This window comes from Anopheles moucheti, chromosome X (genome assembly GCF_943734755.1).
Source record: "Anopheles moucheti chromosome X, idAnoMoucSN_F20_07, whole genome shotgun sequence".
NCBI classification, from domain to species: Eukaryota; Metazoa; Arthropoda; class Insecta; order Diptera; family Culicidae; genus Anopheles; species Anopheles moucheti.
In genome coordinates, this window is record NC_069142.1 from 2,848,349 (window position 1) to 2,920,437 (window position 72,089).

General features: G+C 46.7%; 5 protein-coding genes across 5 annotated transcripts in view; 2 read left to right on the forward strand and 3 right to left on the reverse strand.

Moving 5' to 3' along the window:
* Nucleotides 1-8,378, reverse strand: part of LOC128307215 (protein-L-isoaspartate(D-aspartate) O-methyltransferase) — a 17,849-nt gene extending 9,471 nt beyond the window's left edge. Inside the window, exon 1 of the mRNA XM_053044971.1 lies at nucleotides 8,254-8,378. The gene's annotated coding sequence lies outside the window, so the exon portion shown is untranslated. The remainder of the gene's footprint in view (nucleotides 1-8,253) is intronic.
* Nucleotides 2,206-7,389, forward strand: LOC128307212 (uncharacterized). Its single transcript, XM_053044959.1, has 4 exons — nucleotides 2,206-2,339; nucleotides 3,244-3,415; nucleotides 5,043-5,490; nucleotides 6,195-7,389. Exons 2-4 carry the CDS (start codon nucleotides 3,412-3,414, stop codon nucleotides 7,387-7,389), a joined length of 1,647 nt encoding a protein of 548 aa, XP_052900919.1. The 5' UTR covers nucleotides 2,206-2,339; nucleotides 3,244-3,411.
* Nucleotides 8,379-36,711: 28,333 nt separating the features above from the next.
* On the reverse strand, nucleotides 36,712-58,788 carry LOC128307302 (teneurin-a). Its single transcript, XM_053045064.1, has 18 exons — nucleotides 58,582-58,788; nucleotides 57,894-58,115; nucleotides 57,052-57,158; nucleotides 55,944-56,951; nucleotides 55,678-55,872; nucleotides 55,404-55,613; nucleotides 55,148-55,333; nucleotides 54,926-55,072; nucleotides 54,513-54,720; nucleotides 50,782-50,808; nucleotides 45,629-45,748; nucleotides 45,459-45,558; nucleotides 45,278-45,345; nucleotides 44,999-45,191; nucleotides 43,533-44,920; nucleotides 43,139-43,461; nucleotides 40,087-42,827; nucleotides 36,712-39,615 (listed from the first exon to the last, which is right to left on the reverse strand). The coding sequence occupies exons 1-18, from the start codon at nucleotides 58,722-58,724 to the stop codon at nucleotides 38,362-38,364; spliced, it is 8,640 nt and encodes a 2,879-aa protein (XP_052901024.1). The 5' UTR covers nucleotides 58,725-58,788; the 3' UTR covers nucleotides 36,712-38,361.
* A 7,519-nt stretch (nucleotides 58,789-66,307) lies between these two features.
* On the reverse strand, nucleotides 66,308-68,925 carry LOC128307391 (peptidyl-prolyl cis-trans isomerase-like). The gene is made up of 2 exons (XM_053045198.1): nucleotides 68,686-68,925; nucleotides 66,308-67,187 (listed from the first exon to the last, which is right to left on the reverse strand). The coding sequence occupies exons 1-2, from the start codon at nucleotides 68,908-68,910 to the stop codon at nucleotides 66,762-66,764; spliced, it is 651 nt and encodes a 216-aa protein (XP_052901158.1). The 5' UTR covers nucleotides 68,911-68,925; the 3' UTR covers nucleotides 66,308-66,761.
* A 950-nt stretch (nucleotides 68,926-69,875) lies between these two features.
* The window catches only part of LOC128306504 (cell division cycle and apoptosis regulator protein 1-like), a 7,306-nt gene continuing 5,092 nt past the window's right edge, over nucleotides 69,876-72,089 (forward strand). The window contains exons 1-4 of the mRNA XM_053044035.1: nucleotides 69,876-70,230; nucleotides 70,308-70,975; nucleotides 71,045-71,244; nucleotides 71,404-71,916. Coding sequence (XP_052899995.1) covers nucleotides 70,116-70,230; nucleotides 70,308-70,975; nucleotides 71,045-71,244; nucleotides 71,404-71,916 — 1,496 coding nt within the window. The 5' untranslated portion in view covers nucleotides 69,876-70,115. The remainder of the gene's footprint in view (nucleotides 70,231-70,307; nucleotides 70,976-71,044; nucleotides 71,245-71,403; nucleotides 71,917-72,089) is intronic.

Here is a 72,089-nt window from a genome sequence, read left to right on the forward strand (position 1 = left end):
CTGCAGGGTTAAAAGGGTTTTATTCGCCGCTGGGCCACCCACGAAATGATCGCAAGTGTCTTCATAATGAGCGAAGAGATCGGCCCAGAAAATCTTGGATTTTTTGACGCACGGACAACCGACCTAAAATTGGAGCATCAAACTTCATACGCGAAAATCAAGCAAACGATCGAAATTCACATAAATATGTGCAGGGCCACGAAAGTTGACAAACTTGTCCAATGAACAAATCAACTGGTCAACTGTGAAAACCACTATACCATAGCCGCGCACACAATTGTTTTCAGATTTCCGATACCAGGAGAGCATGGTTTCCCAGAGGTGACATCTGCAGCATGGGACAAATTTGCCCATCACAATTGCTATTGCATGCTATCAAACACGTGAGAACGATCGCTAATAAGTAATTTCAATAAATCGGAAAGCATCCATCATCTCGCTCAAACTTTCCGTCGGTTGGTACGAAATTCCATACAAAACCAGCTGTTTTCCGATTTCCGATACCAGGAAAGCATCCACGGAAGAGGTAGCACCTTGTACAGCAATTTTGGTCGAAAACCGCCGAAAGGTATGCAATGCAGGAAATTGTTGGTAGATAATATTTCAACTTCATGTTGAAAGTCCTCTCCTCAATAAAATTCGAAATCTTCAAGGAACTCTGAATCTTTTATGGCTCGCGTTATGTAACTTGAGTTATCAGCAAGATGCTGATAGGATTTTCCTGTAGGATGTTGATGTGCGAATCAGTAGTCATAGCTCCATGCCTGGCCGATCCACCACTGAACCGAACTTGTTTTGCTTCTGTACGATTTTTCCCACGGCTGCTTTGCTTCTGTTGTATTGTATAGCAGCATTTCGATGAGAATATTCCCTTTTTCGACGTTTCACGATTTGTCTTCCTTCGTCATTTAAAAACATATACGATATTTTTATAGCATCAAAACGATAAGTTATGGACAATTGTGTGTCAATAAGTTATGGACAATTTTTCAGTTTTGTCAAATGCAAAGAATTATTTTTGGTTAGTGTATTTTTTATACTACAACTAGGTATTGGATCTGGTAGAGTACGTTAAGAATAACATATAAACTAAAAATTTGCAGCGATATAGTTTTGTTTCTGACTAAAACAATGTCCAAAACGTGAAAAATCAAGGGGTGCGCACTTAATGTTGACAACCACTGTGTATATGTAAAAAAAAACAAGTTAGAATAACCTCAAGGATCTTTAGTGAAAAAAAACGTAATATTTAAACGATTTTATTTCTGCCAAATACGAAAATTCAACTTCATGTCCATACCAAGTTTGCTATTGCCACTTTAAACTGGGCTACAACTCGTACAAAACGGGTCCTGCGCAGTCTTTGCCTTGGTATACTATTTCGCAACATGCTGATGTACCGACCCCACCAAAGCATTGCTGTCAGGGATGCTGAAGCTCTAGGAGCTCTGCAGCTCGCGACTACTCTAAGCTCATTTGGCCAAACGAATGAAATATTACCTTACAAGTGTAATATTTTTTAAACAAAAAGATCACCAAATATTATCTTCAAAGAGTATAATAACCGCGTCGCTATACACATTAATTCTTACACGTTCGCAATTATAAGGTTTCAATTAATAAGGCTTATCTTTGTTCAGCCTGCAATGGTTGTCTCTACTTTTCATTTAATGTAGAGTTTGCAAAGGCACAAAGACAACATGTCGTTAGTCATGTTGTAACTTACCCCATTCCGTATGCGTCTTCGTTATATTACATTTTTCCTCCAGCTTAACAACCCTCCCCCCGATCACGATATCCTTACCACGCGCTCTCTCTCTTTTTCTCTCTCTCTCTCTCATTCCCTTTCTTTAACTCCTTTTAAACTGTTTTTTTTCCTCCATCAATCTGCAAGATGTTATTAGTTTACCGAGAGCATCATCCATCTGATCGGAGCGAAGTTGGTTCACAGCGCAGGAGAGTTGTGTTACGATATCTTCTCCGCGGCTCTGTGCACTCTCCCGTAGAACATCTGCTCCCGAAGGTGTTGCTTCATCGACGCACTGAAAATTTGGATGCAGTGTGGCGCTTAGGTTTTCGCGAATAAAGACGCTGGCCGACAGGACACGTCGCGTCGGGAAATCCAAAACCTTTACGGGTATCGATTGTTGGAGCGTACAGCGAAAAAAATTCACTCCGTGGTACAAGGGCGGCAGATTAGGGCAAACACTTGGAAACCGAAGTCGTACGGAGCTGCTGCTGGTCAGTGCTGAAAATGTGACAGACGTTCCAGTGGGACACGCAGTGTGAAGCTAATAAAAGAACGAACCAAGCAAAGGGAAAAACAAGCAACGGAAACAGTAAGCTTCAACAATAATTTTCACCAAACGGTTTGGTACCGTGCGTGTGACGAGATGAAAAGAAAAAAAAGTCTGAGCAAGTTAGTTCGCAGTTAAAATCAGGTGCTAAGTTCAAACATGGCCGTACAACGTTACATAGAGGAGAAGCATTAAGGGAGTTCAATTTAAAAAGAGCTTTTTGGCACCAGCATACGTAAATGGAAATATATTTATATATATACTAGTCTCGTGAGAATAGTATTTGCACACCACAGCAAAGTGCTGAACAGTTTACCCACCTTCCCATCTTAAAGAAAAGCTCCCTCACGGGGTAGAGTTTTCAAAAATTACCCACATAGTGATTCGCTTTAATGCACGCATGCCTGCACAGTTCATTACCACAGTGCCAGTGGCAGAAATACACTCCCACCAGAGACTGTGACATAATTAAATCTCGTTCATGGGAAGCGTAATTGTTTGTGCATCAGTGTGTGATTTCTAGCCTGCGGGGTGAAATATATATATACATACATACATTTTAAATTCTCAATTAGCTCTCCTGCCTGTTCCAACAAGCTTGTTGTATAAACTTTATACAACGTCCCAATCGCCTACGGGTCAATGGACGAGATTGTCAAACTTCCATCCCGAAGCGTACAGCAGGAAATGATGTTTAAATCAACTCCAAATAGACATCAAGGACACACCTCCCGCTTCAGAGGGAGGTCATCTATAAAATTGAAGCAGGAAAAAAAAACGAAGGTTCCATGTTGACACTCTGATTGACAAGTAAACATGTCGTATGAAGCGTTATATACATTACGTCCCAACAATAGCCTAGTTATTATATCTTGGCAATACCAGTGTTAAGCATATCTGAGGTAACGCAATTTCTTACTATTTCGTTCACTTTTGCCCATGCCAGATCCTTCAAACTCACCGATCAATTACAATCATCGCAATTAGACGAAACAATAAAAGGCACTGTGAGGCACTTTGTCGTCTAGAACTCCACAGTGAACGGGTTGCTAGTACCAGAGTTGGTGTCAAGTAACGCTCTACCCCTTGGACGGCTACTTTCCAGGCTTTAAACATGGGTAAGTAAGGCATTTGATTAGATTCTTGAGCCTCACTAATAGCTGAAACGGTTATACCTAACGGTTGTAAAGAGTCTTACGACGTAAGCGGACATCTTGTGCTCCACTCTATATTTTGCAAAACTGCCCGTACAAGGGTTTTTGCTAATTAACTAAAGTGGTTATGATTTCTCAGTTGTTTCATCCTCCAACCCCTCTCCCCCTTTTTTCCCCTCATCTTTTGTTTATTTCCTCTTACATCTTGTGCGACAAACAAACTTCACGGACGCAGCACAAATGTATGACCGTGAACCCGCAATATTTATCGTCCCCATTTTTATTTCGTCAACAGTCCGCCCCATCTTCGTAACCCGTAATGGTGAATGGAAGGAATGCTCTGCGCCCCAAGAGTTTTCCTTTCCCTTCCACCCGCCCCTCCGAAAAGGATGCTCTGGCGAGCAAACACGCAAAAAGGAAGTGCGAACCCTTGAGCGAATCCAACTGAACACACACACACACATACACACATACACACACAAATACGCACATCTAGGTACATGCATACAGAGACATGTGTATGTGTGGCATGTATCTCACTCCAGCAAGTTCACAAGTTCAGTGTTGCGAAGTGTTGGGTAACTTATGGGAAGGGCCGAAGCAGTTTGAAACGGTAGGAATTTTGTAGCTTCGCACACGTCAGTGCCGGAATGAAGAGAAGCGTTTAGCGGAATCTCTCGCACAGCATACCAAACCTTAGGTACCTTACCACACCGCTCACACTAGACCCCACCCCACCTTGCTCTCACTCACTTTGACGCACGCATTGTACATTAACCGGACCGTTGGAGGCCGAATTTTCAGACACAAACACCACACCAAGTCTCCATTTTGCAACCATTTCGGTACCACCCCATGTCTTGCTAAACGCTAATTAGCACTAGGATACTACTGTACTAAAGTTTTAGAACAATAAAAGAGAAGTAAAAGAACCATCACGGGCAGCTAGTAGCAAGCAGTAGTAGTAGCAGTAGTAGCAACTGCGTCACAGCAAAGTGCTTTTCCATCACCATTTTATAGGTTTATTTTTCGGTTGGTTTTATTTTCTGTGTGTTTGTTATTTTTCCACCACCACACGCTTGCCTGATGCTACAGCACCGGAAGCATCCCAAATCAGTTTACGCCTTCGCGTCTTCGAACTATGTTTTCGTTGTACCACACGTATCGCTTAAAGCAGTGCAGTGCAGAAGCAAAAGAAAGATAACGTAAACAAAACATAACCTTTGGAGGGTTTGTGGTGATTGCGCGTGATTGCTGGCGGGAAGCGAACCAGGCGTAATTGATTTTAGTTTTGTTTATTTTGTCCGCAAATCGTAGCTTTCTTTCCCTTCTATTTAAAAACGATCGATTTTAGAACTAACGACAATCCGCTTGCTATTATTATTAGATACGATTTTCTCTAGCTTAGTACCGTCGACGGTTCAGCGTTACTGCTGATATATGACTGCCAGCAGCACGTTTTGTACTGTGCGTTTTTTTGCTTTCCAACCCCGTAGCTCACCTCATGCGGATGTGTACAGTCTAGCGTCTCGACTACATTTTTTTCGTTCTTCTGCTTTTGCTTAATCTATTATCGCCCACCCCGCCCCAGATTCGTTCTTCCGGCTGAGAAGGTCGTCCCACACGCCGTCGTACAGCCAGGGCGGCCAGGAACCGCTGATCGTCGTCGAGGAGTCGGAAAACAATGAAAAGGAGGAGGAAACAAGCAATCAATCGTCCCAGCGCCAGAGTCTGGACATCGAATCGCCCGAAAATCCGTACTTGCTGTCGCCATGGCGCGAAACGCGCAAACACTCACTACCCACACCACCCTGCACCAGCGGCATCACCGCCAGCCAGGTGCGACGCCTGTCGGAGCGGGGCGGTGAAGGGTCCGGTCCGTCGCCCCGCGAACAGGCCTTCCTTGCCACGTTGTACAGCACGCCCGCACCGCAACCGGGCGGCCGGCGCCATTCGGTCGTCACGATCAGCCGCGTTCCGCCCACGCTATTCGGCCGGAATCGCAGGGAGTCTATTGCTGCGCTACCTGCTGGCCAGCGGTAAGTACACGAAACCGGTCCATAAATACTCCCTGACATTGTAAATCAAGTCAATCGTCAATCGTTAATCAGTCAAGTCAAGTGAACTTCATGTCTTGGACGTACTGTAGTAAACTACCAGGCGCCTCCATTGGGATAAACACAAAAGACTCCAACAAGCAACGAACGTATTAAATATTATAGAGATTTTTTTTTGAGTTTTAAAGACTTTAAAGTTTTAAGAAGACTGTCAGCAACAACTTCAGAAACCTATGCCGGACGGCCCGTTAGGACATTTACGTCAGCATAGGCCATGACGGGTTTAGACGAATCCTACAGTAGGCCAAGGCCCCCAAGCGGTTGTAACGCCTATCAATTAAAGTGATATCATTCAACAAAGATTAAAGTTGTCCGAGAGTTTTACATCAATTTGAGAATTCCGCACAAGTCTGTGGTGTTACACTCTCTATTTACTTTTCCCTGGCGTGAAACCTATCCAACCGATAATAAAGCATTAATTAAGTTTGCATTGGTTAGTACTGGGGATGAGTGATGCCCATTTGCTAACAAAATTATATCCCCCCCTCCTTTCAGTCAACAATTCCCATATACTCAGTGAGGTTTTAGGTTACTTCAACCGCTATTTGCATCTCTCTTTTTTCTTCTCTCTCTCTCTCTCTCTCTCTCTCTCTCTCTCTCTCTCGCCCTCTCTCTTTTGTCTTTAGTTCGAACGCAAGCTCCCGACGCGAAAGCAATATTGGACCGCCGCCATCGACGGACCACAGAGGTAGTATACACAATTTACAGTTAGATATTATGGATGATATAGTACAGGCTAGAAAAGCGCGCATGAAGCTGTGGAACACGAGCAACGAGCGTGTGTGCGAGGTGCAAACGCTCGACGAGGCCGGTACCGGTTCCAGCTCGCCGATGCGCTACACCAACCGGCGCTACTCGGACTTTGTGGGGACCGCGTTGCCCCCGATACAGTCGTTCCGGCGCGCCTCGGAGATGCCGATCTCGCCGTGTGCCCCGCTCCTGCCGGCCAGCTCCACCAACGCAACACCCGCAGCACCGGCCGCCGGCACCGACGCGTCCTTTAAGCCGAAAACGAAGATGGGTATCGTGTGCACCAACACTGATCTCATATCTCTCTTATCGTCTCTAGCCTCGTCAGCGACAGAGATTAATCGATGTGGCGAGAAAGAGCACCCTAGCCCCCTAGCTTCCCACGCGTTTCCGCTGCGGTCCGCCGCCAAAAGTCCGACCGCTGGCACCTCGTCCACGGCTGCCGGCGGTGGTGGTGGTGGTGGCGACCAGCCGAAGAGCAATCTGCAGAAGAATCGCTCGAACAGTTTTGACATTTCGCTCTACCAGAATATCAAGCAGCTGGCCACCGGTGGCGGTACGCTGACGGGTGGTGGCGGTGGTGGTGCTGGCGGTGCAACCGACCAGGAAAAATCCTCCGTCGAGTCCGGTTGGTTCATCAAGCGGCACCAGCCGATGGCACGCCGCAAATCGGCGGCCAAATCGCCGTGCGCCACCGTCACGTTCGCGCGCGAAACGTTCGACAAGCTGCGGGACAAGGAACCGGCCCACAAGGACGAACCGAAGCCCAAGCCGAAGGAGTCCCGGTCGCCGCTGAACAAGCTGAAATGGGACGGCCGGAGCGCTATCGTGGACGCCCGCATGATTGGGCACGCGATCGAAAACTTCATCACCGGCTCGTCGTCGTCCTCGTCGTCGTCCGGCAAAAAGTCGTCCGCGGCCGGGGGCGGCAAGGACGGTGCGGGGGGCCGCACCGGTGCCAAGAAGTCGTCCACCTCCAGCTGGTTCGGCAAGGCGGACGAGGATGAAGATTCGAACGATACGTGCGACTCCTCGCTCTGCTCCACGCTGAAGGATCTGTTTGTAAAGTAAACCCATAACCTCCCGATCCCCGTTCGGGGGGTGGGAGAACGTGGGGGGAGAGAGGGAGATCTTCCTCCCAGCTGTCTAACTTACTACATCTGGATTTACTGACAACATTTATACACCTAGCTGCCGTCGCTACTGCTACTGCACGGAACAACCGGAGACACGGTGTTGCCGTTCCATTTATCCGCGTTCAGTACCAGTTGCGCCGCGTGCCCCCAAAATGCCCACCGAGTAACAATGCAGGAAAAAGGTGTAGTTGTGTGCAGGTGTGACGGTCGTATTTAGCATGGAGTACGTATTGTAAGTGCAGACGACACGTCGACACGCGCGGCCTGCGCGCGTAAACAATTAACATTTACCAATCCCACCAATGTTAGTCTAGCCTTTTTGACATCTACCGATATCGTGACAAGTTTTACTAGGCTAAATGGAAGAATTACTAAACAAGGAAGAAAGAGAAGAGAGAAAGAAGAAAAGCAACATGAAGCATGTTCGTACGTTGTGCATCTTGAGCGCATTTGCCGTTTACGTTTCACGCATTTTTCTACAAATTCTCAACACTTATAGCAATACTTGCATGTTTGTTTTTGCTTTGTGCACCGCGCAGAGGCGAAGGTGTCAAACAAACACAATAGTAAAAACAAATCAACAGTCAACAGGCGTGAAACCGTAAGCCGTACTAAATATTCTAGCGTCGTAATATTTGTGCAATCAATTCCCACCATTGCGTGAACCATGTCACTAGCAGTTTCTCTAGAGCCGACCACCCTTTTGTCCCGAATGTTCGGAATGCCCAACCACACAAACAAAAAACATCCCCATAACTCCTTACATTTTTGCTTCGTTTTGTTTTTGATCGTTACTCACCTGTGCCAAGGCTATGTTTGGTAGTGACGCGCAATACAGCCGTTTATTAGTACATTCGCATATTGAAAAAAACGGGTTACGTGAGACTAAAGCAACATGAAACTGCGATACTGTAACGTTCGATCCACCGGTGTTTAATGAGTACGGATTCCACAGAGAGCAATTTTGCCCACCTCATACCCAAACGGCACGTGAATCTTAGTGTGCGTCACTAGGCGTCAGATGTTTACATCTACAGCGTTTACTTGTAGACTAGATATACTTGTAAGTGTCTAAAAATTGCGTGTATTCAAGAGAAAGTCGCTAGTCGTGTAGAAGGGAGAGAGAGAAAGAGAAAGAGAAAGAAAGATGAAGAAAAGGAGAGTAAGAGAGTCTGGCGTACCTATCTCTACCATTACCTGCAGTCCGTTTATAACGCAGGATTCATTGCGCTGTTCTTCCACTCAACCGTTCTATCCGTACACCTGCAGTTACTATGGGATGTAGTAGTAAAAAAGCCATAAAATCTCTCACCCACCGTTTTACTACACACCGGGAAGCGAATAATGTGTGAACAGGCTAAACAAAACAACAAGCTGAAACAAACATCTTTCCCTTCCCGTTTCGATCGGTTCTCACCTCCTCTGTACGCAAGCGTTAGCACTGCACCGACTAGACTGAAGTGGTAGAGATAGGTGCCCATGACCGTGTGTACCGTGTGTAAAAGAAATATTTAAAACACACGCACAACAAACAGGTTCTTTTTTCCATATACATATATATATATAAATGTGTGTAAAAGAACCCCAATCCTAGAACAAGGCGAGATTAAGCCGAAGATGCGTAAACGCACCGAATTGATGCCCACAATCAGGTGCTGCACATCTGTTATTAGCTGCCTGAGGGGGTAAACGAAGGTGGTGCTAAAGTTAAGCTGCATCTCACTCGCATGCTAAACCACCTTAACTGACACGCGACTCAAATTCGCCGAGGGCATACAATTTGTTCAACAAACCAACAAAAATAAGGAAGAACACATGGTGGCGTTTTCAAAAAAAAAAACTAACTTTAATATACCGTTTTACTTCATTCTTGGATGTGATTAAACGTAAGCAGTACATCTTAACCGACAATCGTGACATAGATAGCAGCAAAAGAGTCCTCCCACCGACACGCGCCGTGTTTCGCTGGCACCAAGTTGTGGTTGTTAAATGAATAGTGTAAACTGATTTGATATCGCCTCTTTGTAAGCTCGTTTCTAGATCGAAGCATACACATATACGGAGTAGAAGGGCAGAGAGAGGAGAGATGGAGGGAGGTAGAGGGGAGCAGGAACACAGATAATCGGTGTATGTGCGGGTTGCAAACACAATCACATTAGTGCACAGTCATATGCGTGTTGATACAAACGATTTGGACAACTTTGTTCTTCAATATTTTTAAAACGCTAACATATCTCAAGTTATTGTAGGTAACATATCGGACAGAACATATAGCGCTGTATGCAAACATACATACTGTTCCCATTGCCCAGCCTCCTTCCGAGAACCTTCCTGCTCCAGAGTTCCTGAGTCGCCAGATGTAGCATCATTTTCAATGTGACGGAATCGAGATTGTGGCAAAATTTAGTTCAAGGTATCGCATAATTAATCCCTTTGAGTCACATTGCACTGAGATGGCGGAAAAAGGCAACTCACTAAGATGAATCAGAGTTAGTGAGTTATAGTAAGGAGTGTAACTCCTTAACTGACTCATTGCGGAGAAGTTGCTCTTCAATGAGCCCGCCGTAAAGAGTTATAACTCGTGAATTGAATATCAATAATGAATAATATGCGAACGAACCTGACTCATCTAAACCAGATTAGATCAGCAGGCTATTAAAGAACAACTAGAATAAAAATAGCAGGAAGGTTAAAAAACTGCCTAAGTTGTTACACTTACGATTCGTGATTTAAATCTCCGTCAACGAGTCTCAGAATCTCTGAAGGTTTATCGCAAATGAGCAATGCCGTACTCTTTGTGAGGATTCGATTGAACGCGATTGGCAGCTTCAAATTGGTGATGAGAAAAGATAAAAAAAGGAGCGGAACGAATCCGTTCACTTCTTAAAAGGAGTGGAACCGCTCCAACAGGTCCGCTCGTTTGTGCCAAGGAACGATTTTCGAACCGTCGTTCCAAGGTGCGATATTTGGAACGGAATCGGAAAGTACCTGAGGAGCGAAAATTTTTGAACCTGATGTCGTTCACTTCAGGCAAGGAGCGGAACCAATCTGCCAGGTTCGTTCCTTATATCCCATCCCTGCTTCAAATGCTATACCAATCCTCAATATCGTTTCACATTGTAACACCGAACTATTCGATGCCATTTGGACTCAGAGCTCTGCCCCAAGCAACGGTTTTATTTACTATTTTCAAAAAAAAATCCTCCTTTCGACAGGGTTCCCATTCCAGTTCCCACCCAAAAAAAAAAAACCTTTGATACACAAACAAACAAACAAACAAACAAAAAACTAAAGTAAACTACCAGAAGCAAACTGGCAAAGCGCCTACTTGAATTTGCAGTTTTGCGTCCAATGAAACCACCGACAAAAGCCCTCGCCTACAGTGAACGCGTTAGTGAATTAGCTGCATGTGTTTTTTAGGGGTGGAAAAAATCATTATTCCCCACACTGCTGTAAGCAGCCAACAACCATACGCAGATAGTAACAATCTGAAACTATTGAAGCAAAGTTTCATCAATCGTGACAATATATAAAACTGAAATGGAAAAGTTATATCAAAACAATACCGTACTGTTCCGCATTTCCGTACACCTAAATCCCAAAACAAAAAAAAAAACAAACAAAAAATGCGCTCATTTATTCGGAACCGCTTGTGAGAAAAGGGGTTTTTTGTACACTGTTTGCAGTAAACGAAATGGGAGTGGATGTAATTAAACCGCATGTGAAAGATGAATTAAATGAATGCGTGGATTAATTAACTGCAAATTAATGCGTAAACAAATCGTGTAACATTTCACTAAATGTTAATAGTATACCTAGTGAGGGAGTGAATTAAATGGGAGAAAAAGATGTAAAAGGAAAAAAAGAACACGGAACAGAACAAAATATTTTTAAGAATTTACTGTTAACATCTTTAAACAAAAAGGGTATATTTTTTTTATTCAAAGGGTTTTCCTAGTACATTAACCAGCGTTTCCTCTCAACGCGTAAACTGATTGTTGTTACATTTAGCGTTAAGATCTATACAATAAACTAGTTGATGAATGTTTACAAAACTTGAAAAAAATGACACATCATTGTACAACAAAGCATATATGCATATATGTATATATATATATAGTTATATGGTCATATATGTATATATATATATATACTGTATACTACTATATATACATACATATATATGTATATATATATATATATACTTAAACTAAGAAAAACGGAAGAGATAAACGAAAAAGGGAGCATAGCCATCATTGAGCAAGTGGTCAAAGGCTATATCTACTGATCGTTGATAACCGACATTTGCAACTCTATGTGATTACGATGTATATCAAAGGAAAAAACAGTAAACAAAAATAAACAAAAACATCACTCATTTATAAAAAAGAAAACCACTGCGCTGCAACATGTAACTACACATTTTTTGAAGCAAACCAACACTAGTCTCACACTGTCACCACACCCACACCCCCACCAACCACACGCAATAATAACATAATTAAACAAACACGGTTTGCAACAGAAGCTATATAAAAAAAGATACTAAAAAAATATTTTGAAAATCAAAAAACAAAAATCTAATGACTAACAAAACGCGAAAGATAAAAATACAAATCAAACAGCAATCAGAAAATAGTTAAAAAAGAAACAACTTTCAGATAAGCATATAATTAAACTCTGGCAATTTGATGAAGCATGGTAAACCCCGATTGCGGCAAGAAGGAAACGTTTATGCAAATGGCAAAGAAGAAGAAAAAGAAGTTGAAGAAGAAGAAGAAGAAGAAGAAGAAGAACAAGAAAAATCGTCACACTCTATCCAACAATAATTTGAACATAGGAAAGTGCATAATATTATATATACATAAATGTGTGTATTTTACCACCGATGATTCGTGTTATGGTTGAATAAAACAATATACTTATTTACCATTATCATATGTTAAACACTAGAACATGCCGTTGTTTTTAATGCCCGGTGGTAGGTGAAAAGCACGAAGCAAGGAAAGTTTTGTTTTCTGTGGTTTAGGACATTATTATTAAATTAAAACACCATTATAATATAACAGATAAAAACGCTCTCATCCGTCCGGTCGGTTGACGCTCTCTGATCTCCATCCTAATATATGCCTTTCTCACATTTTCCAAAGCCTACTGAGAGGCGTTGGTCAGCGCCTCCTGTGATCAAGTTTTTTAATGCCTACTGATGATACCTATTCTATATTACAAACAGTGTAATTATACCACCTATAACTCTTTATTTGTTGCTTCCCATATGCTTGATTGTATCGATGGCCCTCGATGCGATGCTTTCCTCAATTCCCCTCTATGTTCCTTACCGTTCCCTGCGTATCCATTCTCTTTTAATTATTCCCAGACGTTGCACCTCTGTAAGTTGCGCAGATCCTTTTCTTCGCTCTACACGCGTTTAACTCCCCATCTCGTATGTTAAATTTTCACCTCTCGCAGTCCTCGTTCCATCTCAGGTTGTCCTTTTAAATCAATCCCGCTTCCCTTTCCTGATCCTTCTTCTGAAACATTTTTGCAGCCTTTTGGCAGACATAATTAACTGACTTAAATAAAATAAATAAATAAATAAATAATAATTCGATGGAGGCGCACAGTGGTTCTGCTTTTGAGGTATAAAGCCAATTACAGGGTTTCGAATCATATAAGGGAACCACTTGCAATTGATTGAGGGATATTTTCAGTCAATGAATAGAAATCATAAAGGTGAAATGTGCAAACATATCGGTGACTTTTGCTAAAGACGCTCTGGAGAGCAGTCCGTTCAGTTTGTTTAAATTGCGACAGTACGATGGAGGCGCCCAGTGTTTTTGCAATTGAGCAAAGTACATTTTATGAATCTTCAATGAGAAGTCATTGAAATCATGAAACGGCTTTCAAAAGATTGTAAAATTTCAAAAAATAATGAATCCTGAGAGATTTTAGTATGTTCAATGAAGAAAGAATGATGCAACAAGTTTGAAGGAAGAATGTGGCGGATCTTCGAGATAGATTTGATTCTACCCTCTAGATGAACTCCAAGTCATAAAGGGCTGCCGAACGTATCACAATGTGATTCTAGATCATCTAGATCTGATACGTCTCTTAGAGATAGCCTCCGGCAAGCAGGTCTTGATCGCATTAAACCACATTCCAATTCTCATGTTCGGATGTCAATCGAGTGAACGCTTCACACAGCGGCGGATCAAACGGTAGGCGGAGTAGGCGGTCGCCTAGGGCCTCGCCGTGTTGGGGGCCCCAAACAACTTGTGCCGATTGTGCGATTTTTGGAAATTTAGCAGCAGAGTTAATTTATTGCACAAAATCTTATTAAAAAGGCAGAAAATTAATCGAAAATATCCTTCGATTTTATATATCCTTGGTTATATAAAACATTTGTTTCTATTTGACTATAGCATTGAGCATTTGACTATTGTTTCTATATAGCATATCGGCCCGGTTACACGGCTACGCAAGAGAAGTATGCAGTGTACTCAAACTCCTTCTTTTTTATCGGCACGACATCTTCCGCAATATTCGCAAGCTATTGCCATTGCGATACTCGTGGTGTGGTATTGTTTTCTCTCACCGACTGAACCGTGAAAATGTCCAGCCTACGTGTTTCGAAACAGTATTGTGGTGGAGTATTATGTTTAGTATTTCGATTGTCACAATTTCTGCAAGTTTGCAAGCCGGTAATGATGTTATAACCGACACAATCTGCCAGTGTACTACGACATAGCTAGCATTGTCATAGAATATGAATAAAAAACATATTGCAATCATTAGAGCTCTCTTTTCCGTTTGATATTTCATACCTCATGGTTCTTGGAATACCATTTCTGTCTTTCTTGATTATTACTTATTCGAAGCTGGATTGTAGGTTCAGCTTATGTCCACCCATCCCAAACTGTCCAAACACTTCATCATATCCCCGTGTAGAATACTGTTCAAACTACATTGTTATAATCTCGGTAACATTTGCATCGTTGTTAGACTGGAATTGTTCTAAAATTTCCAATTCTAAATCCATACGGTTTAAGATCATCGCCGCGAAATCGTTGATCTAAATTAAAAAAAGAACATGAAAGAATACTTGAAGTAATCAGGTATGCATTGATATAAAAACGATGTGTTCAGTGAAGAACCTATCATAGTAGTCTTGCAGTTTGTTTGAGAAAAATTAGTAAGTGCTTTGTGGTGTTGTATCCCTATAATTTGCTACTGACTATCAAATTGTGCCTGAGGAGCACATAGTGTGTCTCATACTGATGTAAATGTGCAAGTGTAAATGTGACGAAATGATCTCAAGGGTCTTCACAATGACCGAAGAGATCGGCCCAGAAATTCTTGAATTTCTTGACGCACGGACAACCGACCTAAAATTGGAGCATCAATCTTAATACGCGAAAATCAAGCGAACGATCGAAATTCACATTAATATGTGCAGGGCCACGAGAGTTGACAAATTTGTCCAATGACCAAATAAACTGGGCAACTGTGAAAACCACTATAGCGTTGCCGCGCACACAATTGTTTTCAGATTTCCGATAATAGGAGAGCATGTTTTTCCGGAGGTGACATCTGCAGCTTGGGACAACTTTGCCCATCACAATTGCTATTGCATACTATCAAACCCGTGAGAACGATCGCTAATGTAAGGAAGATCAATAAAACGGAAAGCATCCTTCATTTTGCTCAAACTTTCCGTCGGTTGGTACGAAATTCCATTCTAAACCAGCTGTTTTCCTATTTCCGATACCAGGAAAGCATTCACGGCAGAGGTAGCACCTATCACAGCAATTTTGGTCGAAAAACGCCGAAAGGTATGCAATATTTAAACACTAACTTTCCCGTTGGCTGAGTAAAATTATGCAGCAATTTTGCTCAAAAACCGCCGAAAGGTATGCAATGTTTCAACACTAACCTTCCCGTTGGTCGTGAAAAATTTCTTGGAAAACTACCAGTTTTTGAATGTATAATACCAGGAGAGCATCCACCGAAGAGGTAGCACCTGGTAATTTTGCCCGCCTAAAGGTATGCAATGTTTATACACTAACTTTGCAACCAACTTGCATTGCGCCGTAAGGTATGCAATGTTTATACACTAACTTTCCATACAAACCAGCTGTTTTCAGATTTCCGATACCAGGAGAGCATGTTGTTCAAGAGGTAACATCTTCCATCCCCCTCCCCCCCCTTACCCCGCAAGATGGCGGACCAAGATGGCGGACAAGATGGCGGACAAGATGGCGGCCAAGATGGCGGCCAAGATGGCGGCCAAGATGGCGGACAAGATGGCGGACAAGATGGCGGACCAAGATGGCGGACCAAGATGGCGGACAAGATGGCGGACAAGATGGCGGACAAGATGGCGGACAAGATGGCGGACAAGATGGCGGCCAAGATGGCGGACAAGATGGCGGACCAAGATGGCGGACAAGATGGCGGACCAAGATGGCGGACAAGATGGCGGACAAGATGGCGGCCAAGATGGCGGACAAGATGGCGGACCAAGATGGCGGACAAGATGGCGGACAAGATGGCGGACAAGATGGCGGACAAGATGGCGGACAAGATGGCGGACAAGATGGCGGACAAGATGGCGGACAAGATGGCGGACCAAGATGGCGACCAAGATGGCGGACAAGATGGCGGCCAAGATGGCGGCCAAGATGGCGGCCAAGATGGCGGCCAAGATGGCGGACAAGATGGCGGACAAGATGGCGGACCAAGATGGCGGACCAAGATGGCGGACAAGATGGCGGACAAGATGGCGGACAAGATGGCGGCCAAGATGGCGGCCAAGATGGCGGACAAGATGGCGGCGAAGATGGCGGACAAGATGGCGGACAAGATGGCGGACCAAGATGGCGGACAAGATGGCGGCCAAGATGGCGGACCAAGATGGCGGCCAAGATGGCGGCCAAGATGGCGGACAAGATGGCGAACCAAGATGGCGGACAAGATGGCGGACAAGATGGCGGACAAGATGGCGGACAAGATGGCGGACAAGATGGCGGCCAAGATGGCGGGCAAGATGGCGGACCAAGATGGCGGATAAGATGGCGGACAAGATGGCGGACAAGATGGCGGACAAGATGGCGGCCAAGATGGCGGACAAGATGGCGGACAAGATGGCGGACAAGATGGCGGACAAGATGGCGGACAAGATGGCGGACAAGATGGCGGACAAGATGGCGGACCAAGATGGCGGCCAAGATGGCGGACAAGATGGCGGACAAGATGGCGGCCAAGATGGCGGACAAGATGGCGGACAAGATGGCGGCCAAGATGGCGGACAAGATGGCGGACAAGATGGCGGACCAAGATGGCGGACAAGATGGCGGACAAGATGGCGGACAAGATAGCGTTCAAGATGGCGGACAAGATGGCGGACAAGATGGCGGACCAAGATGGCGGACAAGATGGCGGACAAGATGGCGGACAAGATGGCGGACAAGATGGCGGCCAAGATGGCGGACAAGATGGCGGCCAAGATGGCGGACAAGATGGCGGACCAAGATGGCGGACAAGATGGCGGACCAAGATGGCGGACAAGATGGCGGACAAGATGGCGGCCAAGATGGCGGACAAGATGGCGGACCAAGATGGCGGACAAGATGGCGGACAAGATGGCGGACAAGATGGCGGACAAGATGGCGGACAAGATGGCGGACCAAGATGGCGGACAAGATGGTGGACAAGATGGCGGACAAGATGGCGGACAAGATGGCGGACCAAGATGGCGGACAAGATGGCGGACAAGATGGCGGACAAGATGGCGGACAAGATGGCGGACAAGATGGCGGACAAGATGGCGGACAAGATGGCGGTCAAGATGGCGGACCAAGATGGCGGACAAGATGGCGGACAAGATGGCGGACAAGATGGCGGACAAGATGGCGGACAAGATGGCGGACAAGATGGCGGACAAGATGGCAGACCAAGATGGCGGACAAGATGGCGGACAAGATTGCGGACAAGATGGCGGACAAGATGGTGGACAAGATGGCGGACCAAGATGGCGGACAAGATGACGGACAAGATGGCGGCCAAGATGGCGGACAAGATGGCGGACCAAGATGGCGGACAAGATGGCGGACAAGATGGCGGATCAAGATGGCGGCCAAGATGGCGGCCAAGATGGCGGACAAGATGGCGGACAAGATGGCGGATCAAGATGGCGGACAAGATGGCGGACAAGATGGCGGACAAGATGGCGGCCAAGATGGCGGACAAGATGGCGGACAAGATGGCGGTCAAGATGGCGGCCAAGATGGCGGACCAAGATGGCGGATCAAGATGGCGGACAAGATGGCGGACAAGATGGCGGACAAGATGGCGGCCAAGATGGCGGCCAAGATGGCGGACAAAATGGCGGACCAGATGGCGGACAAGATGGCGGACAAGATGGCGGACAAGATGGCGGACAAGATGGCGGCCAAGATGGCGGCCAAGATGGCGGCCAAGATGGCGGGCAAGATGGCGGACCAAGATGGCGGATAAGATGGCGGACAAGATGGCGGACAAGATGGCGGACAAGATGGCGGACAAGATGGCGGACAAGATGGCGGACAAGATGGCGGACAAGATGGCGGCCAAGATGGCGGACCAAGATGGCGGACAAGATGGCGGACCAAGATGGCGGACAAGATGGCGGACAAGATGGCGGACAAGATTGCGGACAAGATGGCGGACAAGATGGTGGACAAGATGGCGGACCAAGATGGCGGACAAGATGGCGGACAAGATGGCGGACCAAGATGGCGGACAAAATGGCGGACAAGATGGCGGACCAAGATGGCGGACAAGATGGCGGACAAGATGGCGGACAAGATGGCGGACAAGATGGCGGACAAGATGGCGGACAAAATGGCGGACATGATGGCGGACAAGATGGCGGACAAGATGGCGGTCAAGATGGCGGCCAAGATGGCGGACAAGATGGCGGACAAGATGGCGGCCAAGATGGCGGCCAAGATGGCGGCCAAGATGGCGGGCAAGATGGCGGACCAAGATGGCGGATAAGATGGCGGACAAGATGGCGGACAAGATGGCGGCCAAGATGGCGGACAAGATGGCGGACAAGATGGCGGACAAGATGGCGGATAAGATGGCGGACCAAGATGGCGGACAAGATGGCGGACAAGATGATGGACAAGATGGCGGACAAGATGGCGGACAAGATGGCGGACAAGATGGCGGACAAGATGGTGGACAAGATGGCGGACAAGATGGCGGACAAGATGGCGGACAAGATGGCGGACAAGATGGCGGACAAGATGGCGGACAAGATGGCGGACAAGATGGCGGACAAGATGGCGGTCAAGATGGCGGCCAAGATGGCGGCCAAGATGGCGGACAAGATGGCGGACAAGATTGCGGACAAGATGGTGGACAAGATGGCGGACCAAGATGGCGGACAAGATGGCGGACAAGATGGCGGACAAGATGGTGGACAAGATGGCGGACCAAGATGGCGGACAAGATGGCGGACAAGATGGCGGGCAAGATGGCGGACCAAGATGGCGGACAAGATGGCGGACAAGATGGCGGCCAAGATGGCGGACAAGATGGCGAACCAAGATGGCGGACAAGATGGCGGACAAGATGGCGGACAAGATGGCGGACAAGATGGCGGACAAGATGGCGGCCAAGATGGCGGACAAGATGGCGGACAAGATGGCGGACAAGATGGCGGACAAGATGGCGGACAAGATGGCGGACCAAGATGGCGGACAAGATGGCGGACAAGATGGCGGACAAGATAGCTTTCAAGATGGCGGACAAGATGGCGGACAAGATGGCGGACCAAGATGGCGGACAAGATGGCGGACAAGATGGCGGACAAGATGGCGGACAAGATGGCGGCCAAGATGGCGGACAAGATGGCGGCCAAGATGGCGGACAAGATGGCGGACAAGATGGCGGACAAGATGGCGGACCAAGATGGCGGCCAAGATGGCGGACAAGATGGCGGACCAAGATGGCGGACAAGATGGCGGACAAGATGGCGGACAAGATGGCGGCCAAGATGGCGGCCAAGATGGCGGACAAGATGGCGGTCAAGATGGCGGACCAAGATGGCGGCCAAGATGGCGGACAAGATGGCGGACAAGATGGCGGCCAAGATGGCGGACAAGATGGCGGACAAGATGGCGGACAAGATGGCGGACAAGATGGCGGACAAGATGGCGGACAAGATGGCGGACCAAGATGGCGGACAAGATGGCGGACAAGATGGCGGACAAGATGGCGGACAAGATGGCGGACAAGATGGCGGACAAGATGGCGGACAAGATGGCGGACCAAGATGGCGGACAAGATGGCGGACAAGATGGCGGACAAGATGGCGGACAAGATGGCGGACAAGATGGCGGCCAAGATGGCGGACAAGATGGCGGACCAAGATGGCGGACAAGATGGCGGACCAAGATGGCGGACAAGATGGCGGACAAGATGGCGGCCAAGATGGCGGACAAGATGGCGGACCAAGATGGCGGACAAGATGGCGGACAAGATGGCGGACAAGATGGCGGACAAGATGGCGGACAAGATGGCGGACAAGATGGCGGACAAGATGGCGGACAAGATGGCGGACAAGATGGCGGCCAAGATGGCGGGCAAGATGGCGGACCAAGATGGCGGATAAGATGGCGGACAAGATGGCGGACAAGATGGCGGACAAGATGGCGGCCAAGATGGCGGACAAGATGGCGGACAAGATGGCGGACAAGATGGCGGACAAGATGGCGGACAAGATGGCGGACAAGATGGCGGACAAGATGGCGGACAAGATGGCGGACCAAATGGCGGACAAGATGGCGGACAAGATGGCGGACCAAGATGGCGGCCAAGATGGCGGACAAGATGGCGGACAAGATGGCGGCCAAGATGGCGGACAAGATGGCGGACAAGATGGCGGACAAGATGGCGGACAAGATGGCGGACAAGATGGCGGACCAAGATGGCGGACAAGATGGCGGACAAGATGGCGGACAAGATAGCGTTCAAGATGGCGGACAAGATGGCGGACAAGATGGCGGACCAAGATGGCGGACAAGATGGCGGACAAGATGGCGGACAAGATGGCGGACAAGATGGCGGCCAAGATGGCGGACAAGATGGCGGCCAAGATGGCGGACAAGATGGCGGACCAAGATGGCGGACAAGATGGCGGACCAAGATGGCGGACAAGATGGCGGACAAGATGGCGGCCAAGATGGCGGACAAGATGGCGGACCAAGATGGCGGACAAGATGGCGGACAAGATGGCGGACAAGATGGCGGACAAGATGGCGGACAAGATGGCGGACCAAGATGGCGGACAAGATGGTGGACAAGATGGCGGACAAGATGGCGGACAAGATGGCGGACCAAGATGGCGGACAAGATGGCGGACAAGATGGCGGACAAGATGGCGGACAAGATGGCGGACAAGATGGCGGACAAGATGGCGGACAAGATGGCGGTCAAGATGGCGGACCAAGATGGCGGACAAGATGGCGGACAAGATGGCGGACAAGATGGCGGACAAGATGGCGGACAAGATGGCGGACAAGATGGCGGACAAGATGGCAGACCAAGATGGCGGACAAGATGGCGGACAAGATTGCGGACAAGATGGCGGACAAGATGGTGGACAAGATGGCGGACCAAGATGGCGGACAAGATGACGGACAAGATGGCGGCCAAGATGGCGGACAAGATGGCGGACCAAGATGGCGGACAAGATGGCGGACAAGATGGCGGATCAAGATGGCGGACAAGATGGCGGCCAAGATGGCGGCCAAGATGGCGGCCAAGATGGCGGACAAGATGGCGGACAAGATGGCGGATCAAGATGGCGGACAAGATGGCGGACAAGATGGCGGACAAGATGGCGGCCAAGATGGCGGACAAGATGGCGGACAAGATGGCGGTCAAGATGGCGGCCAAGATGGCGGACCAAGATGGCGGATCAAGATGGCGGACAAGATGGCGGACAAGATGGCGGACAAGATGGCGGCCAAGATGGCGGCCAAGATGGCGGACAAAATGGCGGACCAGATGGCGGACAAGATGGCGGACAAGATGGCGGACAAGATGGCGGACAAGATGGCGGACAAGATGGCGGCCAAGATGGCGGCCAAGATGGCGGCCAAGATGGCGGGCAAGATGGCGGACCAAGATGGCGGATAAGATGGCGGACAAGATGGCGGACAAGATGGCGGACAAGATGGCGGACAAGATGGCGGACAAGATGGCGGACAAGATGGCGGACAAGATGGCGGCCAAGATGGCGGACCAAGATGGCGGACAAGATGGCGGACCAAGATGGCGGACAAGATGGCGGACAAGGTGGCGGACAAGATTGCGGACAAGATGGCGGACAAGATGGTGGACAAGATGGCGGACCAAGATGGCGGACAAGATGGCGGACAAGATGGCGGACCAAGATGGCGGACAAAATGGCGGACAAGATGGCGGACCAAGATGGCGGACAAGATGGCGGACAAGATGGCGGACAAGATGGCGGACAAGATGGCGGACAAGATGGCGGACAAAATGGCGGACAAGATGGCGGACAAGATGGCGGACAAGATGGCGGTCAAGATGGCGGCCAAGATGGCGGACAAGATGGCGGACAAGATGGCGGACAAGATGGCGGCCAAGATGGCGGCCAAGATGGCGGCCAAGATGGCGGGCAAGATGGCGGACCAAGATGGCGGATAAGATGGCGGACAAGATGGCGGACAAGATGGCGGCCAAGATGGCGGACAAGATGGCGGACAAGATGGCGGACAAGATGGCGGATAAGATGGCGGACCAAGATGGCGGACAAGATGGCGGACAAGATGGTGGACAAGATGGCGGACAAGATGGCGGACAAGATGGCGGACAAGATGGCGGACAAGATGGCGGACAAGATGGTGGACAAGATGGCGGACAAGATGGCGGACAAGATGGCGGACAAGATGGGGGACAAGATGGCGGACAAGATGGCGGACAAGATGGCGGACAAGATGGCGGACAAGATGGCGGTCAAGATGGCGGCCAAGATGGCGGCCAAGATGGCGGACAAGATGGCGGACAAGATTGCGGACAAGATGGTGGACAAGATGGCGGACCAAGATGGCGGACAAGATGGCGGACAAGATGGCGGACAAGATGGTGGACAAGATGGCGGACCAAGATGGCGGACAAGATGGCGGACAAGATGGCGGGCAAGATGGCGGACCAAGATGGCGGACAAGATGGCGGACAAGATGGCGGCCAAGATGGCGGACAAGATGGCGAACCAAGATGGCGGACAAGATGGCGGACAAGATGGCGGACAAGATGGCGGACAAGATGGCGGACAAGATGGTGGACAAGATGGCGGACCAAGATGGCGGACAAGATGGCGGACAAGATGGCGGGCAAGATGGCGGACCAAGATGGCGGACAAGATGGCGGTCAAGATGGCGGACCAAGATGGCGGCCAAGATGGCGGACAAGATGGCGGACAAGATGGCGGCCAAGATGGCGGACAAGATGGCGGACAAGATGGCGGACAAGATGGCGGACAAGATGGCGGACAAGATGGCGGACAAGATGGCGGACAAGATGGCGGACCAAGATGGCGGACAAGATGGCGGACAAGATGGCGGACAAGATGGCGGACAAGATGGCGGACAAGATGGCGGACAAGATGGCGGACAAGATGGCGGACAAGATGGCGGACCAAGATGGCGGACAAGATGGCGGACAAGATGGCGGACAAGATGGCGGACAAGATGGCGGACAAGATGGCGGACAAGATGGCGGCCAAGATGGCGGACAAGATGGCGGACCAAGATGGCGGACAAGATGGCGGACCAAGATGGCGGACAAGATGGCGGACAAGATGGCGGCCAAGATGGCGGACAAGATGGCGGACCAAGATGGCGGACAAGATGGCGGACAAGATGGCGGACAAGATGGCGGACAAGATGGCGGACAAGATGGCGGACAAGATGGCGGACAAGATGGTGGACAAGATGGCGGACAAGATGGCGGACAAGATGGCGGACCAAGATGGCGGACAAGATGGCGGACAAGATGGCGGACAAGATGGCGGACAAGATGGCGGACAAGATGGCGGACAAGATGGCGGACAAGATGGCGGTCAAGATGGCGGACAACATGGCGGACAAGATGGCGGCCAAGATGGCGGACAAGATGGCGGACAAGATGGCGGACAAGATGGCGGACAAGATGGCGGACAAGATGGCGGACAAGATGGTGGACAAGATGGCGGACCAAGATGGCGGACAAGATGGCGGACAAGATGGCGGACAAGATGGCGGACAAGATGGCGGACAAGATGGCGGACCAAGATGACGGACAAGATGACGGACAAGATGGCGGCCAAGATGGCGGACCAAGATGGCGGACAAGATGGCGGACCAAGATGGCGGACAAGATGGCGGACAAGATGGCGGACAAGATGGCGGACAAGATGGCGGCCAAGATGGCGGCCAAGATGGCGGCCAAGATGGCGGACAAGATGGCGGACAAGATGGCGGATAAGATGGCGGACAAGATGGCGGACAAGATGGCGGCCAAGATGGCGGACAAGATGGCGGACAAGATGGCGGACAAGATGGCGGACAAGATGGCGGACAAGATGGTGGACAAGATGGCGGACAAGATGGCGGACAAGATGGCGGACAAGATGGCGGACCAAGATGGCGGACAAGATGGCGGACAAGATGGCGGACAAGATGGCGGACAAGATGGCGGACAAGATGGCGGACAAGATGGCGGTCAAGATGGCGGCCAAGATGGCGGCCAAGATGGCGGACAAGATGGCGGACAAGATGGCGGACAAGATGGTGGACAAGATGGCGGACCAAGATGGCGGACAAGATGGCGGACAAGATGGCGGACAAGATGGTGGACAAGATGGCGGACCAAGATGGCGGACAAGATGGCGGGCAAGATGGCGGCCAAGATGGCGGCCAAGATGGCGGACAAGATGGCGGACAAGATGGCGGACAAGATGGCGGACAAGATGGCGGACAAGATGGCGGACAAGATGGCGGACAAGATGGCGGACAAGATGGCGGACAAGATGGCGGCCAAGATGGCGGACCAAGATGGCGGACAAGATGGCGGACAAGATGGCGGACAAGATTGCGGACAAGATGGCGGACAAGATGGCGGACAAGATGGCGGACCAAGATGGCGGACAAGATGGCGGACAAGATGGTGGCCAAGATGGCGGACCAAGATGGCGGACAAGATGGCGGACCAAGATGGCGGACAAGATGGCGGACAAGATGGCGGACAAGATGGCGGCCAAGATGGCGGCCAAGATGGCGGCCAAGATGGCGGCCAAGATGGCGGACAAGATGGCGGACAAGATAGCGGATCAAGATGGCGGACAAGATGGCGGACAAGATGGCGGCCAAGATGGCGGACAAGATGGCGGACAAGATGGCGGCCAAGATGGCGGCCAAGATGGCGGACCAAGATGGCGGACAAGATGGCGGCCAAGATGGCGGACAAGATGGCGGACAAGATGGCGGACAAGATGGCGGACAAGATGGCGGACCAAGATGGCGGCCAAGATGGCGGCCAAGATGGCGGACAAGATGGCGGACAAGATGGCGGACAAGATGGCGGACAAGATGGCGGTCAAGATGGCGGCCAAGATGGCGGACAAGATGGCGGACAAGATGGCGGACAAGATGGCGGACAAGATGGCGGACCAAGATGGCGGACAAGATGGCGGACAAGATGGCGGACAAGATGGTGGACAAGATGGCGGACCAAGATGGCGGACAAGATGGCGGACAAGATGGCGGGCAAGATGGCGGACCAAGATGGCGGACAAGATGGCGGACAAGATGGCGGACAAGATGGCGGACAAGATGGCGGACAAGATGGCGGACAAGATGGCGGACAAGATGGCGGACAAGATGGCGGACAAGATGGCGGACCAAGATGGCGGCCAAGATGGCGGACAAGATGGCGGACCAAGATGGCGGACAAGATGGCGGACAAGATGGCGGACCAAGATGGCGGACAAGATGGCGGACAAGATGGCGGACAAGATGGCGGACAAGATGGCGGCCAAGATGGCGGACAAGATGGCGGACAAGATGGCGGACAAGATGGCGGACCAAGATGGCGGCCAAGATGGCGGACAAGATGGCGGACAAGATGGCGGACAAGATGGTGGACAAGATGGCGGACCAAGATGGCGGACAAGATGGCGGACAAGATGGCGGACCAAGATGGCGGACAAGATGGCGGACAAGATGGCGGACAAGATGGCGGACAAGATGGCGGACAAGATGGCGGACAAGATGGCGGACAAGATGGCGGACAAGATGGCGGACCAAGATGGCGGCCAAGATGGCGGACAAGATGGCGGACAAGATGGCGGACAAGATGGTGGACAAGATGGCGGACCAAGATGGCGGACAAGATGACGGACAAGATGGCGGCCAAGATGGCGGACCAAGATGGCGGACAAGATGGCGGACCAAGATGGCGGACAAGATGGCGGACAAGATGGCGGACAAGATGACGGACAAGATGGCGGACAAGATGGCGGACAAGATGGCGGACAAGATGGCGGATCAAGATGGCGGACAAGATGGCGGACAAGATGGCGGACAAGATGGCGGCCAAGATGGCGGACAAGATGGCGGACAAGATGGCGGTCAAGATGGCGGCCAAGATGGCGGACCAAGATGGCGGACAAGATGGCGGACAAGATGGCGGACAAGATGGCGGACAAGATGGCGGCCAAGATGGCGGCCAAGATGGCGGACAAGATGGCGGACCAGATGGCGGACAAGATGGCGGACAAGATGGCGGACAAGATGGCGGACAAGATGGCGGACAAGATGGCGGCCAAGATGGCGGCCAAGATGGCGGCCAAGATGGCGGACAAGATGGCGGACAAGATGGCGGACCAAGATGGCGGACAAGATGGTGGACAAGATGGCGGACAAGATGGCGGACAAGATGGCGGACAAGATGGCGGACAAGATGGCGGACAAGATGGCGGACAAGATGGCGGACAAGATGGCGGTCAAGATGGCGGACAAGATGGCGGTCAAGATGGCGGCCAAGATGGCGGACAAGATGGCGGACAAGATGGCGGACAAGATGGCGGACAAGATGGCGGACAAGATGGCGGACAAGATGGCGGACCAAGATGGCGGACAAGATGGCGGCCAAGATGGCGGCCAAGATGGCGGCCAAGATGGCGGGCAAGATGGCGGACCAAGATGGCGGACAAGATGGCGGACAAGATGGCGGACAACATGGCGGACAAGATGGCGGACAAGATGGCGGACAAGATGGCGGACCAAGATGGCGGACAAGATGGTGGACAAGATGGCGGACAAGATGGCGGACAAGATGGCGGACAAGATGGCGGACCAAGATGGCGGACAAGATGGCGGACAAGATGGCGGACAAGATGGCGGACAAGATGGCGGTCAAGATGGCGGCCAAGATGGCGGACAAGATGGCGGACACAAGATGGCGGACAAGATGGCGGATCAAGATGGCGGACAAGATGGCGGCCAAGATGGCGGACAAGATGGCGGACCAAGATGGCGGACAAGATGGCGGACAAGATGGCGGACAAGATGGCGGCCAAGATGGCGGCCAAGATGGCGGCCAAGATGGCGGACAAGATGGCGGACAAGATGGCGGATCAAGATGGCGGACAAGATGGCGGACAAGATGGCGGACAAGATGGCGGACAAGATGGCGGACAAGATGGCGGACAAGATGGCGGCCAAGATGGCGGACAAGATGGCGGACAAGATGGCGGTCAAGATGGCGGCCAAGATGGCGGACCAAGATGGCGGACAAGATGGCGGACAAGATGGCGGACAAGATGGCGGACAAGATGGCGGACAAGATGGCGGCCAAGATGGCGGGCCAAGATGGCGGACAAGATGGCGGACCAGATGGCGGCCAAGATGGCGGACAAGATGGCGGACAAGATGGTGGCCAAGATGGTGGCCAAGATGGCGGACCAAGATGGCGGACAAGATGGCGGACCAAGATGGCGGACAAGATGGCGGACAAGATGGCGGACAAGATGGCGGACAAGATGGCGGCCAAGATGGCGGCCAAGATGGCGGCCAAGATGGCGGACAAGATGGCGGACAAGATGGCGGATCAAGATGGCGGCCAAGATGGCGGACAAGATGGCGAACAAGATGGCGGACAAGATGGCGGACAAGATGGCGGACAAGATGGCGGACAAGATGGCGGACAAGATGGCGGACAAGATGGCGGACAAGATGGTGGACAAGATGGCGGACAAGATGGCGGACAAGATGGCGGACAAGATGGCGGACCAAGATGGCGGACAAGATGGCGGACAAGATGGCGGACAAGATGGCGGACAAGATGGCGGACAAGATGGCGGACAAGATGGCGGTCAAGATGGCGGCCAAGATGGCGGCCAAGATGGCGGACAAGATGGCGGACAAGATGGCGGACAAGATGGTGGACAAGATGGCGGACCAAGATGGCGGACAAGATGGCGGACAAGATGGCGGACAAGATGGCGGACAAGATGGCGGACAAGATGGCGGACAAGATGGCGGACAAGATGGCGGACAAGATGGCGGACCAAGATGGCGGCCAAGATGGCGGACAAGATGGCGGACAAGATGGCGGACAAGATGGTGGACAAGATGGCGGACCAAGATGGCGGACAAGATGACGGACAAGATGGCGGCCAAGATGGCGGACCAAGATGGCGGACAAGATGGCGGACCAAGATGGCGGACAAGATGGCGGACAAGATGGCGGACAAGATGACGGACAAGATGGCGGACAAGATGGCGGACAAGATGGCGGACAAGATGGCGGATCAAGATGGCGGACAAGATGGCGGACAAGATGGCGGACAAGATGGCGGCCAAGATGGCGGACAAGATGGCGGACAAGATGGCGGTCAAGATGGCGGCCAAGATGGCGGACCAAGATGGCGGACAAGATGGCGGACAAGATGGCGGACAAGATGGCGGACAAGATGGCGGCCAAGATGGCGGCCAAGATGGCGGACAAGATGGCGGACCAGATGGCGGACAAGATGGCGGACAAGATGGCGGACAAGATGGCGGACAAGATGGCGGACAAGATGGCGGCCAAGATGGCGGCCAAGATGGCGGCCAAGATGGCGGACAAGATGGCGGACAAGATGGCGGACCAAGATGGCGGACAAGATGGTGGACAAGATGGCGGACAAGATGGCGGACAAGATGGCGGACAAGATGGCGGACAAGATGGCGGACAAGATGGCGGACAAGATGGCGGACAAGATGGCGGTCAAGATGGCGGACAAGATGGCGGTCAAGATGGCGGCCAAGATGGCGGACAAGATGGCGGACAAGATGGCGGACAAGATGGCGGACAAGATGGCGGACAAGATGGCGGACAAGATGGCGGACCAAGATGGCGGACAAGATGGCGGCCAAGATGGCGGCCAAGATGGCGGCCAAGATGGCGGGCAAGATGGCGGACCAAGATGGCGGACAAGATGGCGGACAAGATGGCGGACAACATGGCGGACAAGATGGCGGACAAGATGGCGGACAAGATGGCGGACCAAGATGGCGGACAAGATGGTGGACAAGATGGCGGACAAGATGGCGGACAAGATGGCGGACAAGATGGCGGACCAAGATGGCGGACAAGATGGCGGACAAGATGGCGGACAAGATGGCGGACAAGATGGCGGTCAAGATGGCGGCCAAGATGGCGGACAAGATGGCGGACACAAGATGGCGGACAAGATGGCGGATCAAGATGGCGGACAAGATGGCGGCCAAGATGGCGGACAAGATGGCGGACCAAGATGGCGGACAAGATGGCGGACAAGATGGCGGACAAGATGGCGGCCAAGATGGCGGCCAAGATGGCGGCCAAGATGGCGGACAAGATGGCGGACAAGATGGCGGATCAAGATGGCGGACAAGATGGCGGACAAGATGGCGGACAAGATGGCGGACAAGATGGCGGACAAGATGGCGGACAAGATGGCGGCCAAGATGGCGGACAAGATGGCGGACAAGATGGCGGTCAAGATGGCGGCCAAGATGGCGGACCAAGATGGCGGACAAGATGGCGGACAAGATGGCGGACAAGATGGCGGACAAGATGGCGGACAAGATGGCGGCCAAGATGGCGGGCCAAGATGGCGGACAAGATGGCGGACCAGATGGCGGCCAAGATGGCGGACAAGATGGCGGACAAGATGGTGGCCAAGATGGTGGCCAAGATGGCGGACCAAGATGGCGGACAAGATGGCGGACCAAGATGGCGGACAAGATGGCGGACAAGATGGCGGACAAGATGGCGGACAAGATGGCGGCCAAGATGGCGGCCAAGATGGCGGCCAAGATGGCGGACAAGATGGCGGACAAGATGGCGGATCAAGATGGCGGACAAGATGGCGGACAAGATGGCGAACAAGATGGCGGCCAAGATGGCGGACAAGATGGCGGACCAAGATGGCGGACAAGATGGCGGACAAGATGGCGGACCAAGATGGCGGACAAGATGGCGGACAAGATGGCGGACAAGATGGCGGACAAGATGGCGGCCAAGATGGCGGCCGAGATGGCGGACAAGATGGCGGACAAGATGGCGGACAAGATGGCGGACAAGATGGCGGACAAGATGGCGGACAAGATGGCGGACAAGATGGCGGCCAAGATGGCGGGCAAGATGGCGGACCAAGATGGCGGATAAGATGGCGGACAAGATGGCGGACAAGATGGCGGACAAGATGGCGGCCAAGATGGCGGACAAGATGGCGGACAAGATGGCGGACAAGATGGCGGACAAGATGGCGGACCAAGATGGCGGACAAGATGGCGGACAAGATGGTGGACAAGATGGCGGACAAGATGGCGGACAAGATGGCGGACCAAGATGGCGGACCAAGATGGCGGACAAGATGGCGGACCAAGATGGCGGAACAAGATGGCGGACAAGATGGCGGTCCAGATGGCGGACAAGATGGCGGTCAAGATGGCAGCCAAGATGGCGGCCAAGATGGCGGACAAGATGGTGGACAAGATGGCGGACCAAGATGGCGGACAAGATGGCGGACAAGATGGCGGACAAGATGGCGGACAAGATGGCGGACAAGATGGTGGACAAGATGGCGGACCAAGATGGCGGACAAGATGGCGGACAAGATGGCGGGCAAGATGGCGGACCAAGATGGCGGACAAGATGGCGGACAAGATGGCGGACAAGATGGCGGACAAGATGGCGGACAAGATGGCGGACAAGATGGCGGACAAGATGGCGGACCAAGATGGCGGCCAAGATGGCGGACAAGATGGCGGACCAAGATGGCGGACAAGATGGCGGACAAGATGGCGGACCAAGATGGCGGACAAGATGGCGGACAAGATGGCGGACAAGATGGCGGACAAGATGGCGGACAAGATGGCGGACAAGATGGCGGACAAGATGGCGGCCAAGATGGCGGACAAGATGGCGGACAAGATGGCGGACAAGATGGCGGACAAGATGGCGGACAAGATGGCGGACCAAGATGGCGGACAAGATGGCGGACCAAGATGGCGGACAAGATGGCGGACAAGATGGCGGACAAGATGGCGGACCAAGATGGCGGACAAGATGGCGGACCAAGATGGCGGACAAGATGGCGGACAAGATGGCGGGCAAGATGGCGGACCAAGATGGCGGACAAGATGGCGGACAAGATGGCGGCCAAGATGGCGGACAAGATGGCGGACAAGATGGCGGCCAAGATGGCGGCCAAGATGGCGGACAAGATGGCGGATAAGATGGCGGACACAAGATGGCGGCCAAGATGGCGGCCAAGATGGCGGCCAAGATGGCGGACAAGATGGCGGACAAGATGGCGGACAAGATGGCGGACAAGATGGCGGACAAGATGGCGGACAAGATGGCGGCCAAGATGGCGGCCAAGATGGCGGACAAGATGGCGGACAAGATGGCGGCCAAGATGGTGGACAAGATGGCGAACAAGATGGCGGACAAGATGGCGGACACAAGATGGCGAACCAGGATGGCGGACAAGATGGCGGACAAGATGGCGTTCAAAATGGCGGACAAGATGGCGGACCAAGATGGCGGACAAGATGGCGGACAAGATGGCGGACAAGATGGCGGACAAGATGGCGGCCAAGATGGCGGACCAAGATGGCGGACAAGATGGCGGACAAGATGGCGGACAAGATGGCGGACAAGATGGCGGACAAGATGGCGGACACAAGATGGCGAACCAGGATGGCGGACAAGATGGCGGACAAGATGGCGGACAAGATGGCGGACCAAGATGGCGGACAAGATGGCGGACAAGATGGCGGACAAGATGGCGGACAAGATGGCGGACCAAGATGGCGGACACAAGATGGCGGACAAGATGGCGGACAAGATGGCGGACAAGATGGCGGCCAAGATGGCGGCCAAGATGGCGGACAAGATGGCGGACAAGATGGCGGACAAGATGGCGGACAAGATGGCGGACAAGATGGCGGACAAGATGGCGGACCAAGATGGCGGACCAAGATGGCGGACAAGATGGCGGATAAGATGGCGGACAAGATGGCGGCCAAGATGGCGGACCAAATGGCGGACAAGATGGCGGACAAGATGGCGGACAAGATGGCGGACAAGATGGCGGACAAGATGGCGGACCAAGATGGCGGACAAGATGGCGGCCAAGATGGCGGCCAAGATGGCGGCCAAGATGGCGGCCAAGATGGCGGCCAAGATGGCGGACAAGATGGCGGACAAGATGGCGGACAAGATGGCGGACAAGATGGCGGACCAAGATGGCGGAACAAGATGGCGGACAAGATGGCGGCCAAGATGGCGTCCAAGATGGCGGCCAAGATGGCGGCCAAGATGGTGGACAAGATGGCGGACAAGATGGTGGACAAGATGGCGGACCAAGATGGCGGACAAGATGACGAACAAGATGGCGGACAAGATGGCGGACAAGATGGCGGACCAAGATGGCGGACAAGATGGCGGACAAGATGGCGGACAAGATGGCGGACACAAGATGGCGGACAAGCAGGCGGCCAAGATGGCGGACAAGATGGCGGACAAAATGGCGGACAAGATGGCGGACAAGATGGCGGACGAGATGGCGGACAAGATGGCGGACAAGATGGCGGACCAAGATGGCGGCCAAGATGGCGGACAAGATGGCGGACAAGCAGGCGGCCAAGATGGCGTACAAGATGGCGGACAAGATGGCGGACAAGATGGCGGACGAGATGGCGGACAAGATGGCGGACAAGATTGCGGACAAGATGGCGGACAAGATGGCGGACAAGATGGCGGACAAGATGGCGGCCAAGATGGTGGACAAGATGGCGGACAAGATGGCGGACAAGATGGCGGACAAGATGGCGGACAAGATGGCGGACGAGATGGCGGACGAGATGGCGGACAAGATGGCGGACAAGATGGAGGACAAGATGGCGGACAAGATGGCGGATAAGATGGCGAACCAGGATGGCCCCCAACCACCCCACCCCACTTGCATTGGCGATCTCACGTGTTTGATAGTATGCAATAGCAATAGTGATGGGCAAATTTGTCCCAAGCTGCAGATGTCACCACTTGAAAACATGCTCTCCTGGTATCGGAAATCTGAAAACAATTGTGTGCGCGGCTATGGTATAGTGGTTTTCACAGTTGACCAGCTGATTTGGTCATTGGACAAATTTGTCAGCATTTTGTCAACTCTCGTGGCCCTGCACTTAATGGATCAAAGAATGCTATAAAACATAATCAATTGTTGAAGTAGTTCAGTAAGTAGAAGCTCACCGCAGAAATCAACCGTTAATATTTGTTCATCGCCTAAAACATCGACGTGAGCGAATGATCATTGATGTAGCCGTTCAAATCAAAATCGAATTTCATAACTTAGTAACTCGCTCATTCTGTATTGCAAAATGTATGACAGGTGACTACCCCTCACAATGCATCAGAGAATGAGCGATCTCCCGCCAGGATATGCAATATATACGTGGCATATTTACGTGGAGTAATTTGATTGGATGAATTTTCCTCTGCATTCGGCTCCATCTGGGGATCATTCTCATTGATGACGGCACCACTATCTGTGTTTGTCCCCGTGCTCGATGGTCTCGGCTGTCTTCCTCGGCGACGTATCTTAAACATACCATGAGTCCAACCGGCTTCACACCGTGGAAACAGGATCGGGTACTGTAGTGGACGCATCATCTGGATGGTCTCATACACTGGCCTTAAGGATCCTTTAGCACGATGTTGCAGCACAATCTCCCGTGTATATTCCGTGCTACCGGTGATATCGTCACAAACACACATGACCCATCTCACCTGCAGTCGGTGCGTTGTTTCGGCACTGGTCAATACCTGCTTTACGTGAAAGGAGGTAAAGGCGCAGTTCATCGCGAACAGACATGCGTTCTTACGTATGACTGAACATCCGTGTTAGGAGATTGTGTGTGATAAATACCCGCTGCAGGACAGACAATAGCGATTGAGTTCACCACCAACTACTTGTGCTTGAGTTTTTTGATAAGTTAAGTTAAGATCGAAGAAGTATAACTGAGTGTTGCATGGCGAATATCCCGGAAGCACAGCGAGCGAACCATTTCGATGGAAAAGTGCTCCTTGGATGCTTTAGTTGTAAATTCCACCACGTGCAGCTTCTCGAAGTTGGCGCACGTATGATTGTAGCTCCATTTAGAAGAGTGCCAACAGAGGCCCCAACTTTATTTCCGCCCTGGGCCTCCAAGGGGATTGATCCTCCGCTGGCTTCACACACTGCCGCTGATAAACGTTTGATGACGCAGGTGTCGTTACTTCTTTCAGAACTGTGGTAAGTTGTCACATTCCAGTCTCTCGTCCTGTTTGCATGTTCTTCCCCACAATCAATCGATGCATTGATAGCGATAGGCTTGATTGGGCTCATCTTGAAGAGTTCTGTCACCGGTCTATTTACCATATCGGTGCCACCAGTGGTACACTTTATCATTATCATGACGCAATGAGGCTCTCGGTTGTCTGCGTCTGGTCCGGAAGTTTCTGTATTTGCTTCGATAAAGAGTATTCCTCGTATCATCTCTCGCTCTTCCGTCTGGATGTCCTACCGTAAAAAGTTTTATTTTAAGATACAAAGCTCAAGATACGTACCGAATTTTGTTCAATTATGACTTCTTTTAGTCATATTATCACGTATTCCAATGTAGAAAGCGTTAATGTGTTCTGTGCTATAATTAACGTCAAATAAAAATTATGTCAACGACGAAATAAAAAAACAAACTGTTCAAATAATAACAAAAATACAAAACTCTCACCCACATCATATCCGTTTACGTTCTTCCTTTATTCCTGTTTCCTCGATTTCGTGTCACTAAATTACAGCCTAGTCTTAATTAATTTCAAAAATTTGTCACATTTTCTTTTTATTTACACAGTTGTTTTTAAAATTTACGCCTTATCGTATTCGTCCCCGTTTGCTTTTGCTTGCAGATTTGCACGTGGTAATACACACGCGCGCGCGCACACACACACGACTGCAGACCCACTCGATGCGCGTTACGGGCGGGGGTAAAATATATACCTCATATAGATCTATATATATATGTATTCCCAGTATGTATATATGTATGTATATATACGCCTTTATCTATATATATATATATATGTATATATATATATACCGATACTGGGAAGGAGAGGGGCGGGAGTGTGTGAGCATGCGCTCCGTGTTACATCCGGTTATATCGTTATAGTGAAAGTAATCTCATGGCTATGACAACACTATTTGTTTACAATTTTCCTTCCATAAATAGGGGGAGGCGGGAGGCGTTGTGATAGAAGGGGTAGAAGTTAAAGTTTTCTGCTTTTGTTTTGTTTCTTGTGTTTTAACCAGTGTTCCGCTCAGTGGTGAGCTTGTTTTTTTTTAACTGAGGAAGGAACCATCAGCATCATGTCCGTTTGCTGATTTACGTTCACCAAACACCACACGTTTCCTTGCCCTTGCCGATTCTTATTTCTCCCTAATAGTGCTCATTCTCTGCCTCCCAACGAACAGTTGTTTCTTATTATTTGTTTTTTTTTTGGCATCCATTGATCTTGAATACAACTATGTGTAAGAAATCATGCTGTTATTTTCTTTTTTACTTTGTTTCGGTTTTATACATCATGCTAAACGGGGAAGTGGACGTGAACTGAGGCAAGATTTGTTCGAAACAAAACCAGTCAAGCCGAATCCTTCCTGCGAATTGCAACGCACGCATACAAACGGCATCCGGACATAAACCTGCAATAGTGGGTGGGGGATGAGATGGTGTGTGAGATATATGACAACCTATACATAAAATGGCAAAATCTACACATACACGGTACGGTCACAATTATGTAATTTGTTTTTTTTTTTTGCATGTTTCTTCTACACTGCTTCTACTTCTCTGCATATTTTGCTTTTTACTCTCCCTCTCTCTTTCCCTTCTACTAGCGGCTAACCTTATATCAGACCAATTAGTTCATTTTGCTTTCTCCTCTCTTGTCTCCTCGATCCCGACCTTTAGAGATGTTCGGAGTATTTGTATTATTTTACAGTCATAATAATGATATAACGATTAGTTTGCTTCCAATTTCCTCTCAAATATTCCTATACTGTCTTTAGTTGTTTCAAAAACAAACAAAATGGACACCCACACGTGGAGGAGGAACGGGGAGTTAAGGGCTGAGACGGGCGTTACTAGTGCTGCGAGAGTGTGTAGGAACAAGGGTTTACTGGCTGTTAAATTGTCCTCTTCACGTCATTCATAATATTTGTTTTGGATCCCAATTCACCAATTTATTCATACGGTGTTCGCCTTTGCTTGCGAATACTCGTTGCTAACTTGATTTTATTTGTTTGTTTGTTTTTTTTTTTTTTTGTTAAAGGATGGCTAAGTTTTTGTTTGTTTGTTTCTTCTTCGTGTACGCTCCTAGTTGTAGTTCATCCTACTAGCAAAATAAAAATAATCGGTCCATGTGTGTATGTCGGTGTGTTTTTTTTTCTCCCCTTCTGAAATAAGATTTTATATTCCTCTCCACGTTCATGGCATTCGCTTTGCGGCTTTCATTTGAAATGTCTACTATCTTGTTTTTTTCTTCATTTTTTATTATATATATATCGCGGTTGCTGCTATTCTTGTTTCCCTCCTTCATTACCATTTTCTTCCCTTCTATCCCACAGTTTGTCTGCCAGTCGTGGAATACATTTATTGTATGTGTGTGTGTGTTTTTTTTTGTTTTATTTCCATTCTTCTTTTGTTGGTTTTTTGCAATTTCTACTTTATTTTATATACCCTCCACTACCATTCTCCATTCCTAAAATGTTTGACGACAGTCTTAAAAGCTCGAATCACCATATTTTATATTCGTTTTACATTGTGAATAGGGTATAAACATCCTATTTTCTAATACCTTCTGCTAGTTTTTTTTTGTTTGTTTGTTCTTGCTTGGTTTAAGTTTGCCCATTTTGTGTTTTCTCTCTCTTTCTCTTTCTCTTTCTCTCTCTCTCTCTCAAACTCTGCTAGTTGTATTTTAAATTCTACACATTCTTGTAACGTCCGACTGCGGGGTATGCGCGGGTCAGCTGTGTTGCAGTACTACACCCCATTTACATGTTCAGTTCCAGCATACGTTCGCTTCGCAATCCCCCCTGTGTGCGTACTTGTGTTAACAACGTTTTATTTTCCCTTCCCCTCAAAAACCCCTTGTGTTTCCATAGTTTTACTTGCCGGCTTTGACTCACTTACACTTAAGTCCAGTACACACATATATCTGTTGTTTTCCAACACACATTCATTAGTATTGGCGCACTTCGGGTACGGCATAATGGTTGCACCGTCCTGTATGTTGTGAGTGAGGCAGTCTCCACGAACTTCCGACCGTGTATTTCTAGTGAGTATTTTATTGAATTGGGACTGTTGGCTTTCGGGGATGTTCCGAACGATCGCTTCGGCTAATCGCGTGTTTTCTTCCCCTTTTCTTAATAAAAAAAACCCCTCAACTGACCGGAGGCTTTGAGAAACGCAATTTGCTTGCAGTACCTTAAAAACTAAAGGATAATGAGATTTTCACTGCGAAGAAGTGCTAGACGTTAACAAACTTGTGGACCATTTTTGTTTCTCAAACGCTCTGTTTGATTTTTGATGAAGTGAATCAAAAACCTTAATATAGATACATGCATTCCGCAAACGAGTGAACGCAATAAACCTAGCAGAGTGGAAGAAAACCGAAACACATGAGCAACTAAAACATGTATTTCATTATTTTTCGGGACTTGATGCAAGTCGATAGGGGCGCGGTACGTTTGCTTTTAATCATCGGCACACACAGAAATAAAAAAAAAACGACCAATTATCCTTATAAAAATCATCTTTACGATAAACAAATTACGCAAAAGAATAAATTAAACAAAACCTGTATAGTAATAGTATGGGTTTCGGCAAGCTACGGAGGAAAGCATAACCTAACGTTAATTAAACGTAGAACTCTTGTAACGATAGTAGTTGTTTTGTGCATGTATCGCATGAAAGCGGACCACCTGGCGCAATTAATTTCCATCGTTGGGGAATAGATCGTTTCGGCCTAAAACGTCTAGAGATGCGCACCAAAAGCAGTTGAATGTTTAATGATTGAGAAAAAAAAACCCAGAGAGTTTTGTTTTCTTTTTATACCGGGTTTTACTAACCGTCGTTGCCGGTCAGGTCCGGACCCAAAACTGATAATCGGACGGAGTTCTCCGCGGAGAAAAATTCCTCGAGCCATCTGCTGCTGGTTGCCAAAAACCAAAACAAAACCCTGAACCTTACACATAGCACTGCAACTTGACGGTCAACTAGACCTCACCGTTGCGTGATGTACCGGTGGCGGAAGCGTCCGCCCCGTCCATGATGTCTCTTCGTTTTCGTTTGCGCGATTGGTTAACCTTCTTCTTGGTGAACCGTACATTGAACGGATCCTCGAGTAGTTCCGGATAGCGATCAATATCGTGCACGTACTCGCCCTCGTACAGGTTCGCGTATCCGTTCTTAATGATCTCCTCCATCTCCTGTGCGTTCCATTCATAGCTGGATATGAGACCGGTGCGCAGGAGTTCCTTCTCGCGATGCCACGCCTTCCGGACGGCCTGCAGCTTCGCATGGTGCATCAAACGCTGCCGCTCCTTTGCCGAAGTCGTGCCGTACTTGAGGTTGATGATTGCATTCGTCGTGTGTATCTTCACATCCTGGTGGTGTGCGGACGCTTTGGACACACCGGACAGACCGGAACCGGCACTGCTACCACCACCGTTCGCACCGACACCGGTGGACACGGCATCGTGGAATGTGGTGTTTACCTGACCCTGCAGACGCTTCAGCTGTTGCCGGTCCTCGGCCGCACGCCACGAGTCCTCCTTCACGAAGAAGAAAGCATCCTGCAGCGAGTTGTGCACGACGAACGTGAACGGCAATAGCCTCGTACGATTAAAGACGGATGTGTAGACATCACGGTAGATCGGATTAGCAGCGGGTACGCTCGAAACAATTGCGTAACCACCCTCCGGTTCGTCGACGACGACACGCGACACAATGATGCCGTGACCGAACGGTGGATCCGAACCCGACCCAAGCCGGAACGGTCCGATCGCGAGCGGATCCGACTTGAGGCTGGAACCGAAGAAGCTATCCGGCAGTTGCAGCAGATCCTGGCGCGACCGAATAGAACGCTCCATCAGATGGGCCATAAAGCCGGATCCAATGTTGATGCCACCGGATCCACCGCGTTCCTCGTACTGACGGCGCAGCACGTTCGGTGAGGCGAGCGCATTCTCGAGCCAGCTCCGCTGCTGGTAGAACCGACTCTCGATCGATGCTTGCGGAATCATGTTGTCGATGTCGTAGCCCATCAGCTGCAACCAGTCGAGGTGGTCCCGCGGATGGTCCTGCAGCTGTGGTGGTGGGTTGATTGGGTCATTCCCGTTGTAACGGTAGAGATGAAGTTTGGTAGGTTTTTTGATGCGCTGATCCACGTGTTCCCAATTGGGAGTCATCCACTGACCTATCAGAGGATCGTACACCTTCCCATCCGGCATATGAACCAACGATGTAACCTGTTGTGAGTGATGGAGCACAGCAAAATGTTAATTTACATATAGCAATCAAAACGCATCTACAAGCTATATCAAAAGTTCAACTCCTCAGTTTCATAAACATATACCCATACTCTCCTCTTTAAACTACTTGTTCCAATTAGGATATGTCTTTTATACCAACAACAACCTAATATCACAATTAGGTCTACATCTTATCTTATCTTCACAACTGGAAATACGGGACTGCTCAAGGTGTCCAGTAATCTCGGAACTCACACTACCTGGGTTACAGACCTAATATCTTGGGGGTTCAGAGACCTAATATCTTCAATAAAAATGACATTTAATGAAATTTGTAATCTCCACGACTTCTACGTCCCATTAAAATCACTTTAAAACTACATTAAAATTCAGCAAAAAATAGTCATTGAGAGCATATTCTGAGAAACAGTGATGTCCGTTCAATATCAGTAAATAAATTCATCTCACCTGATCAAGTATACCCCCGCAGAAGTCGATAGGCATGTAGAGATACGGGTTCGAATCGTACACTATATGTCCGTACGGTGAGCGCATTATCTCGCGAATACCTTCGCCGTACTGGTTAAATATCATCACCGGCGTGCCGCACTGATCCGTCGCAATGTAGTACCGGTACCGGTACACCTGTGCGTAGATCAGCGAGCCGCGGTCGTCGTACGTCAAGGACATGAGCTTCCCGTCCCGCGGTGAGTATATGTGGCTGATCTCGCTCCGTCGGCGCTGATTGGTGTAGAAGAATTGCGTCACATTACCAAAGTTATCCTTGCGCGTAATCAACCGGTTCAGATGGTCGTAGAAGTAGCGGATATCGAACCGTCCACGCTTCGTCGCCCGTATCAGCAGTCCCTTCGCGTTGTAGTGGAACCGTTCCTCGCGTGCATTTTGCGCTACTAAACCGCGAGGTTCGTACTTGTACTGTCCCTCGCCAAACTTCACGATACGATCCTGCGCGTTGTACTCCATCGGGATCGGATTGCCACGGTACGTGAGCGACAGCATATTGCCGTTGTCGTCGTACCGGAAGCCCCACGGTTCCTGGGCCTCTACGCCGACCAGCTGCCCGTCGCAGTCCCACGTGAAATTTTTCACATTGGTGTACGTGTTAACGCCCACGTTGCGGGTGTACGTGCGCGTTTGCACGATGCGACCGTGCAGATCGTGCGCAAACTCCATCCGGAACACCTCCATCCGGTGGATGGTGAGTGTAAGCTGCATCAGCAGAAAGCGCCCATTAACGGTACGCATAAACGTGCCAGTACGGTCACTAACGGTCGTCGCGTTCACTTGTCGGTCGCCGCGCGTTACCTCGAACTGGCCGATCGTAGACAACCGACCGGTACGCTCGTCGTAGCCGAACGATTGCTGCGGTAGATTTTGTCCACCGATGCGACCACCGATTGACGACAGCCGGAAATGGTCATCGTACTCGTAGTTAAATTTCACATTCGACAGCCCACTGCGTGCGGAGAAGTCAATGCGTTCCTCCAGCAACAGTTCGCCGATGCAGTCAAAGTCCCACCGGAACTCCAAATCACGCTCGGTGTGAATAATTGCCATCGGTAGCTCGCAGGAGGGTGAGCCGGTCTGGTACAGGAACTCGTCACGTCCATCCCCATGCACTATCTCGGAGATACGATCTTCATCATCGTACCGATACACGATGCGGGCACCATCACCGGGAAACACTGTTTGCAGTAGGACTCCACTGTGCGAGTAGTGTTGCAGATAGGACCTTGAGCTACCGGGTGGGTTGTAAGTAAAGCGCAGGAAGCCGATCGATGGTTGCAGACTGAACGTGTGTTTCGTACCACTCGGGAGCACTATTTCCCGGAGACCTCCGTTCCGATCATACACCAGCTTGTACTTGCGCTGGCTTCCAAGCGATATCATCTCGAGCAGGTTGCCTTCGTTATAGCTGTACGACACGATGCCATCCTGCAAGCTGCTGACCTCCGACAGCCTTCCCTGCCGATCGTAGTTGTACTTGAGCTCCGAGGGACCCCACTGCCATCCTTCAATGCGATTGAACCGATCGTAGGTGATGTTCAGCGGATAGTACGCATCACCCATACCGGGTGAAAACATCGTCGGCAGTCCGGACTGGTCGTACGAAACGACGAGAATCACCTCGTTGTCCCGATCGCGCAGAATTTCCCGTTGCGCGATCGGATCATACTCGATGCGTAACTTTTTCCCATCGTTTACAAATATGTCGCGACACAGCATCTTCTCGCCCTTGACTCCACCGTTCAGTGTGGCCGTACCGCGACCGTGATGCTGCTGTTCCGTGTTTCCACCATTGCATCCGACAGACGACAGTGCGTAGTTTGAGTAAAGATCGTTAGCAGTGCGGTCTCCGACGTGCAGCGATTGGTGTGACCACATCGGTAACATCTCTGCCTCGGTCGGCAGGAATTTCTCCAACCACGGATGCGTCACTACTGCCGATGACTCCAGCCTAATACCGGCCGGCAGCGACATCGAAACGGTCTGATTGATCGAACCGATCCGACCGATCGTTTCCTTGCCACCGCGCGCAATCAACACCGTTTGTATGCCGCCGGTAATGGAATATTCGATCGGTTTCGATGCACCACGCGCTCCGAATGCCGATCGGATGCTGCTCTGCACCGACACTAGCAAATCTTCCTGCTTTGGCTTCGTCGAACGATCATCGAACAGGGTGTGCACGTGCACGATTTCACCGCTCGGTGCAATCACCTTCACGCACCGTCCGAAGTCATCATACTGGTAGATGAAACTTTCTTGCCCTTCCGTGCGACTGATCAGCAGCCCACTGTTCGACTCGTAGTCCAGCAACACCTCCACCTTACGGCCAGCCCCGGAACGGGCGCTCACCTTCGTTAGCAGCCCACTTGGTGAGATCTTCAGCTCGGTCTTGTAGTCCTGCCCGTTTTCAATCGAACTGACAACGTTGCTGTAGTCCCGGAGGAATTGTATCTTGTTGCCGGAACTGTCCGTCACCGTCGACAGCTTGCCAAAGCTGGTGTTTTTCGAGTACAGGAAGGAATAGCGCGACTTGCCGGTGGACAAGTCCCGTGTCGCTATGTGCTGTCCGTACCGATTGAACACGTACAGTTCGTTCAACGGTGTGTACGGTATCTGGAACTCACCATTAGTATCGTGCTGAGGGAGGTAATGCTCAAGTGCGAAAATTCGCAACGAACCTGAGATGAAAAGAACATACAATGACAATTACTATGCAACATAGCGTTGGGTGAGTTTGATTCAAATTCAAGAATTTGAAGGAATGTTTAATTAGTCTAAATATCAAAGCTTAAACTTCATGAAACCTCAAAGTTTCATAAATTATTAAAGAATCGCCAGAGATTCCTCAGAGATTCATCCTCAGAATCATCAGAGATACTCAGAATCCTCAGAGATTTATGCATACTCAGATATTCATATGTATCACTCTTCTCAAAATACTGTTACCAACGAGTTTCAACGTGGAAAGAGAAAAATAGTTTATCTTTACCTTGATCTGCTACATTGATCACACCGTCCTGTGCGACTGCGATCGCCGATATGGACTGGAAGCGAATGTTGGAGGACAAAATTGTTTCACCGGCACCACCACCATTGCCAGACGCGCTGAACGTTGCCGACGCATCCGGATAATCCTTTCGACCGTTCGTCGTATCGTTTGCATGCTGACAGACACAAAACGGACCGGCACCATCCGGTACACCAGTACCACGGTCGACACCTGATGGGCTTTGGCCGATGCTACCGGCTGTTCCGTTTGCCGGTTTACGTCGCGAATAGTTCAACGTTTTACCCTGACAGTCACACTCTTGGCTGTGGAGATGGGGAAAAAGAAAATATGTACACCATACTGCCCTGCTGTTCACTGTTGTGCGGACACTTACCTTCCAGAATCAATTTTGCCTGCAAACTGTTTCATAAACCCGGTGGAAGATTCGATCACCTTGATCGTGTTGATGCGTTTAGAGTTCGTGTCGGCCACGTACAGGTCGCCGTTTGGTCCGAACGCCATTGCCAGCACCGTGCCGAGTGGTTCCTCGACAGGCGTAGTGCGATTCAATCCGGTCATGTGATCTTCGTTACAGTGCAACGGTATGCCAGCGATAACCTTCACCTTCATATCGGACGTCAACTTCAGTACCAGACGATCATCAACGAAATACAACGATCCATCCAGCGGGTTTAGCGCGAGTGCCGTCGGCCACTGTAACTGCACTTGCATGGCCCGTGCGGCTCCTCTACACGGTACCGGACTCCAACGGTTCTGATGCCCATGATGGCCGATCAGCGTGTGGATTGTACCCTTTGGATCTACTGCTCGGATGTTCGTGCCGTCCGCTATATACATCGTGCGATCCGCAGCAATGGCAAGACCTTTCGGGTGCGAAAGCCGTGCTTCGATTGCCGGTCCTCCATCACCACAATTCTGCTCGTCACCTGGTATACACCGCTGTCCACTACCCACGATCACATCGTAGTTGGAGGACGGATCTTCCACGTTCTCGAGCGATACAATCTTGAGGATTTTATGCTTTTCGGAATCGGAAATGTATAGCTGCCCATCGGCCGGTGACACGGATAGATAATATTGATAAGACACGCGCGTTGTGTCCAGTTGCAGGATGGTAAATATGCTACCGTTGGTAGTGATGCGGCGAATTAGGTTAAAATCGCCCACGAATAAGCTACCGTCCGGACCAGACGCGAGAGCAACCGGTGTCAACAGCTGGCCATTCTTCGACAGCCCATTGCAGTGATCACGACACATCAGCGTGCGCTGCTGTCCATCACCCAGCACACCGCGCACGATGCGCGGGAACTCTTTGAGATGTATCGTCGCACCGTCACCCTTCTGCAGGATGCCCTCGTGGAAGTTGTAGTGATGGTGTATGTCCAGACCCCACCCTCCAATATCGGAAATGTCCACATCGAAGCCCTGCAGCTTCACCGTGCGCGTTTCCCACACGATACCCCGACAGGTGGCATGTTCGTACCCGATCGAGATGCGCGCCATCGCTATACCGTACACCTTCTGCTTGAACACGTTGCGCTTGTTCCATGCAAAGATGTGCCGCAGGTTCGGATCAGCCTCGTACGTTTTCACGTGCAGCGAGCCCTCTATCTGGACACCGACGTGCACGTGCGTTAGCGTATCCGGGATGCGATCGTGCGTTAACTGCATCCGTACGATCGATCGATAGCCCGATGCTTGCGATGATTTATAGAGCAGGTGGATCTCAGAACCGGGAATTTTTAGCGATTCTTGTACAACCTGCGGGGAGTTAAGGAAAGGTGTGAAGCAAATACGTCGCAAGAAGTAAACTTACTTCGAAGAAATTCATGAGGATACCTGTGTTTCGGCGAAAATGAAATTTTTACCAGGAACTGAACCAATTCCATTCGGCATCCAAGTACTGGTGAGATGCGGACTCAAAAGCTCGTGATCATGCTCTAGACATATAGCTATCGGTGATGGGTTATCTTCCATGAAACGATAGTGTGAGGTGCTCAGGAAGCTATAGGCCAGATTGGATGGGACAGATCTGTAACCGTATTGGTGTTGGGAATGGGTTCCATTAGTATATTGCCTTTAGAGACCATTCGAATCGAGACAAACTTCTATACGTACATGAAGGTTATATCATCGCGGTCGTCATTATCGTTTATCTGCATCTGGACCGGCGGAAGTACGACAATCTAGAAGAAATACATTTAACACATTACTTCACTTTCTTCAACAAATTTGATCTTACTGCACTATGATCCCTTCAATATACTATCACACCCTATCCTAGTGTGTTCTAGCTTACTTGATTCCAGGGTACAAAAACCGTCCGCGTGAGTGGTCGGAACGGGGATCGCTGGAACTGTAGCGTCACGGCTCCACCTCCGTTAACGAGCACATCGAACCTGTAATGGAGAGATAGGTATGAAGCAATTTGAAACCCTTTAGCTGTGAGCTAATACAGCCAACACTTACCATCCACCCTGTCGCGTGAGTGTAAATCCAAAGCGAGAATCTCGGTCAACCGATACGCGTATGCCAATGATACCGAGACCCTGCGGCGTCACTACCTGTCCGCGCATGACTGACACCCGGCTGAATGATTTTTTTTTTGGTTATAACATTTTTCATTTTTTTTTTGTTTCGTGTATCGTAAAATGATCAGCCAACCAGACGCGTAGAGAGAAGAACGAAGAAGAACGGTCCATCAGTATACGTTGATGTTATATAATGTACACAAACGGATGTAGGAAACAGAAATGAACATCCATTAAAAGGAATGAAGTAAATGAACTTAACCGTACGGAAACAACTAAAAACTAGGTTACGAATGAGTGTAAAACATAACACGTTGAGAGAGATGAACGATATTTGGCTTTGAAACATTTGCAGACTCGCAATAGTTTTCAGAATGATAGAAAGAGAATTAAATAACCGAAACTAAATAACATAACGCAATAGACTCTGCCTTTCGTGAAATTACTCGTAGGAGGTCGATGGATGTTTTTTTCTTCTTTTTTTAATTACAACAAATAATTAAATAATAACACAACTGAGTTCTTCTGTTAAACGCAAGACAAAGTATATGACGCACGCGAGCAGTAAAGGAAACGAGCTGGGAGATGTGTAAACTATTAAATATCGTAAGAGTTTTTGATTAATTTCTAGACTGTAGTAAAGATGGAACATTCTTGAACAGTGATGGCAAGTAAGAAGTAGGATAACAGAAACATAACAGTTTTGCTAAAGTATGTAAATTGAAATACAATAGCCTAAAAATATTAATCAAAAAAGTGTACTGTTAAGAAATATGGTTTATATAGAAATATGTAAGTGTACCTTTCCATTTTTGGCATCAGATAACGGAACCCAAATAAAACAAAACTGAAGAGCATTCTAGCAATTGTACTACAACATTAACAACCCGGAGCAACTTGGTTGGCAGTTCGAAAATTTGCACATTCTAATAAGTATTGCTTTGTAATATTTGCTTACTTGAAACAATAACGGCGCAGTCACAGGTTGAAAATTCAATTTAAACATCAGCTAGATGTTTTTCACGCAAAATTATATTTGTATGGAATTCTATCACTACGAAAGCACTTATCGATGTTTGCAGTAGCCTCCCAAATTACCGATTTTTTGTTTGTATTCAATTTGGATATTTGTTGCAATTATATAGATAAATGGTATTATTATTGTAAATTGACATTATGACGTCTGACCTTTAACAGCTGCATGCGTGAATCCGTTCGAATTTTGAAACATATCTCTTATCGAATCGGGAATGTACGTAACGGTAATCAGCAGAGTTCATTTTGTCTGTTATACGCTGACTGTTCATTTCGCAATGAAGTGACATACGTTGAAGGTTCGCGTTGAACGTTCGCTCGTGCATCTATGGCATTTTAATTAATTTTGCTATTTTATTTTACAAAAGAAAGCACTTGTTGAGGCGTTATAATTTTGGCAAAAAAAGACAAATGAAGTTGAATTATTTTTTATTCCACATGCGTTGTAATGTTGCAGCACAGTTACTAGAACCTCCAAACCCCGGTATGGTGATGACCAAATCATATCTTTATAAACTGCACTGATTCAATAGGATCTTCTAGCAAATTTGATCTACGATGTTTTGAAATGCACATTAAAACTCAGAATTTAGATACTTGAAAAGTAGCTGCGCGCGTGGCGGTTATACGGCATGACGGACCCTTCGAAAGATTGTACATTTAAAGTGTAAAAGCAACGGCACCAACGACCGGCCGTGTGCAAAACTGTTGCCCTGCATTTGCATGAGGCTACCATCGCCTTCGCTCATTTAGTTTTCTTGCTCTGAAACCACGCAAAGATAATCACACATAACACATTGGTGCAAGTAACGTTTGGTATAACAGCGGTGTATTACTGCACAACGATTCATTCAATCGATACTGTCGAACGTGTTAGTAACGTACAAGTCTGTAATAACTCTCTCAATTGTCAGCAATAACCGTATAGTATTTTACAGTGTTCCTTCGTTTCTCGTTCGTTTGCTGAAGAATATGAAATAGTTTTTTTAAACAAGTCTTAAACAAGTCTTAACAAATTATTCTAAGCAAGCTTTCATTAACCGTTCGAAATGGTTGTAACGTACTAATTGGAAACAAATTGTCGTACAAAATTGCTTCAATTCATAAAAAAGCCCAACAAAATGAACAATCTAAAGTTTAAAAATATTAAACTAAAAACCTTGGACAGGCACCAAGGTATTTCCAAGCCTCTAATTGCTACGTAACAATTTGTACCGTTAATTAACTTAAAGACATATTATTTTAACATACAAACAAACAAAAGATGTAAGTTATGAGATTAAGAAAAACTATAATATGTTTTATCAGTAAAATAACGACTTTAACCAAATTTCTTAGATGAAAAAAAAACTAGTGCAATAACATTAAGATTTAGTTACTGTTCAATACTATCAGTTAAACATAACTTATTTTGTTTAATATCCGCGAGCATCTTCAATCCAAGTCTGTTACACATATCACTTTCCAACTTTTACTTTCTAAAAGATAGCAAAAAAAGGAGAATGTCCCAATATTCTCGCGAAAAAAAACCTTTCTCAAAACAATACCTTCCCAGCAGTAGGTAAACGAATCGCCCCCAAAATCTAAATAAATTTGAAACACTTCTAAAAAAACACACACACAATTCCCGTCATGCTGCTGTACACATGGGACAACGCAACATGATTTTGAAATCCAATCATGTGTTTTTCTTACGTTACCTTAATGTTTAATTAGCTCTTTAGTAAGATTGAAAAATGAATTGTTCATAAATCCTAAAAAAAAATAATACTTATTATTGTGAACTGATGTCAAGGCGCAAACCGACTGATGTATAAAATTCGATAAACGTCATTCGCTTGATCCTGTTAACATAAAATCTAAACGGAAGTGCGAAAAGGAAAGCAAAAACAGCAAGCTACTTGTTAGCAACAAACTCAACGAACAGGAGATATAAAATACAGGTTGTTGGCAAATATACGGTGGCGGTTCACATGTTTTAAAGCGAGAAAGCAGTAGAAATTGTAAAATATGTTTGCTATATTTCACATAACGGTAGAGTTTTCTACAAACAATCAAAGGTAACCCCGCGGACCATTTGCTGATCTCTGCTGGAAAACTTTAGACGAACTTCAGCACTCCCCCTTCCCCTTTCATCCCTTTCTCCCTCCCGCCTTCCCTTTCTCCCTTCTTCCCCGCATAAATGTATGCTAATGTTGCTGTTTTGAGTTTTATGCAAAACCGGTACAATCTAGTCACGTTTGTTAGTTTGTCTTACAATATTTTCGAAGGGCCTGTCCAACACACCACCACTAAGCTGTCGCACAAGTTGCCTCTATAGTTCCAGTTTTCTTATGCATTCCACGCTACTTCAGATTGCATTTTGTTAGATGTTTATTATATCTCTGTGAGAAACTTTTCGTCTTAAGCAAAACTTCTTCATTTACTTTTCTTTTCTCTACAGTTACTTCAATTTGATACAGGTGTCACAAAGCGATAGGTTTTAAATGTTCCAAAATTTCGCAGCACATGGAGGGTATATACATAGAAACATATGATAGACGCAGACAATAACTAGGAAAATGGGAGTAGAACAAGGGATGGCGTGGGGTGGGCGAGGGTGGGGAGGGGGAGGGGATTGTTTTGGGGAGTCTTTGTTTTTGTTTTGGGGAGAACATTTAGGGAAGTTTGTTTTTTTTTTCTTTTTGGTGGAAGGATGAGTAGGAAAAGCCTCTAACTAGTTTAACTATTTATGCTGGTTTTAATAAATAGTACTTGTAAAACTAGTTCTTGTTTTCTCTTTTCTCTTTACGGTTTCGATATATTATTTTTTTTTGACACAAATATTCTAACTTATTGGCCTTTGTTCTTCTTTTTTTTTCCTTTCAGTTTCATCTGTTCTTTTTTTTTCTTAAACATAAAAATAGTGCAACCAATACAGAAGTGGGAATTTGTCAATTTTAAGGATCTGAAAACAATGAGCAGTACGAGTAGAAAGAATGAATGATGAAAAATTTATAACAAACAAACAAAAAAGTGGCAAACAAAAGAATAAAACTCATAACGTAACTATAAATTTATCTTTGTTTTAATAGAACAACATAAGCTAACAATGAGAAGAGCTTGCTTATGGGTAAATAGTAGTAGAAAATAAAATGCAAACCCATCATTAAAGTGAAACATTAAACTCAAACACGACGCTTTAAACAGGACGCGCCCATACGTGAAAGGATAATTTTTTTTAAATTAACAAACAAAATTTATAAAGATCAAGTTATTCCCTGTTTAAATATGGTGGTTGAAATATACAATAGCACAATAAATTTTCCCGGCTCGAAAAGAAAGTGTTTGCAAATATCATATCGGTGTACATACGTTAATTACATTTAAATCGTGTTCGTTCTACCATGGCATTCTCATTTCAGAATCATGTCAATCACGTGGACAGTATACGTTTAGCGAAACTAAAGAGAACATTGACTAAAAGGGACAAACACAGAAACAAAAGCCAAATGTTTGATGGACATAAAAACACGGGTAACATGGAGAAAAAACACGTCCTAAGGCAGATGAAAAAACCATAACGATAAGTAACGACCACAAAACGGAAGGATGTGTGTTTGAATGTTTGGGTGTGTTTATGTGTGTATATATATATATACGCATACACATATATTATGATTATATATACGCAAACGAGAGATATCGATGTGAAGCTTAGCTATATATAATTATATATATAGATATATGTACATATAATCTCTTAACATATGTATATAGCGGATAATATTATAGTAAAAAAAGTTAATGAAGGGTATGAAGTTTATTTTGTTTTTTTTTTGTTGTACGAGTGAGTAAAGAAAAAATCAAAACACAAAAAAAGAAACAATAACATGATGGTTCGGTGTTGGGTTGTGGTGGTGGTGGGGGGGAGGTGGGGTATTACAGAAAACAAATTAACATGACAATAAAAGAAAAAAAACTTTCACATTCTGTTCAAAACGATAAAGCATGAAACAAAATAATATGATAACAGCAACAAGACGAACAGCAGCAACTGCAGCTTGCAAGACTTACCACGGTGTGAACGAGTTCCAGAACTCACTTTTAATTAAAAATTAATAACAGTTTTGTGTTTTGTTTTTAGCACGTAAGAACAAACAAATTAACAATTATCGACGTTTTGGTTTTTTTGTTTTGTTTTGTTTTGTTTTTTTTTTGCAATGGTGGATGAAGATGGGGAATAGAAAAGAACGGAGAACGAAGTTTATGGATTAGTTCTTTACGTACTCTGAGCAGTAGAAATGGTAACGTTTCTGTATTTTTTATTTTTTATTTTTTTGAGTGGGGGTGGGGGTTTGTTGGAATAGAAATGGTTAATTTAAAAACAAAGGTAAACAAATACGTTAAGGCTTTTATTTTGGTTCAGCTAGTAACCTCTGGGATGGCAAAGAGTGGCAAAAACTGTCACCGATAGCAATGAATTATTAAATTATTTTATTCAATACTATACAATTCTTTAACATTTCGGTTTATTTTGGGCCACTTTACAGGGCCCGACCAGAAAAAAGACGGGTCGAGAGAAAATCTAAACCAGAGAGCAAGAGGGAGCTTAATTCTTCTATTGCGAATGTAGTTGTTTTTTTTTGTTTGAGGCAAATAAGAGCTGAACGCTATTGGTCTAGAAAAACAAATTTCAACAAAACGCGTCGCACGATTTCTTCTCCGCCAATTTCAAACGTCCCCTCCCCGAAGGGAGCACGTTCATCGGGAAAAATTAAAACGAAAAACGGCAGGCGCAAAGAGTGTATCCAAACAGAATGCAAAACGTAAACAAAACGAATGGGGAAATCTGAGCGGGGGGAAAAAAGGGGGGAGGAAGTGATGAAAATGCTACACCCTGCTGGGGTGTGTGTGTTAGCATGTTTCATTTGAAAAATACAGGACATTCGTACAAGGAACAGAAAGAAAAGCTTCGTCTTGGTTGTTTCAACGGAAATTTCATAATTAGAGTTTGGTTTGTTTGTTTCTTCTCTTTTTTTTGCTGTTGAATCTTTAGCTTTTTTTTTTTAAACGGAATAGATGAAAAAACATACAACTGAAGAATTAAAAATAAAGAAAACATCACAATAATTCGAACAACACAGAACACAATAACATTAGACAGATACAACTCGTTCATTCATCCAACATTCACACATTGTCAACTCTGTTCAACCATACAGCTGTGCACAATTTTGTATGTTGTAGTCCTTGTTTTTTGTTGTTGTTGTTGTTGTTTGCGTTGCTTGAGCTTCCTTTTATAGCGGGTGGCGATTTGGTCAAGAAGTGAAGCATCTTGAAGAGCAGTGTTTTCCTCTTCGCACCAGCAATAGGCTACCTTTTATCACACACGATGGGGGTTACCGATCTATCATTCCTAGATTGTTCCTTTTGTTTGTACAATTATATGGGTAGTTTGATTTTTTTCGTTTGCGCGTACAAACATTCTTTATAAAACCCAAATCTTTTCATTTGCCTTAGTACACGAAAAAAAAACACCACTTCTGATGTTGTTCCTGTTTACTGGTGTTCTGACTCTAACGTGAATAACCAAATGGCCTGCTGTGTGCCAAAGAAGAATTGCCTACATTGGGGAATTCGTGGCACAGAAACAACCACACAAAACCAAGATTTTGATTCATTCTTTCTACCCAAATTTATCTCTAAGATCTCTACAATACAGCAGCCAAAATCCCGATAACACGCGTCACTTTTACTAAATATATTACATCAGCCAAATATTGTCGAACTTTCACGGTATCGATTAGTTGAAATAAGAGAATCTATCTCTATCTGTTCATCTTTTCTTGTCAAAACTTGTAATTCACTATTGTTATTCTTATGTCTAATACATAATTAGAAGAATTCTACAAAACCCAAAAGAAGTGAAAATGATCAAAACGAACTTGAGATTTTCTTGAGAGATTTAGTTTTGGGAAACAAAAACTGAAAGATATGGAATTCAGGTAATTCTAAGAGATAAGAGGTAGTTCAAACGAATAACTTTACAGCGAACAGATGTTCTGAGAGATATCTTCAAAAATATATTTGAAATTCGTATATCGTACGGATAACATAATTTTAGACATTCGAATTGAAAATTTTCCAATATATAGCGAGCACAAAGCGCTGATGGCTTTTGAAATATACATTATATAACATAAATAGCTTGTTGAAAAATAAATCTTGAGGTTGCTGTTGATTAGACCTATTTAGAACTGACGCACTGCTATTGGGAAGTTTTGGCCATTGTAAAGCACTGCGAATTCAGATGTCAGATTGGAAAGTGAGACGAAATCCAGCTATAACACCGGATATAGCACACCGACTTAATTAGAGCACTAGAAGGTAAGTGATGTGTGTATCAACTTTAGGTTGAAATTGCTATCATTATTGAACGAACAAAACAAATTTCTTCCGAACACCCGCGTCTGGCTATATTGCTATGTTCGCCCGTGGCCCCTCAGTATGCAGAAACGTTTGAAGGTAAGCTTTAAGTGAAGCAGCAACACTCGTTTGCTGCTGGGCTTATATAACTGTAGAACGTATAAATAGGCGCATGGTTTGCTGCCGCTATGAACTAACTCTGCTTCGTTGGTGATAGTTAAATAAATAAAAAATAGTAAATCATCAAGATAAACAGAACCTTCTTGAATCAAGGATGAAAGGAACATATGTTAGAATAGAAGCGAAACCAAATCATTCATAATAAAAATACACCTTCATACTTTCCAGCGTAAGTTTACTTGAAGTGAGAATTAATTGAAACAATAAAAAAAAACAACACACACATTAAATAAAGGCCCTATAAAATTACTGAAATTAGTCGGATTTTTTACTTGCGTTAATTTCCTTTTTTTTTGTTGTTGTTGTAGTTGTTGTTGGTTTACTTTACTTGTTATTTTGAGGGGTAAGGGAATCACACACATGAACAATCAAGAAGGGTTCAAAAGACACACACAAGGTAGGTTGATGAACAACATTAGACGAAACACAATCTTTGCCATCACGGGATTAATACACCCATTTCCACACCATACCCAGCACGTTTTGCAAAAGGCATCAACTGTCACGCCTGCGGTGGGTACACATCGTTGTGCATCCTGAGCGAATATCTTGGTCAGTGTGTTTGTGCAGCTCGGAGTAGGGGAAAAACGAGCGTATTATTCACCGTCACGATGGCAAAGGGGATATTTGGGGGGAAATAAACGTGTTATAAGGAAATTTGCTTGGGATTGGTTGTAATCTTTTTTTTTGTGGACATTTGGAACAGTAAAGGGAAGTATCAATGCAAAATTGTATCTTATCAATTAGATGACGTACTCTATTAATGGCAATTTGACTAATATTTGAGCCTAGGAAAGGCATGTTTGTGGACAACTATAGCGGTTTTTGCATAGAATGAAATCGGTTGTGTGTTAGTCTTACTGACCACTGGCATAAGTGGTGGGATACCTAGGCGATCATTGTATCGCTGCTGGTCACCGTGACGTACCGCATTAATGTACGTGCACGTAGGACCCCCCCGGTCCCAACGGGTACTAATTCATTAGACAACGGTTCTACCCAAAATGCATTGCAAAATGGTTCCGAATAGCGTATTAGTGTTTCCTTTTTTTATATTTGTTTTGTACTTCCTGACAGTAGATAGCTATCGATAACTATGACTCCCTGATGATTGTAACAGGCGTCCCAGTTAATTATGAATATATGATAAAGATATATAGGCAAACGGGGGAAAAAAAGCAAAGCTAGATACCACTTACCTCTCACTGTACTCGTCCATATGTGCGTACGACTGTACGGAGTTTTCCTCAATCAGAAACTTTACGCGCTGATAGAAAGACGCAGTTACGGAGGGTGGTTGCTTGCGCAGCAATACCTCGACCGGGTCATTCGATGCGAGACACATGATATGTTCCGCACAGATCGGATGCACGCAACACTCACTATCGGAACAGTCCGTCATGCCATCTGGGGAAAGGAAAATGCAGGAAATACTATTAGCAGCGACCCTACTGTCTTGGCGGTGCGACATTAGCAGGATGTTCACTAGCGTCTCTGGCGAGACGTGAAGCAGATTGTGGTCCTGCCCCCGGCAGAGCATCGCTTATAGACCGCTCTGCCAGCAATATCGCCACAACCTGCACCGGGCAATTGCAAGACGCATTTGTTTTACCATTGTCATTATCAATATTATCTTTGCAACTCATCTCTAGCGCGATCGAACAATCATTTCCAGCCCATCCTTCCACGCAGATGCACTTGTACTCGCCGTCCTCCATCGTACACTGGCCGTGGCGCGAGCAGCCGTTCACGCAACCAGCTGTAAAGAAAAGGGAATGAATTGTAGATGTATGTGCGCAAAAAAGGGACTCGCGGGAGCTATTGCAATACTTACGTAGCGTGCAGTGCCGTCCGTTCCATCCTTGAGAGCATACGCATGTACCGTTCTTACATTGACCATGTTCTGCGCATCGTGGATCACACATGAGCTGATCGCACAGGCTACCTGTCCAGCCGTCATCGCAACGGCACCGTCCATTCTCGCAGATACCATTTGGACCACAGTCCAGACTGCATACGGCTATATAGAGCAGTAACAATGATATATAAAGACAACGTGCCTCTCATGTTCAACACCTTTGGTCACTTACCTTGTGAACAATCGATTCCCGTCCAATGACGATCACAAATACAAGAGCCAGTATCTAGATCGTACGTTCCATGATCTGAACAACCGGGCAAACATTGATACACCTGCTGATCGACAATGCTACAGTCGTCACCCTGCCAACCCGCCTTACAGAAACACTGACCGGACACGCATGTTCCATGACCCGAACAGGAATGGTCAATACAGTCCTCTACAATTGCAGAAATACAATTACAAACCGAATCAACAACTCACAACAGCTCAGCGTTACTTACGCTGCTCGCAGAACAGTCCTTTCCAGCCACGTTCACAATGGCAGTCACCCTCAATACAACGGCCATGGTTGGAGCAGGTCGGCATTTCACATTCCGACACGGGTATATCGCACTCTGAACCCTTCCAACCTTCCTCACAGTGACAGACACCGCCACCGTAATGGCCGTGCGCAGAGCAGAGTACTGGACAAACACCTGAAATATGTACAAGCGGCGGTATATTCATGTGCACATTCAGCACAGGTGGCTTATCGTCCTAAACTTACTGATCGAACAATCGTTGCCTTGATAGCCATCTATGCAGTCACACTTTCCTAGGTAGCAAGATCCGCGTCCGGAGCAGTCGCTCGGACATGCGGTGTGAATACCTTCCGCCTCACCGACTACCAGCGAAACCGTGTGCGGTAGCAGCTCGTCATTGTACACCGACAAATACCATCGGCCAATATCGAGATACTGCAGTATAGTCACATTTACCGTCATCGCTTCCATATCGATCTTCTGCAACGAGGACGGACCAGCGCTGCCGTCGGCGGAACGCTTCGATATGATGTGCTTTTCCACCTCGTCCAATGGCAGATCTTCGAATGCAAACTGATTGCGCCGGATCGTTTCGAACGTGGATGCGTTCTCCTCGTTGGCACTGAAGTGCGTGTCGAGCACATCGTTCTGGAAGAAGCTGCTCCCGATGCTGCGCTTCCGGCGCAGCTTATGGTCGACACGGCCCCCCTTAATAAACTCCACAAAGTCGTACTGCGTCACCGTCGGTCCCACGTTTCGTCGACCGTAGATGGCAAAGTTAGCACCCCAGGGGAGCGTAAAGTTGAATTGTATAAAGGCGGGATGCTTGTTACGGAACTCCACGTTCCAGAACTGAAACGGTGCGATGGTGGATGCGTGGATTTCGTTAAACTCCCGCAACTCCACAATTGCGGGCCACTTCTGCTGGTGGACCGAGCTGAATACTTGGGTCGTTTGCTGCACCTGGTGCGAGACGTCCTGCGTGGGTCGCCGGTTGTACGTGGATAGGGCGGCATTACCGCCTGCCACACCACCTGTCCCGCCCAGCCCACCAAGCGTGGAGAAACTGTTGTGGTCCAACGTGCTGGTAATCGGGGACTCCTCCGTTGGGTTGAGGGTAGACGGTCCCGACAGCAGTCCGTAGTTGGACGAATCGATGGGCGTACCCGTTTGATCGACGGCCAGTCCCGTCTTTACATCTTGCACGAGTATGCAGTTGGCAGAGTCGAGATTGGATTTCATGGAACTCGTTGCTAAGGAGTTGTAGAAAATGAGGAAGCAATCATCAATCCAATGTCCAATGTGCTAGAAACTTCCCAGAATTTGCATCGATTTGGATAACCTCACACCTACCTGCGAAATACGTCAGTGTTGCCGATAAAATTATTGTAACCAAGATTAAGGCGATGCTAAAACACTTCCAGGAGCAACGATGCTGACAGCTTTTATCGATGCGAAACCTAGGATGGTTGAAGAAATGTCATTATAAAGCAACTTCGATTAGTTCCTGAATTCCCAAACATAAGGTGACAACATTTAGTTTGAAAATCTTTCACAGAAACATTAAAGTATCTCTTGAGAGATGAGGCGGTTACCATGCAGATGCTTTAAAAAAGGGAGAAACAAGGCTTAGTTTTTAAGTATAAATACTCTCGAAGCGACATAAATTTGTTAATATAAAAAAATAATATCTGAATATCTATCAATAGAAGTAGTAGTAATAGTAGTGGAATATCTATCGATAGACTATCAGAATCGATCACACCACTGCCTAAACTTCTACATCACCTGTTAGTTGTGTGTCATTTTAAATAATTGCCAGCAAAAAAAAAATACAGCAATAAGAGTACATTGTTTTCAACACTTCCAAATCACAATATCATGAATAGCGAATTAATGTCTATATCAAACGTAGAAGGTACAAGCGACTCAAGGGGCTAATAACGCAAGCAACGTAAAAAGCAGGAAACGCGACAGGACACAAACACAATCAGACATCCAAAGCAAATTGTTTAACAGGATTTAAAAAAAAACACACACAGAAGAGAGAGAGAGAGAGAACAAGTATTGGGGATAGTAAAAACAATCTAGCAAATTGAAAAAGCAGAACAAGCGCCAACTATTAGTTGAATTATATGCATTCCGCAAGCAATCATCATTAGCTTTGGCTATATATCCCTCCGGTGCGCAATTACCTTGATGGTGAGTAAGGTGAATAATGTGGTGTGTGGGCGGTACCACCGGTTCGTAATGGAAACACAGGCATCACCAAGGAGGAAGAGCCTCCCAGACGGGATCCGGTGGTGATGTGTGTATTAGTCATGGATTGTGTCAGTTGCGGAATCGGTTGCTGCTGAGATTGAAGTTGCTGTTGCTGTTGCTGCTGTTGCTGCTGCAGCTGTTGCGATGATTGTAGTCTAGCAAATAGTACAGATATGAAAATCATTACCAGTACAATCGGTGCTTATTGGCTGTGTGTACATGATGCCGGTGTTAGTAAAAACCCGCAACCGCAAAATCGGGATCACATTCATCATTCGGCGAACGTGTCAAATCTTGGCTAAACCCAATGATGGCAGAGGTAATCCATACCAAGCATGCCGATAACTTCAGATATGATATCTTCCATTTTGGAAGGGAAATAACGCGTACAACACAAATCATGTCGCATATCCATATCGTCAGACTCTAAATTCCTAAAGACTCTCACAACTTGAGCTATTCACTGCATATCCTAATACATCCATATACTTTCCAACCAACTACCTGCCACGGCACCAACTGATTGCGGTATGCAGCTATATCTTTGTGCTAGAATATTATGTAATCTTAAAGTACCCCACAGTAACACTTCACCAACATCCCCAACAAACTTTTCCGCACCTGTTCGTGTTAGATTCGGTAGCGAATGGTTCCGCGTAAATGTTTCGCGCTGGTGGTACCCTCCTGGGTAATGGCGGTGGTGCCGGATTGTAGCCATCCATTATGGTGTCACAGTCGTTATACTTCATAGATTTCATAGTCATCTTGCAAGCGTAGGTGTGTTGTCCCTTCAAGGCCTGTCCGTTAATGTGCTCCAGAATGTTATATATCACGTGCAGGGTACGTTCATGTAGATTTCTAATATACCGCGAGAGACAACTGCTAATAACCTCTACCCCGCCAGACACCACTGCCCAAATAGCTCCAGCTTGATGCGTCCACTGCCGTACTGCTTCGCGTTTTGTTTTACTTTTTGGACTTCCTTTTTCTTCCAGAGGTATCCGAATGCTCTACGCCCCAGCAACTTGCTGTCTGGTAACGTTCGTGAAGAAGAGCCAAGGATTAGGAACGAATGGAAATACAATCACGAGTTGCTCATGGTTCGACATCTTCATCTTTGTTTTTCGACGTTGGGTTGATAGCTTTTACCGTGTGCAGCAAAAAGGACAAAAACGATCTGTAAATAGAACCGCAAGAGAGAAAGAGAGAGAGAGAGCGCAAAAGGATATCAGTACGGATTGCAAAATGAAAGAAAATAATTGTCCGTCCACCGCCATCAATTATTATCTGCCACAATATGTGTGGCAGCGAGCTACAGAGTCACAGGCCCGCTGTATCTGAACACGAGATTCGACTAAAAATTTGCAGTTAGCGGGTTGTTTAGTAGAAGTTTACCATACCTGGTAGGTAAAGTTGCCAATACCGGAAACGTTTTTGTATCGAATGCTGGGAAAAAATAACCTGCGATACGCTTTTGCCGTTTGCCGAGTGATGGCCGAAAGCAATGCTCTGCTACGTGCATTATGAATGGAGAGCAAATGCAGTTGAACGAAATGTGATGTGGTGTGCTGCGCAATCGCTTTGGAAGGATTTCAGCGCAACAGAAAAAATGACCTGTTCGTGCCAGTAGCAGAGAGGCAAGTTCGCAAATGGACGCGTAGGTTTTGGCACGATATTGGCAAATTATAACTTGATAGCTGTGATAAACATTCGATCCAGGGTGGTAAGCCATTGCCAACTTGGTGAATATATATGTTACCATCTGCATGATTATCAAGCGCTGCTACCCGTCTGTCAGAACCTCGTGCATTTTAACCAGATCGACAAAATATGCTCCATTATTCAAGTAGAAAAGTTTCCTAAACTGATCGGTGATATCTTTTTACGGCGCATACCTTCATTATGAACTTATTATCCATTCACCAAGAGACCCACGGCATTAGCGCGCTATTGCCGATTGGTCAATGGCACAGACAATATGTCCACCCCGTGGATAAATTGTACCATTGTGAACGCAACACACAACACTAGTCGTAAGACGGTGGAGCCGTCCTGCCGGGCCTGAAACGTTACACTGCTAGCCATAACTAATGCTCGTTAGCATCTATTAAGTTGGTTTCCTCTGGGGTCTTGGGTCCGTCAGTAACTACGGTCGGACAGAAAAAAAAACCATGGTTGATATTATTGAGATGAGTATATGATGTTCATACAGAGAATTGATCAACATCAACCAGGCAGGATTATAGAGTACGATAATGCACGCTCTGCTGCACAGTGCTTCTGTCCTTTGCAGGCTAACCTGAACCAAAAAAAAAACATCATTTCAGTGTATATTTTTACGTCCAATGTCTTTTGAGTTCAAAATGCTCTATTTATCATTTGAATATAATCGAGTTTATGGCTATGTTGAATTCCAGAAAACTACAGGTACATAGCCAATCACCAACCACGCCATACAGATATCCAGACATTGGACAAGAGAAAAGATCTATAATATAATCGTTATTTTTTTAAGTTGCCAAACAATATAACTTCCCTATTATAGTTGAAATAATATCTACAATTTCGTACTCAGTTAGTTGTGGTTCTAACAAGCTCATAAGATCTTTGTTATTGAACGTATGTGAGGACGGTTAGGATTGGGATTTGCTATTGGTCTTGTTATGTTACAAACAGAAATTCAAATATTTGTCCAGACACCAACAACCCGATATATATCCAATAAATAAAATAAAAAAAGGAGATAAGACGCTTTAATGGAAGTTCAAGACTTCCTGAGAGACTGGACATTTATTCCATCTCGCAAATTATTATACAATATCTTCTTAGCCGAATAATATTAGGCGAACCTCACAAATTCACTACATATTGAACCCTATTGTGTCTTCCTTTAGAATTGTAGGCCATGATGATGGTGGTTAGAGTTGCTCAGTTTGCGAGAAATTGGGTAAAGGGTAATGCAACTCAACATCTAGTTAGCCGACAGCCATTTTACATTTACCAATACGTCATAGGTTAATAAGCGAGATGGAAATCGTCTGAGATTCATCGGTGGAGATACGGCAATTCTCCATATTGGCCGCAAAACCTCTGTTCCTACGCTGTACATTTTTGATGGCCAATAAAATCCGTACGCCATGTTGCCTCCTATCTACCGACAGTAACGTGAGACTGATGCTCAATGATGCTCAGTAGCCATTTGTTGGACACTTAACTGTTACCATTCATGCTGGTCGTGTTCCTGCCTTGCCTTCGTACTGGCACGGACAGGTCGTTTACTGACCGAAAAGGTTGGAACGTACGATCTTTTGTAGCCAGAACATTTTCGGCACGAAAACCTGTCCCCGCTAACGTGGGAAAAGGTACATTTTTTCCAATATTTTTATGTATTTGGTTGCTTCTCCGAATAATATCTACCTTTTTTGTTCACCCTCTTTCCTCACCCATTCTTGCAGCGCATAAAAACTCCCTTATGCTCTTATCCATAAGATAGCACACATACACAGCCACGAAAACACCCGCACGCACGCGCGCTCGCGCATAAGTTTGCTCAGCACGGCCAGCATATACGATCCATGCTCTGGAGCAATGTTGTACGCGTTTGTGTGTGCGATGGAAGGACGTTTTCGGGTGATGTTTTTGGAGAGCATAAAAAGAGATCAATTCCAGCGCATCCAGGCAGAGAGATAAACAAAGGAACGGCAGTGCGAATGAAACGAAGCACAGCCGTATGGTTGAGAGTGAGAAAGTGAGAGTTCTTCGATCGAAGATTGAAACTACGAGAAAAATTAAAATGCATCGACAACCTTTTAAACCCCCGAGGAAAAAAAGGTTCCTGATGGAACAGGAAAATAAAGGAAAGAAAGAAACGCAACACGAAACTGAAGCTGACGATACCAAAGCAGCATTAAGATGCATTCGTAGCTAAAATGATTCTTTTCCATGGGCGACAGGGTGCCGACGTATCCGACTATGATTTGCTTGATTAGGAGATAGGGGATGAAGCATAAGCGCATTAATGAGGACGCTAAATTGTACACATCCACAGTGATTCTCATGAAAAACGCCATGGTTATCGGAAAACCCATCGCGAATGCGACGGACAACACCCTTTTATGGTGAAAACTCTTCCATATGCGTGTGCTGACCGTGCAGAACGTGGAAAATGGTTACGTTATGCGATTATGGACAGGAGTTCGAACACGTTCAAAATATTCGGCTGTATGCATGCGAGGGTTAGGATATATGGACTTCAGGCTAAGTACATCTAGTTATTCCTGTTCTAGAGTAGCAGTTCCTAACCCAATGCATTCTCGTGTTATGCGGAATGGTTGAAAATATACGAGAAGAACTACATAAAACTGTGCAAATACACGATTTCCAAAAGAAACATGAAAAATCCACGGGAAGAGCATTTCTCAAGAAATGACGTCTTCTTTGGACTCATGTTTTGCCTTTCGCTCTGCTCTCGTACCTTGACGGCAGGTAGTTGTCTCTCTTTCCGGCATGTTCGTTTGAAGCGTTCCATCCTATCGCTCTATCTCCCTCACCCTCGATGGTGGACTCATTTTTCACCTCTTGGCAAGCTAAACATGCTCCCACCCGACCCCAGCACCGCCGCTTGCACCCCTGCCATGGTTTTTCCCAAATTCCCTGCGTATCCCACAGCATGCATGTGTATGTGTGCGAGGGTACGTCTATTTTATCGATTTTTCCACTGATCCGCAAAGGGAAGCGGAGAATTTTCACCATTTTCACCATCGTTTTCCGAACTCCGAGACAATTTCCTCAACAATTTCGACCAAAAGTTTTCCAAACCCGTCGTTTAAGCAATGAAATACGTGCTAAAATGAAAATACAATGAATTAACAAATGTCTGCAATCTGCAGAGAGTTTGCAAAGATTTCAGTCAAGGAAGTAAAAAAAATAGAAAACGGAAAATCCTGAGTGTACTCTACCAGCGTGCCATACATTCGTCGGCGATTTTTCTGCATTACCTGGACCGTTTTTGATGGTTGGCAAGAATTGTAATCATTCCTGACTGGTACCACCGCTGCTGCTGCTGCCGTTTCGTGCGGATAGAACATTCTTTATCGTCGCCTGAGCAAACAATTTTCGGTCGTTATACGCGGCATACGCGGTCGTCGACGCGTCCCGATACATATTGCAAGTACTCATTCGCAATTGAACATCGTTTTCCCTTTTTTTTCTTAAATTATTTCACGAAAATAAAACAAACCCGCTGTACAATTTTTCATAAACGGGGCGCTCGCGCACGGTATTTCGATTTTTCTTCCCTTTTTTTAATCCACGGTTTCGCGTTGCTCTTGGCCACTCCGAATAACACCACCGAATTAAAAAAAAAAACAACACAAGAAGGAGAAAGAACCAAAAAAATGGCCCCGAATATTTCAGACGGAAAGGAAAAAACCGGTTTTTCACACGATTAGCAACACTTGTAGCACTTTTCGTTGGACTTTTTCCCTCCCTGCTGCTGCCCTGCTGGCTCAACCGTTTGAAAGGAAACGCATCTTCAAGGGGTTTTTGCCTTGTTTATGGTGGAACTCTGCACCACGGATGAGGTGCGAGGTATGTGTGTGAGTGGGCGATAAGTTGATTGTGGAAAGCGTTGTTACAGTAGCAGGAAGATCCGGATGAAAGAAAAAAAACCGTGGTCGGTTTTCCTTCAGGTTGGTACACGTCTCGGTTGTCTTTGCCAAACACTGCACTGTTTCACGTACGCATCCCCAGCAAATGTTATGTTGAAGAAATATGTCAAAAGGATGATCGACGCCCTTTCTGGTATAGCGAGAAATATGGATGAAGCACAAACGCGGTTCGGAATCCTCTTCTGGCACAAAACGGTTTGTTCTGCGTGCCAAACAACTTCCTTCGAGCACGAAGTTCGGCGTTGAGAGGCTTGGGCTGCACTGGCTCTGTGTGACTGGTCGAGAGATACGCTGTGCGTACGCGGTTCGTTCGTTCACCACACGTCTATCGTAGTAGTAGTGGTGGTGGTGGTGTGTGTGTGTATGTGTGCGTGTGTTCAATCGAAAGAGGGAATAGATCGTTCCAACCGAACGCTGCGCACTGCTGTACCCTTTCTTCGAATTGGTCCATTTTACAGTGCCGCAAGCTAAAACCGGGACGTGTAGGTAAATATTCGGCAAAATATAGTGAGTTGTTAAAATGCTGTCAACCATTTTTGAGCTGATCTCTTTCTCCGTGTGTGATATAGTAGATAGTCGAAAATAGATTTGAATGGGATTAAGAACAATTTACAAAACAAATTTGTCGCATTAGTTGTGTATATAATAAGCTATGGCATAGGACATATAGTCACTAGATCCCAGTCCTACAACACTTATGCTCTAACCGGCGGGGTAGAATACAGCTCGTAGAAGTCGTCATTGTAGCGGCTTTGTCCTGCCTCAAATACGGGGCCAAAAATCCGTAAAAAGCCGTATATGATTGCTGGAACTTTTGTTGTTTATGTAGAGAAGTTTCCACAAGATGCACATATATTGGCTATTTATGGCGCCGAGTTCTTAGGAAGTTCAAAGCCAAAAAGAGCAGGGTGTTGGTGATATGTTGATCGGACCATTTGGTTTTGACAAGATACGAGTCGGATAGAGTACCTAGTGACTTTACGTCGAAAGGTTTGCTCTTTTTCGCTTCGTAGTAATCCTTCGGCGTATCGAGGACTACGACTAATAGTTTCGTGGTCCTTTCGTAGTTACTGGTTTAAGCTGGTTTGAGATGCTTAACTAAGTCTAATTCTTTGAAGACCGTTTACTACTGGATAGCTTCCAGACGATGTACGTCTCCGTGGTGATGTCCTATTTGCTGTAACATTAAACACATGTCAGTTATTTTTTTATCATTAAATCATTAGATTAGCCCATGACGGATTCTATAACGAGAGTTTTTTTTTTAAATTAAATATTTTTAGTGTAAAGTTGGATTTTCTTATTCGGTTATTAATTGCCGAAACAATATTGTTCCACATTCTTTTTACATACATGTAGATTATGTTGGACCCATTTTTTGGGTTTGCAGATTCTCTCTCTATCCCAGTACAGATTGTATGCATCGTGCGGGTGTAGTAACCTCTCTCACACTATCTCTCTCATTTGGTTCTCTTCTCTCTATACGACTTCTTGCTAGCATGCTCTGCTTTCATGCGCTCAGCACTAGTCAGGTTCCAATGTTGAGATAAATTCTCCAACATTTTACAATTCCTTTTACACATCTCAAGAACGTTGCTCATATGCTCGTGATAGACATTTTCGTCTTTGATGTCTCTCTTCCCACAGACGTTCATCTAAAATACCTTACAAAGATGTGTGCATTGTGTGGGCACACCAGGCGTGCTCTTTCTCCCATGGCACAGACTACCACAATCGTTTTTACGTCAGCATACCAACACCAAAAGGTAAAAATCAGTAAAGTACACGATCTCAACCAGATACAAATTGAATCTTTCAATAATCCCAAAATTTCATTCAAAAAAGGTTACACTTGCTGCTTTCATCAGAGCTTCACACAAAACTTTTGAATACACAAGAGACTTTCAGTTTTTTAAATTCCAACATGTGCCTACTTCCACTCCAATTAATGTTTATCGAAATCTGCACTGAGCTTATGTTGTGCCTGTGTATGCTTTATGCCATGAATTTATTCTTAATATCCACCATATTACAATAAGATGTGCTCTTTTCAATGATTGTACCTAAACTGGGATAGTAAAAAGGAATGATTGAAAAGTTTTTTTCAAAATAGCCAACTTTGTTTATATGCAGCCTGTTTTGGTTGACAAACTTCTGCTTGAACAAGAATGTCAACCGGTCTTTTGAATTGCTTGTTCTCGAAAGCTTTAGCAAGGAGTTAGCTTTCTGCTAGGTGAGAACGATTCCTCACTCCAATGAGCAACGGTGTCTGTGAGTCCAAAAATGGTTATCGTACAATTATTTCGCTTCATCAGGTTCTAGTCGCCTACACGATCAAATGTGCGGGTCCTAATACGGAGTCTAGAAGCTTCTGATTAGAAAATTATATGAAAAAATATAAGGAGCATTATCACAATTTCCAGTGCGCTTTATGCAGAGTTCTCAGGTATTTAGTCAGGATTTTAAAATTCCTTAAGGTTTAATGTCATTCAGCACAAATGGTTAAAATAAGATTGTTGCCAAACACGATTGACGAATGATTTCAGACGTTGCTAAGCTAGACATCGAAGAATGAGGAAATAGTAGGCATCCACTTCTGTCGCCTACACAAAGGTTACAAAACTCACTGTTTTTAAATACCCCACAAACCAACATAGAGAATGCAACAAAACCAAATGTTCATAAATTAACAGTTCTTGTTTACCATTATTACACTTTATTCTTGTTCTTGTTAAAGAAATAGGGGTTTAGCGTGGTAGGACAAAATGCATAATTACGTAATGAGCGACACCTCACAGACAGAATAACGTCATCTTCATCCCATTAGACGTACGAAGGAAACAAACACACACCACGAGTTAGTGGGCGAGTTTCCCCCCTCCTTATCTTTCACACTCTCCTTCAAATGCACAAAATTCCGTTATTCTACTGTTTAAACGGTACTTCCTGATTTAGTAATGTGTGAGTGCGTATGTAATTGTGTTTTTTTTTATTTAAAAAAAAAGGAATCATTGAATGAATTTCAAGGAAAGTCTCGAAGCAGCAGCACACGGTGCACGGCGCGCTGGAGACGGCACGAGCTAGTGTAGAAGCGCTGGCCGTTAAAAAACAAAGGTGAAAAAGAATGGGAATTTACAGCTGGCCACAGTTTGCAACCACGATTTGCTTCGACGGTTTGCCCGAGTGGCATCCGAAGGACTCGATCTTTCGCACCACGTCCATGCCGTCGACCACGCTGCCGAACACGACGTGACGATCGTTCAGCCAGGCCGTCTTCACGGTGGTGATGAAAAACTGCGAACCGTTCGTGTTGGGGCCAGCGTTCGCCATCGACAGGATACCCGGGCCGGTGTGCTTCAGGATAAAGTTCTCGTCTTCGAACTTGTTGCCGTAGATAGACTTGCCGCCGGTACCGTTGTGGTTCTGGAAGTCACCGCCCTGACACATGAAGTTCGGAATCACACGGTGAAAGATCGACCCCTTGTAGCCGAAACCCTTTTCCCCTGTGCAGAGTGCCCGGAAGTTTTCACACGTCTTCGGTACAACATCGGGACGCAGCTGTAATTAAAAAATAGAACCATCATTTATAGAATGATTGAGAAACACTGTGCAAATACAAAAAGAAGCTTTTTGATATGCAATGAACTCTATATAATTAATGTGAACTTCAAATCATCATCATTTCGTGAAAATTCACATTCTAGCAAGTTTGCTTAGTCACGCACAATATGCAGAAACCATTTTCTGTACAGTCTTCCTGAGTTACGCTCGAATTCCCTCTATAATATCGTTCATATTTAGCATTCAGGAATCGATTACAAAGCACATTGATAATTGATATTTTTACTTTTATTTCGACAATGCTAAATAAGTTTACTAAAACTTATGCTTAAAAAATATTAAAATGAAACGTGTTTTTGGGAAATATTTAAATGTATAAAATGAAAAAAATCAATTCCATACACAAATTTACTCGAACTGTTGTGACAGTTTTGAGATTCGCGTAACTCTGGAAATGACTGTACATGGTGCAAAATACAGTTACAAAAACTTTATTTCAACCCACTCCCAATTTCCACCCGGCTTTCTTTCTTGGCCACTCCAATATGGACATGATAAAAGTCTGGTCGTCATGATTTCCGGATAGAAAGAGGTTCGTAATGCGATAAGAACAACGTCATGTGAGAAAATGGAATGGTCTGAGACAGCATTCTACCACCAACGGTAACAAGATCGATTGAGTGTCCAACTGTAGGCAAATAACTACCGAGAGTGAATGATAATTAGGCGCATAGTTATGCAGTGTCCATTGCCATTCGCGCGTCACTGGTGGTGGTGCGGTAGTGCATGCGACTACTTTCCTGCACGTGTGTGTGTGTGCTGGGGCGAATGGTGCGAACCGTTCGACAAGCGCACGCACACAACTGCCACGCCGGGAACATGTTCGCTACATTCAAATATATAGAAGGGCATTTAAATGTGAAATTGTTTTATTTCATTTTATTGATTTTTTTTACAATTTGCTATTACACCCATCAATTTAATGGACATGTGTTCTGTGTAATGAAACACTCCTACACACACACACATACATGATACGGCTGCATTTCTAATCGATGATGATAAAAATGCAATGGCAAGGCACAGGCGCACACACACACATGTACACAATTAAAAAAGAAAGATATGCCCATGAGTAGTTAAAAATTAACATCATGTAACCTCAAGTACGCAAAGAAAACTTCTCTAATTATCAAATAACGTCAAATAGATTAGCGGCTTTGCCATTATTGCACACATTCACATGAACGCCATGAAGGCGGTTATTGACTGTATCACACAAATTAGGCTAAGTGTAGACTGGAACACAATCGTCACCGGCATTAAAGGACCTTAAGCGTGTGTTTTATTATATTAAACTCCCAAAGCGATATCATTTAATTGAAACAAAAGCTCGATATTTCTCCATTTGATTAACCAGGAAGAACAATCCACAATAAATATGAAGTTTCAACGAAAAAGCAAGAGAGATTAGGGAAAGAAAAAATGCGCTTACCTCGATCAGGATACGGCCGACCGGCTGGTTGTCCACAGTCATGTCGAAAAAGCAACGCGGCAGACTCATTTTCTTAGCAAAGGTACGCGTTTGCGGCAGAACTCGCACACTACTATTATTGATAGCAGAAGAAGACCACTTCGAGGCGACACCGAGTAAGAACGCTTGATTGCTGCAGCAGCTCTTCGTGGAGACGATGGCGGTTAAAGCACGAGTGAGCAACATCTCGGAAAGCGGAAACCGTTGACTGCGTTTTTTCTCCGAACACCGGGAACAACCAAACGTCAAATCGTCAAGCCGCAGCCAAACGCAAACGATATAGGCACACTTCAATTGGAACGAAAGGAACGATTGTTGGGAAGGAATAGAAGGGAATCTGGCATCAATATGGCAAATAAAATATTAAACACCCACAAATTAATATCATTCACCTAATGAGTGATTGAAAAATGCCGACAAGCGTAGTTTACGAAATGAACGCTGGATGAGCTTGAGCGAGATTATGTAATTTTGAAGTTAGACCAGTCTACGACCAGCCCGACTGTACGTTGAACTTTGCGTTCCTGAACTAATTTTATGAATTTTTAGTTATTAGGCGAAAATAGAACATTGACTACTCAAAAAACGTTTGATAGAACTGAAAAAACGTGTAAAAACAGGAGGTAAAAATAGTCGTGATATCGAATTGTTACTATTTCTAAACAAGCCACATTTAACAAGCGATAAAGTAATTTTATTGATTTTATACGATTTCGTCAGTCTTTTTATCCAAAAGAAAATTAATTTAATCAAAGGTCTGATTCAATTGATCAATTGATTCAACCATTCAAATGAATATTCAATTGATCATGCCGAACAAAATTATAAAAGGCTCTTTGACATCAAGGGTTAATTTTATTGGCACAAACCGTACAGCATTCGTTTTGTTCGGCGTATCTGTCAAACGCCAGGTGGAATGGAAACATCGGACTCGGGCAAAATGCTTTGTCGTTCTACGAACGGGCAACGGAGAAAATCCCGCGCTGCAATGGTAACGTCAGATATCGAAATTGACAGCCGCAATGAACTGTCTGATGGATAGTGGTCTAAAGTATGCGTTTCCCTGAAAACGCACTGGTAATTCGCAGAATTGTGTGTGCCTAATACATTCACACAGTTTTATTGTCAGCTTTCGTACTGTACACCATATTCGAGGAAAGGCAAATCTAGTTGCGGTGTCTAAAAACTATGCGGTGTCGGCTAGTTCCAAGCCTAAGCGTTTAACGTCGAATCTAAAGAAACTTGAGATAGAATTGCATTATTTGGTGTAAGATTAAGCTTGTTGGATTATCGTAGAGGTAGGAAACATTACTGATACGCTAAAGCGTAACATTTACGATCCGAAGCGTCGGTTAGCATCGAGTGGTGCCGTACAAAGGTGCAAAAGTGTAATGGCGTTCAATCAGAAAAATCCGCCATGGCATCGAAATGCTGGGCATCAGAGTATGGCTAACATGCAGGCAATTGTTAGCTTTTCGCAAGCGCAAGCTGTATATAACCCGATAGGTAAGTGCCGGGTGAGGGTGACCCCATAAAGCAGAGCCCTAAGGTGAAACTTTCCTTCTTCTTCCCGCTTTGCGCAGGGATACAACAGCAACAGCAGCAGCAACAACAGCAGCAGCAGCAACAGCAGCAACAACAGCATGCTCAGCAACAGCAGCAAAACATTTCCATTCTGACGCATGCATCGTTGGGTATTCCACAATCGTCCATTTATTCACAGACGGTACAATATCCACCGTCCCGACCGGTTGCGGTTGGTTATCAAAATCAACCACAATCGCAACCGGCTCCGCAACCACAGCAAGTGAACCCGAGCACACCAAAATTCAATCCGAATCCGAACAGTCGCGCATTCAGCGGTACCGGTGTTGTGACGAAGCTACAGAACGATTACGGCATTATCGATGAGCAAGTGTTCTTCCACACCAATACCTGCGTGAAGGGTATTCTGCCGAAGGTGGGGGACCGTGTGCTGGTCGATGCGGCTTACAACCCCAACATGCCGTACAAGTGGAACGCATCCCGTGTCCAGGTACTGCAGACCACTGATCTTAACTCCTCGATGACTTCACATACCAATTCGTCCTCGGCGCGTTCCCATACCGCTGCGTACACCGGGAATACAGGCTCCCAAAATAATGCATCTGAATCGCGCTCGAACGTTCGCAATCGATACTCGAACACATCGTCGCGAAAGTCACCAGATCGCAACATTCGTCGTTCATCCAATTCACGCACGAAGGATGATGTGAGTTATATCGTCAGAATTTGCATGTTTTAATTCATACTAACTACTCTCGATTGATTTCATTTTCAGTACGACGATGCGGAACGTAGACGGAAGCGTGACGATCGTGAATCAGATCGGAGTTCGTACCGCGAAAAGGCTCGAGCTCGCTCACCAGAGCGCCCACGGGAGCGAGAGCGCAGTCCCGTTAAGAAGCATTCACCTAAACGGGCTCGCCTTCGATCGGTTCCACCATATATGGTGCAGATTCCGAAACAACTGCTACCCGTGTAAGAACTCCAAACTCCAAATGATTACATATTCCAAGTATTAATAATTATCAAGTGCAGTTTAGTCGATTACTCGTACCGCGTAACTCGAAAAAAGACTGTATCAAATAATTTGCAAATTTCATTAACATTCTTTCGCTTGTTTTTGATTTTTTTTAGCAAAAGTATCGGTATCCTAGAGTTGCGCACCCGCTACCCGAAACTCTACATCCCGTCGGACTTTTTCCTAGCCGACGTTGGATGGCCTAATGCGTTCCCCCCAAGCGCACCGCTCCCACTGAACACCGGTTGCCACTTTCACGTGTTCAACAAAGAGGTGGAACGCCCATTGGCACTCGAAAAGACAATCCTGGATCCACCCGATGCCAATTATCTGTACAGCGTGAAAGTAATGCTGATGAGCACCTCGGAGCTGGCCGATATCTACAAAAATTGTTTCTTCCGCAACGAAAAGGAGCGCCGGGACGAGACGCGCAACTATCTGCATCCTACGCGCATGGTTAACTTCCTGGTTGGGACGCGGGGAAAAAATGAGCTGATGGCCATCGGTGGCCCTTGGTCACCTTCGCTAGACGGGATGAATCCGATCTCCGATCCAAAGGTCCTGATGCGAACGGCTATCCGCACTTGCAAAGCGCTCACCGGGATCGACCTGTCCGCCTGCACACTGTGGTAGGTATCATATGCATTGCCTTAAACTGTGAATAAGATATGTTATACAATGTGTGTTGCAGCTTTCCGCATCGGTTTGACCCGATCAAACCGATGTAGGTTAAATGTCGTCGTTCTTTAATTTTAAACGTGACAGGTCAGTAGCTTTAATGCTTCACTGAAAGACTGTTTTT

Excerpts from the sequence above, each read along its gene's own strand:
- LOC128307212 (XM_053044959.1), top strand. Across the intron at positions 5,491-6,194 it reads GCGCTACCTGCTGGCCAGCG|TTCGAACGCAAGCTCCCGAC; the intron begins GTAAGTACACGA and ends TTTTGTCTTTAG.
- LOC128307302 (XM_053045064.1), bottom strand. The coding sequence starts at position 58,724 with ATGACTATGAAATCTATGAAGTATAACGACTGTGACACCATAATGGAT. Across the intron at positions 55,614-55,677 it reads AGGACTGTTCTGCGAGCAGC|AGGACTGTATTGACCATTCC; the intron begins GTAAGTAACGCT and ends CTGCAATTGTAG. Across the intron at positions 55,073-55,147 it reads CGGACGGCACTGCACGCTAC|CTGGTTGCGTGAACGGCTGC; the intron begins GTAAGTATTGCA and ends TTTTCTTTACAG.
- LOC128307391 (XM_053045198.1), bottom strand. The coding sequence starts at position 68,910 with ATGTTGCTCACTCGTGCTTTAACCGCCATCGTCTCCACGAAGAGCTGC. Across the intron at positions 67,188-68,685 it reads TCGGCCGTATCCTGATCGAG|CTGCGTCCCGATGTTGTACC; the intron begins GTAAGCGCATTT and ends TTTTAATTACAG.